The following is a 72,089-nucleotide window of genomic DNA, read 5'->3' on the forward strand; positions in this document are numbered from 1 at the left end:
GTTGACTTCGCTCATCACACAAGCTGGATGCAGTGCTAAGTGTTTGTGACTGGTATCTTGAATCCTTCATGGGTCAAGGCCTCAAAACGTCTCAGGAAATAGTGAGCAATGGTGCACAGCACAGGTCTATCACCATACACTGTGACTAACCCTCACCAGTAATGTTTTAGCTTGAGCATTATCAGGTATTAGGTCAGATTACTTGTAATTATTTGATATTTAATAGGAGAATCAGTAAAAATGGAAATTGAGAATACCCCTACAGATTACCTTTATTCTTACAAATTGTTATATTATTTACAGAGATAGGCAAAACAAATGTTCATGGTTCAAGTTACAAATTAATTCATATGATCATATATATAGATAGCATAAAAGTGGTGTTGATATGAATGTGTATTTTTCATTTATGTTTTTAGAGGTAATTTGAGATGGCTTTCAATGGCATTGCTAATAAGATATATGCGGGGGCTATTGTGTTTTATTCCTGTGGATCTTTGGACTTTTCCGAGAGCACCTGTTCACACTTCCTTGTCCCAATGACTCCTGTTGCTCCATCCATGAAAGATTAGCTGGGAACATCCTCCATCCGACAGGAAACATGTTCTATAAAATTCACACCGCTCTAACCATCACCAGTAGGATTTCCTAAAAAACAAAAATACACGAAAATATAGTCTAAATAAAGTGGCAGAGGGCAGAGTGTGATGACCTGGGTCAGGCCCCTTTGTTGTGTGTGTGTGTGTGTGTGTGTGTGTGTGTGTGTGTGTGTGTGTGTGTGTGTGTGTGTGTGTGTGTGTGTGTGTGTGTGTGTGCGTGCGTGTGCGTGTGTGTGTGACATTTCAGGTGTAGCCTAACTTGGAAAACACTGTCATATCCCCGCCTTACATCGCAAGTGCTGAGAAGGTCAGCAACAGTGCTTACCCACACTGCATTTTATATCACACATGGGCTAAAAACAATTCTCTAGGTGTTTATGAAGTTGCTCATTGTTGTAACTTGGAGCAATGGTTTTAAATCTTCCCTAAATATTTCTAGGCCTGTCGACATGCTGGTAGGCTATTGGTTTTGTCAGTCAGACTGTCTTTCATACAGGAAGGTGACGGTTTTTTGATCTGCCACTACTTCAAACAAATCGCAAGCACACGGTGTCATTAAAATAGCAAACACTTAACTTCCAGTTCCCCAAAAGCAGTCGGCGGGTTCCTCCCTTCTGATCGAAGCGCTCTCTCATTTTCACTAGGCCCAGTTTCATTGATGTCAACAACAGTCTTCTAGGCCAACAGCAATTGAGAACACTATAAGGCTATACGAAGGCTAGGTTATTCACCTGATTTTACCAAACCAGGGCGGTATATAGAGCACGTTCTAGGGCAATTAGGACATCTGCTTCAGTGTGTGTTTTCATAAGATTTTCAGAGAAATTGTCAGAACGAGAGGCTGAAAATAGTCTGGAACCGTTGTTGCCAGTTGCCGCTAGAGGTCAGCGTTGCGCAGTTTGTCAGAGCAGCACGTGGCATGCTCTCAACTCAACCTTTACACAGGTACGAGTTTGAGGGCCAGTTATCCTCACTTCACCCTTAACCCGCGGCGCACAGCAATTATCTAATTTCTGTGTTTCACTGCGGAGTCTGTTTACATTACCAGATTAGATGAAGTTTATCTGAAATTATGTATTTATTGCTTTGAATTATCTTTGCTGTCTTGTATGATTAGCCTTCATTTATGTCTGATAAGAGAAACTTCAATTAGATATACATTTTATCAAGCGTAATTTATCTTAAAATACAGTATGATAATAGGCCTATGATAATACGAGATGATGGTATAAGTGGGAGGACAAACTCACTTCAGTACAGATTTATAGATGCAAAATTTAGCTCACAACCATTGGGCTATGACATAATAGCTGCTCACTGAAACACTTATAGCTGGTATAAGTGGAAGGACAAACTCACTTCAGTAAAATGTATAGATGCAAAATTTAGCTCACAACCATTGGGCACATGTCATAACATAATAGCTGCTCATTGAAAGACCTATAGCTGGATGCTTTTTTTAGGCTGACTTTGGACTGGTAAGTGTGAGTGTGACAGTAGTCAGGCAGTAGTAGGATTACTGTCCGTACTGTCACATCCATCTGTGTCACTGGTAGATATCAGTGTGATAGGTATTTGTAGAGGGAGTTAGCAGGTAAGAAGGTGAAAGAGAGTAGCAAGATGCTGTGAGGTCCCAAAGGAGCATACAGATGAGGGGGTCACTGGGCCCACTAATCCTGATACTGATACTGGACCCACTAATCCCACTCAGGAGTCAAACTGTGGTCACTGTCACGCTACCGGGCCTCTGTCACATGGCAGGTACAGTACCCTGGTGAGAGTACCATGTTGTATCATTATCTAGTTGTAGTCCGTAGATGCTGTTGTTTTTGCGATTCCTATAGTGTGAGATCATTAGGGTACTTGGTTTACTAGGTAAAAAAGGAAGGGGGGGAGGGTAGGGTAGAGAAAGAGGGTGGGGAGTGAGGGAGAGGGAAGTGTGTGTGTGTTTACATAATTTAATTAAATCTTGCTAATGATGCATGCATTTTAAATTAATTTAACTTTCAGTTCCCCAAACGCAGACAGCAGGTTTGAAGCACTCTCTCATTCTCACTAGGCCCAGTTCATGATGTCAACAAATTGCAGTCTTTTAGGCCAACAGCAATTGAGAATGCAAAGTTATTCATCTGCTTTTACCAACCCAGTACTGTATATCGAGCACACTCTAGGAGCATGTTCTAGGAGCATGTTTTACCAAACTAGAGAGAGAGGGAAGGGGAGTGAGGGAGAGGAAAGTGTGTGTGTGTATGTGTGTACATCATCCAATTCAATGTTACTGATGATGCTTTAATATGACATTATGAGTACTGGAAAGTATTCATAGTATACAACAGTACGTATTATATATACATGTAGTAGTATATACAGTACAACAATGTTTAGCATATTATAGTAGTATTTATAATATATATTCTAGTTCATGGGTTCCCAAACTCCATCAATGTGGTCCTCCCCTCTGAAAACAGTGACACACCCGCGCCCCACCTCAACCCCCCAAATGTGTCCATTATGCAAGGCAGCATTAGCTAGCTCATAACGTTAGACAGCTAAGTTAGCTTGGTGGCACCTGCTGCTAGTTAACGTTATGACGTTTTCGCACAATACATTCATGCCTGCAGGGGGAGGCTCTCTCTGCACTATCCACAAATCTATCCTATTATTTATTTCGATCTTCTGACCTTTAAAATCACCTTTCATTCATAAAAACCATAGACATTTCAAAAATAAAAAACATGTTTTGTCCTTCTTTTTTTTTTCTAACCATCCATCCGCGCCTCCCCTGAATTTCTTTGGGGCCCCCCAGGAGAGGTGCGCCTCACAGTTTGGGAATGCCTGTTCTAGTTGTACAACAGTGGCTTCATTAAGATGCATAAGGTACAAAGTAGCCTTATCAGTCAGATAATCTTTACATTTATAATGTAATACAACACACATGTTGATCTACAACACATATCAATCATAGGTTATTGTACCGAAAAGAGAGCTGCTAACCACTCATAGAAATGGGTTGTAAACGTTGTCTACAGCCTAGCCCTGTCTGAAATAATTACGTATATTTCCAGGTTTTGTCCTCCGTTTCCCCAAATACCACAGAGCAGAGAATCAGAGGTAAATTGTGGCTGTGAGTTTTATGAGCAGACAGGGCTGGGGACAGCTATCTATGTTGATATTTTACAGTGTATTGTTCAGATTTTAATCAGTACTGATTAGCAGTCATTTCCTTGAATGACTGGGGAAAAAAATGTCAGGCCTCAGTGCCAATTCTATATTTTTTTCTGTCAAAACGTTTTAAATTGGGGTGTTTACTTTCTGTTGGGAAACAGTCATCATTCATCTGTCAAATACTGGATGATGATCTGCTGAGGAACAAAATTACATTTGTAATACATTAACTACAGTGAGATCAGATTTATGCGTTTCTATACTGTATAGTTAAACTTGCCTATGGAGAAAATGTATAGACCTCCATGCCTGTAAAATCAGGCCAGGCAGTAACCTGCAGCTGAACCCTGAGGTGGGGGATTCACCATATCCCTTTGTTGTTGGGTTGACAAAATGTCAAGGCGAACTCAATAGGTTTGACTTTTGGCTGACTTTACGTGTGTGTTCCTGAGCAATGTATGCACCGGTCACATCTTATGGAAACCCCGTTTGCGCCATGGTCAGGATGCCGCAGTGTCTCGTGTGAAGGGAGGCCGTCCGTGGCTGGCTGCTCTTGGGCTGAGTCTGACCTCTAATCAGAGGAAGGCTGTCTGATGCTGGCCCCCCGCCCCCCACCCCGACGGATAAATCACTCCTCACCCTGGGACGCTATCTGAGGCGCACATAGCCGCCTGGTCCTGGCAGCAGACTGGCCCTCCGCCCGGCCCTGCGCTCTCCAAAGCTGACAGCCGTGTGGCGCTGGGCTGGGGGGTCTGGGGGATTCAGACTGGAGACCCCCAGGCTGCAGGGCACAAGCAGAGACCATATTCATAGAAATCCTTTATTTAAGTTTATTTGAGGTCGAGTTGTTCTGAAGTGAATACCTGAGCAATCCAGGGAAAGTACAGGGGTACAGTGGCCTTTCATTAGTACACGGTCTTTTACCATCTTTCTGATATTCTTTAGGGCTTTAGATGGATTTACTGTAGACTTTAGGGGAGTCCATGTTGGTGATCACGTAGCACTGGGCGTAGGACTAGTCTCTCGCTTGTATTGTAATAATAAACATAGTTCTACAGTATGCCATTGGCTAATTACAGACAAAGCTGTTGAAGTGTCTGATTGTATGAGGGGGGAACTTTGGCCACTGTGAGAGCGGGCTAATTGAATAATGCCTATAATAGTGAATGAGTGGGCGTGTGTGGAGTGATTTACCACACAGAGGAGTATGCTTATCTCTCTCGGTGCCCCATGCAGGAAACACAGGGATGTCACCAAGGCAGATTAAAAGCTTGGCACAGCTGAAACAGAGCTCTGAAAATGGAAGGGGTGGGGGACCTCTGAAGTCCAAGAAGTGTGTGTGTGTGTGTGTGTGTGTGTGTGTGTGTGTGTGTGTGTGTGTGTGTGTGTGTGTGTGTGTGTGTGTGTGTGTGTGTGCGTGTGTGTGTGTGTGTGTGTGTGTTGAGGGGGCTGTGGGTAGAGTGACCTCATGAGTCCTGTTTGGCAGACACTGTTCATTCAAAAGTTGTGAATTCCACTGGAAACCCAAAGGTGTAACCCTGAAAACATGACGTGATTTGGATGGAATCTTGAATAGCAGGCATATTTCTGACATGAATAAATTGGGCTGGCTAACAGTTTTCTTTTTTTCAACACATTCAAATGGCCACTGAGGACTGGAATGGAACAGTTACAGTTACCTCATATAAGGACTCTAAAACAATAATAAATCTTTCTGTTGAACAGACATTTTGTTGCACTGTCAATCACTCCATAATTCTAAATCCACAGAGAATAATGATAGTGGGCAGAGCGATTTAGGGATAGTTTGGCTAGTGACACCGCACCAGGCTAGTGGCACTGCACCATATGTTTCAGAACTCATAGTCATGGTCACAGGGAATGGCTTAGGTAGGATAAAAACATGGTCAGCTGTTTGGCCTTTAATTTAAATAAATGTGTGTGTCATAACTGTTGTTGGTGAGACTGCAGTTGTATTATGTTTTAATTGGTTCCCTGGCAGCTGCAATGTTTGGAATCTTTACAAGCATGTTGGATTGTACTGTAGGAATATAATACAATATAACAAACGTACTAATGTGCAGTGAATATTATAACTACATAGTAAAAATCTCATAATTAATTTCTGTAGTATGACTCTGACCTGAAAAGCACGGGGGTTGACCTCAATATTTGTGTGGGAGGAGGCCGCAGACCGCCTTTGTGCACTGGAGAATTGAGGCATTATACCAGAGCGAGGTGTTTGATGGGAGTGCGGGCAGACAGATCTGTCGTAGCAGCTGCATGAAGAACACAAGGCCAAATATAGACAAGGGCCCGTGGCCAAAACATATCACACATTTTTTCCCATTAACAGCATAGGTTTGAATCTAACATGGCGCCAATTAGTTATAGACACTAAGGGTTAAAAATAGAGCCTGGTATGGGTGGCAATGCACATGGAATGTTGGGGACCGATATCTTTAATATGGCAAGTGTGTGTTTTTTATAGTGTAATCGCATGAAGGAAAAACACCAATTACCATATCAGCAGCTGTATTGGTACCATAGTTTCATAGAAGGTAAACTTGGCTAATGAAAATTGATACTTTTATATTAAAGGTTATTCAGTGTGTTGTGGCATGTAGCTTGAATGTAGGCCTAGGCCTATTTTAAGAACAAAGGTCTGTGAAAGTATAGCAGTTGTGTGGTAGGTCTATCTCTGTGCCCCCTCCATTCAACCAGTAACCTCCTGATTCAAACGGTCACCAGTCTCTTATCACTGGAGCAGAGGGCTGGAATGAGGGGCATGCGGGCTCCAGGCCTACCTGTTTACTCTGAGGGCTTCCTCCATTGTTCCATCCTGCTTCCTTTTAAGGATTTTTCACATTTTTGTGCTCTGTGTTGTTTTGGGAACAGACCACACGGTGGGTGCATAGGGAGCCCGCTGTGGCATGCCAGAATTCTTCCAGGTCTGTCTGGTCAAGCTCAGCAGGAATTCTTTCCTGGAACATATAATACACACACACACACACACACGTAACACGCGCGCGCGCGCACGCACACACACACGCACACGCACACACACACACACACACACACACACAACTAAATGCATGCAAGCGAGAACATACACTCACTCATTCACAAATCCACCTCTACATTTTATATGACAATGTTACTTTTGAAGGTTTTCTGTTGAAGATATTTGCAAGGAGGAAGTGCTTTTTGGGGAGGTCCGTCATACTTTCAAGTCATCCAATGGAGACTAATCTCTTTCTCTCTGTAAATCTAGAGAAAGAGGGAAGGGGTCTGCACAATTCATTTTTGATTGCTCTTGCAGAATTTGGAAGTGCAAATATACCATCAAATACAAATGTTACCGTACCTTTACTGAAAACTGTGTTGTGATCGGCCCCAACCATCTTTTGTCAATTCTGAAATATGTATATCTAATCAATTATAGGTGTGAACAGATTTTTCTATAACTCAAATCAAAGAATAAAAAGTTATTTATGGCACATTACTGTACGTTTTGTTGTACGTAAGTAAATCATAACTAACTGCTGAGCTCTCATAAGCCACTTCCAGAGGTGAGAAGTATAAAACCATGAAATACGGTGAGTCTATCTTTAAGCAGGATGGCCGTGTCAACTCATGCCCACCTCTCTCTTTGAGAATACTGTAAGGTATACCTCTCTCGGGGTCCTGCTAATGGAATTCCCCTTTAAGCCTTATTATCTAAAGAAGCACCCGATGACATTGCAGGCTAAGGAAATTACAATCAGCACGTACCATCTGCTGCTACGGGTCAAACTGGAGAAGTTTGCTTTACTTTCCTGTGGAAAATTAGGCTACCATTATTTGCTTATGAACTACTATTTGTTTCATCAATAGTCTGTGTTTCTCACAGGTAGTGCTTAAGTACAATGAATGTCCTGTACAGAACATCATGCATAACTTCCCAATAGTTAAAACAGCAACTTGATATATGGATTCATTTTACAGACTTTTTTTTATTCTTGTGTGTGGCCAACATTTCATCTAATTTATTTTGTGGCAATGTTGTCCTTATGGTTTAAGAAAACTAAGCAAACACATCAAAATATACCATCTTTAGCAGATAGTAATTTTCAGATATACATTTATTTTCAATCTTTGAATTCATGATGAGGGATCCTTACTAGCAACAATAAAAGTCAGTGCATCAAGCCCATTCTTTGATCCAGCAGTGTTATTGTGTGTATAGAATGTGCACCTTCTCCCAGTAGGGGCTCAAACACACAACGCTGTTGTAGGGGAGATTAACTTTGAGCAAAGATTAAGCAAATTAACCATGATGGTGCCTCCCGAAATAACCCCTAGCTCTAACACAGTAGGTTTAACAGTAGCCATGATGTAGAGTGTGAGACAACATTGCATGGATGCTGGAAAAGAGTTGGGATTCTATATCATGGTGATTTAGGTGAGTAAATCTTACTTTTCTATACTGGAAGTGATGTTTATTTGTTCTGATACTGAATATCATAAATAGTTAGTAAAACATTAGTGGTTGTGTATTGATGATGTGCATTCCCTTCATCAGGTATTTTCTGTTTACCATGCATTATTCCACGTCCACGCTAGGGATGTAATTTAGTATAATAATAATTGTTTTCTCAACTGTGTTGAGCTTCATTTAACTTTTAATGTTGATTTGATGATTATGAAATAATAATAAAAAATACTACACATTTCTGCAAAAGTTTTTTCAAGGTTATATACAGTGTTATGTTCAAGGAAAACAATTTGATCAGATACACCATAAATGATGTAAGCAACATTTCCTGATTTTGTTTAGGTCCATAATGATTATTGTGTTTTGTAATTATTTGATTCACTGTTGTTATTGGGTGTGCCAATGGCAGGTGTGCCAATGGTAAATACAGTAAATAATTAAGTAATTAAACGTGTCAATCTCTTGGCCAATTTCCCAGTGGTCAATCTGCCAGACCTGAAAATAGCAACAGTTAACAACATATGCCCTCAGGCTATTAGGTATTCAGGCTAATTGCAAATTAGTTGGACTGAAATTGTTGTGTAAATGAAGGTTATTTGTTCACCTGAAACGTGGTCCTGTTTTCATTATATGTATGTATTATGCGTATGGCATAATGTATTACATTTGAATGTGTGAATGAATAGTAGAGCAAAATCTGGTGAAAATAATGCAAAGTGAAAACAGGACCACATTATTGTTCAGGTGACTACCTATGGCTACCTATGTAGAGGATTTGAAATTAAAGAGGATTCGAAATTTGAAACTAAAAAATAATAGCTACTTGAAATAATTGTCATAATTTTCATTATGAATTCAAGATTGTTTATATAGTAATCAAAATTGTCAAATAACTTTTTTTAAATTATTTTATTTTAAACAAGAAGAAAAAAGTCTGATTTTAACATTTATATAGAATCAGCTTTAGCAATATTTTTGCAATATTATTAGTTTGCCTCTGTCGTATTCTAATTATATGATCCTTTTTGACTGGGCTATACTGTATGCTGATTTGCAAATGAGAGAATTCTGCATTGTGGCCATGAATGAACTGAGCTAAAAATCGACAGCCGAGAAAAGACTTTAAAAATAGCCCAAGTTACTGATGGACTTGTACTCATAATGCAACTAGTTAGTATAACACACCACTGATTCTCTACTTATCTCCTTATAGCAAATCAGTCATAATGAGTGACATGGGTTCTCGCAAGCCCCCTCAGGATCAGTCATCTGGGAGTGGGCATTCTGTGACCTTTCGTCAACCCAACGTCACCGACCCCATCGCCTCCAAGCGGGTGTGCTTCTACAAGAGTGGGGACCCCCAGTTTAATGGCCTGCGCATGGTCATCAACAACCGCACCTTTAAAACCTTCGATGCCCTCCTGGACAGCCTGTCTAAAAAGGTCCCCCTGTCATTTGGGGTGAGGAACATCACTACGCCCAGGGGAGTAAATGCCATTCACACCCTGGATGAACTAGAGGACGGGAAGTCCTACATCTGCTCAGACAGGCGGAAGGTCAAACCCATCAACCTGGCGTTGGCCAGTAAAAAGCCGCCGCCCTGGTATCATGCCCGCCCTATCACTGCCCGTCGTCGGGCCTTGCAGTCTGCTAGGCTGGACTCTGGTCGGCCCAAACGCAAGCGGAAGCAGAACGCCATGGTTGTTCGGACGCCCAAGAGGCTGACGGTGTTCCGGAACGGGGATCCCAGCGTAAAACACACAGTGATGCTTCAGAAGAGGACCACGCCCACCTTCGAGTCTCTTCTGGATTACGTGTCCGAGTTGATGCAGTTCCCTGTGGTAAAGCTCCACACACCCAATGGAGGACGAGTAAGTGCTCTTCCTGTCTGGTTTAAACACACATTATCTACAGTCAAACATCACTTTATTTTATTTCTTATCAGCACTTTGTTTTCACGATGAAAAGTGCTTTATAAATAAAATGAATTATTATTATTTATTATTAGCATTTACTATAGTTTGCTCAGGTTATAGTTTATACATGTTTACTGCCACTGGATTTCAAGTAATATGTTCCCTTACCTTCAGTAGCTCTGTGTTCCACACCTAGCACACGTGTTTGATTCCAGGTAAGCATTTAAGTAGTACCTCTTGTGGCATGCCTTGGAGGTATGCCCTGTTGGCACCATGCTTTCTGACCCACTGTGAACCCAAAAATAACTGTGAGATACAATAAGAGGCAGGGTGCTAATCTCCTTTAAAGCTCAATGAGATAACTTTTTATGGTTCAATATTCACCTTTATTTGCTATTAGTTTATGAATTGGCCTTAGCAAGACCCCAAAAATCATTTTTGTGACATGAGACTGCATGCGACCCTGTGAATTTATTAATTTAGAATTTCGGTGTACTGGCTAGGCAGGAAATCTTGTGGTGGAAACGGAAGTGACACGTGACACATTTTGCGTGTCACAATATCAGGAAAACAACAAACACTTCGCACCGCGAAACAAAATCTACATGCACATAAAAGAAAGAAGACGGTATTTACCTGCGATGAAGCCATCCTTCCAGAAAGTAGCTACAATCTTCCAATTCAGTCTGCGCCATGCGCGTTTGTTATCATTTTTTCCCCATCATTACAGCGAGTGGAGGATTGTGGGAAGTGTGGTTCTTAAAACGCAGTGCCGATTTTATCACGACCAGATAGGCTGCCAAAGTGCCTAGTTATCTCATGTAGCTTTAAAGTTGATGAGAGAGGCATTCAGGGATACTGTGGAACCCAAGGAGAGGGGATCTCCAGTGTATCTTAGGATACAACTGTAGCTGACTGCAACACAACCTTACAAGCACTTTTTGTGCCAAAAATATTACCAATAATGCACATTTACACACTATGAATACCTCCACTTTGTTAAAAAGGTTCAGGTTCAATGTTACATTCACGTGATAATGTTTTTGCATGATCACCAATGCCATATATTTGTTTGTCTTTCTGCACCACAGGTGGATGGACTCCCAGCCTTGATCTTATGCGCTGGGAGGGTAGTGGCTGCAGGCCGGGAGCCCTTCAAATTTGCCAACTACAACAACCAGAAATCAACAGCTCCAAATCCATGGCTGCCTGCCAGTCGAATGCCATCCAACAGAAAGAAGCCAGCTACCCGTAAGTCTTATTATATACCTGCAACCTCACACTGTTTTCTAGCTAAGAATGTGATTAGATAGATCTACCTGCTCATTCATGTGTCTGGACAACGTATGCATTACCATTACCTTTTAAATCGTCACATTTAATAGTCATTAGATCTTGCTTGCATAGTTTGTGACATTGACAGTACACTGTTACTGTCTGACAGTAATCTACCTCCTTACTATCTCATGAAATAAGTAGGGATAAGACATTGCTGATAAGACATGGGATAAGATAGTGCTGAGGCATTGATATCATCTATAATACCATGGATGACCTACAAGTACTGTACATGCCCTATCCATAGCCAGCCAGTCAGTCTTTTTAGCAGTATGAGCTGTACAGACTATGGGTCAAGTCAGTTTCTTTCTCCAGTGCCTTTCTAACTTTTTTTTTCTTTCTCTTTTTCTACCCCCCCCCCCCTCCCCTCCCAATGCATTTGGGATAACCTCAACAACCGAAACCTGCTGATTTCATTCCATCTGTCTCTCTGCATTTGCTCTTATTTCTGTGGCTCCTGGCATGCTCTCCAAAGGGAAAAAGAAGTCTGTGTCTAGTGGCACTAAGTCAAGGAATTTCTCTGCATCGTCTGAGAGATACTTTGTAAATCAGATACAGAACTCTATCGCAGGAAGTCTTTGTGATTTCCCCAGTAACCCAACGGGATCTGTGGAATTGGAGAATGGCCATCGACTGGAGTCAGTTGTTGAAACAGAGGGTGACACCTGGCTTGAGGACAGAGGTGAAGGGGTGGGTAACTGCTTGCCTTTGGATGATGACATTGAAAAGTCCTTTCGGGTGAACCAGGATGGTAGTATGACGGTGGAGATGAAGGTGCGCCTGACCATCAAGGAAGAGGAGACTGTCCATTGGACGACCACCCTGACCAGGTCCAATGTGGCCAATCAGCTTAGTGTGGCCTCTTTGGCTGAGTCAGAATCTGAGAGTTTCTCCTTGCAACCACAAGATCTCCCACCCATTGACACCATCAATAGGAACAATTCCAAAGATGACAACGATCTGTTCCGGCTGGGAATTGCCTGTGAGGAAGGGATTGAGGAGAATGACAGCAATACCCAGATGGATGTGGTCCTCCCCAGGAGAACACCTTCCCCAGGGCCCAGGATATTTAGACAGAAGCAGGCCTCAGTTGAGAGTATTAAAACAGTGACAGGTGAAGAGATCCAGCAAAACATGGCTGGGTCATACTCATACAAAGAGGAAACAGATAATGGGAAAGTGACGGAGGAATACTGCATGGTCAGACAGTGCAGTAGCAGGCCAGTACCAAAACCAAGGACAGTTGGCTCGATGGAAATGAATAATTACAACATACATCAATCAACTTTTAAATCAAACGGGATGGCTGAGATCTTGCAGATTGAAGACAGTGCGGAAGAAATCACAGAGACAGTATTACACATATATGAGCAGCAGACCTGTCAAGACAGCTACCATGCAAATAGTGAGTTTAGCGTGCAGGGTGTTTCCATGTATGGCTTGCTTTATGGGAGACCACCCACCTCAGATACGGCATGCTTCCCTACAAGTAATGACTGGGAAACAGAGCTGAGAAGAGCGTCTACAGCTTCAGAGTCAATCAGCGTGTGGAGGACTGACGACATGTCCCTATTATCTGACCTCACAGTCCCAACATTGAAGACTGGAAAGGCCAATCTACCTTCCCAAAAACATAAGGTAATAACTACTCTGAAAAGTCCCCTCACTAAGCCCACCGAAGACAAAGAGTCCTTAATGTCAGGATCGGGCAAAGAAAACTCCTCCCCTAAAGCAATCCAAAAATCCAAGCGGATGTCCTCAAAGCCCAAAGTGAAAAAGACCCAGTCTCGTCAGAGTACAACACCGGAAAAAAGAAGAAAAGAAAGTAATGCAGATATTCCTGAAAAGCGCAAAAAAGTGAAGACAGGTTTTTCTAGTGCTGCGTCGATAAGGAAGATTTATGGATTCAGACCAAAAACCGTCAAAAGTCTAATCAGAAAGAAAAGGCAAGGAACTGGAAATGGCAGTGTTCAGACAACAAACTCAGAACTGCCCGGAACCCATATTAAGTTCAACATTCAAAACCCAAATAAGTTGTCAACTGTGAAAGAACAGAATGTTGAAAACAGAAGTGAAACTGCATTTCTCTTCAAGAAGAATGTGTCAAACGATTCACCCTCTGTTGATGCCCAGGAGAAGGGAACATTGATAACACAAAAGTCCATGCATGAGGAGAGGATTGACAGAGAGACTCAGAATAGGAGTGAGAGTGTACCACTGCCTGCACTCAACTCATATCCCAATGTTAGCAATGAATATGTTGAGCATTGGTTGGAGAAAGCCCATCTAAGCCCCACTGTGTTCCCAGAGGACGAAACTCAAAATGTTGAAACAAATCCTCAAGTGGAGCTTAAGGGGGTTATTTTGGAGGTATCAGAAACCAACTGTGAAGAAATTATTGCAGAAGAAGAAAAATCCCAAGTGCCAAGTGTCCTACCCTTGGAAATAACTTCAGCACCAAATGGCTCTCTTGAAAATGTAACAGCTTTAGCACAAAGTCCTTCAACTGAAAAGACTCTCTCAGAAAGTGAGCACATTTTGCATTGTTATGGTTCAATGGAAAATACAACAATCTGCAATGGTTTGTTAACAGAAAAGACACCGCTACTCAACAGCACTTCACTGGACCAGGCTCCTTCACCAACTGAAGGAAAAACAAAATCATCCCATCAAAGCCCTCTGAAAGAAAGGTCATCCAGAAACTCTTCTGTGAAAAAAACAAGATTGGTCAGTAATACCTCACTGGAAAGGAAAATGTCTCAGAGAAAAGCTTCAGTGGAGAAATCTGCAATAACCAGTAATCCTCTCTTGAAAAATACCATAACATCAACTCCTGTTGAAATCGCAGTAGAAAATATTCCATTGTCCAGCAGTCTGTCATCCAGTCCAACTTTGGAAAAATCACCACTACCAAGAAATCGCTCTTTGAAAACAACAGCATTACATAACAATGCCTCACTCAATACAACTACATTACCCACAAGTCCCAGAACTAAAAAGATATCAGTACCCAGTTGTCTCTCTTCAGAAAAAAATCCAGCACTTAGTGATAATCTTTTTCTAAAGAGACTTTCACCATACTCTCAGTCATTGGAGTTGGTGTCGCCACCTACAACAGTGAAGCTGAAGAAGAAATTACTGACTACAAATTACTCGCTGGACAATACGGCAGATCAAAAGACACCCCTACCAAGAAAAAACCTTCCAACAGAGTTAGCATTCAAATCGTTACTAAAGCATTTCAACGACTCTTTGGAAAAGACTCCAATTCCCAGTCCCTCACCACTGAATCCTGAACATAAGTTGAATGATGAATATGAGCTAACTAACACAGGTCAGGGAGACAGTATGATAGTAAAAGAAGAGGCCTCAACCATAACACAGACCACCACACCACAGTCATTGAAACCGGCTACACAGCCAGACATAAAGACTGTGCTTGAGAAGCTCTGCCATTCAATTCAGTCGATTAGATACATCACACAAAACAAACTTGCATCTTGTCTGGAAAAGTCTAACAGCTTGCCTGACTTCTCTTCCCATGTGGCCAATACATTTGGGTCGTCATCAAAAGCTCTCCTGGCTTTCTTATCAGTTATGACTTTAAAGGAAGGCATTGCTAACTTAAACATGCATGAATTGAATGCAAACAGTGTAAGCTGCACTGAGGCTTTGAAAATGATGGAGTCTTTGAGAGAAATCGCTAGTATAGAAGATGCAGACAAGTTGCAAGCTAGCTTAACAGATCTGCAAAAGTCGGCATCAACACAACTTCTGCAAAGTTGGAAGGGCTTTCAGGAACTCGGTGACAAATCCAAAAGTCATAGCTCAACACCCAATAGTTCAGCACACAATCTCTTATTCGAGCCATGCCCCAAGATAGAAAGCTACCTTGAAGAAAACAATATTGATGAGTTAATAAATGAGCTTGATATGCCTGAAAAGCTCAAGGAGGAGCTGGCAGCTCTTCATGTGATTGTAGGAAAAGAGAGTAAGTCTATAGTAGAAACCAAAGAAGTAGAGTCATCAGCAAATGAAGTAATAGATGCCAATTCAACCCCAGTCATTGAGGAGGAGGCATCCATGGTCAATGAAAGCATTTGTAATGATGAACCCAGTGTTGATGTCAAGTCCATCATTAAACGTTTTATGAATATCCAGCAAGCTAAAGAAGTGAATGAAAGCATTGTGTCACCAATCTTAGACAGCTCACGCAGTCAACAAAAGCAGCTCTGCTCAGAAAACCAAAGCTTAAAAGGAGACAATGTTTGCTGTGGGGACAGACAGTCATCCAAAGAGGAAGGTTATGAACATGTGGAGGATTGTCTGGGGGAAGGGGAGGAGCAAACTAACAGTTTAGCAGCGCATGACAGCTGTGTGGACGGAAATGACTTGCCATCAAGCCATAAGGAAGAGGACAGGAATCTAGAGAAAGAACATAAGTATCACACTGAGGATAAACCCAGCTATATGGAGCCAGAGGCAAAATGTGCAGCGCTAAGAGTTAGCAGTGAGGAAAACATGTCCAGCCCTGAGGAATGTCAGTTTAACTCAAAAGAAGATATGATTTCAAGACATGAGGAGGAGGCAACATCAGAGGAGAACCAGGAAGTTCACATGCGGGATCCGCTCTGTCTTGAGATGCAGGAGCAGGAGGTTAAGTGTACAGAACTGGAGGTTAGCAGCAAGGAGAGAGAACCTACCCCTGAAATGGTCAAGGATAGTGTCAAAGATGAGGAATTCCATGCAGATGATTTGGGCTCCCATGATGCACAGATCTATGAAGAACAGACTTTGGACAAAACTCAGCTTATTGTCAGAGAAAAGCAGTCTCGCTTGGTGGAGGAGCAAAGTATACTAATAAGAGACGAGACAAGCTGTTTAGGAAAACAAGACAGCACTTTCGAGGAACATTATAGCTTTGATATAGATAAAGATAGTGGACATGATAATGTGAGCTGTGAAGAACATACTGATGATGCAGAAGAGGCAAACTATGAGGATAAACAGTGTTCTGTTAACAGTAAACAGTGTGAGGAAAATGAATCTAGTTCTGAAGAGGAACATATTAACACAGAGCAGTACACAGAGGAGAGTTACACAGAATGTCAGGAGAGCTATGTAGAGGAACAGCTTTCTGATGAGGAAACAAATTATGAAATTGAGCTGAGTGAAGAAAAAACTAATTGTGAAATGAATGAAGTAAAGACAACTTTTCATTCTGAGGAAACACCACCACAATCTGTAGCAGAACGGGTTACCCTCCTGGAAAAGAAAGTCGCTGGACTAGATCAAAGGAGAACTGTGATTGTAGAGACACCTGGCATCAAACGGTTAGCTCAAATAGAAGTTCCTATTGCATCCGAGGTTGATGATTTAACAAATGTATCCCAGCTGTCTATTGACCAAGCCCAGATTGATGAGTTCATGGCAGAAACCCCGCGCACAACTCATTCAGCTCCTCAGTCCTCTTTGGCATTTAGCTATGATTCCAATAGTAGTTCACCCCGAGACCATGAAGGGAACAGGGTCAAGTCATTAAAAGAAATGTTCATGGCAAAAAGCGTTGCTGATATCCAGTATGGACATAGACGACCTCCTAGCCCAAACACCTCAGATCTGTCTGACTCTAGACCCCAGACTTCAGACAGTGGTGGCCACCCATCACAGACCTCACCTGAGGTGTCCAGTGAAGATGAATCGCTGCTGAAATCCATCGCAAAAGGTATTGTCAGAAGAACAATAGAAAGGCTCTATGGGAAGAAAGGTGACAATATCAAAGATGCTGGCATTGAAAGACCTCTGTCCGCTTCAAAAGCGAAGCTGAGAGAAAGCGTTATTAAAAGTATTTTCTCCCCTCTCCACACGACCCCGACCAACGTAGTGTCAGATTTATCATACTTCAACGCCACAAACTCATTTGAGTCCTACAGGGAACCAACGCGGTGCATTGCCTTCAATGCACAAGTAGCACCTGGGGACAGTGTTGATGCAGGCAGATGGCTTTTCAAAGAGAACACCCTGATTAGGAAGTCTATCTCAGAACCCACTACAATAAACAAGGGCACAGAAACATGTGCAAAAACAGAAAAGGAGCGTGGGCATACAGAGGAGGATGTCCCTTACTCCCACTTCAGCAGAACATCCCCCAAAAGAATCCTGTCCTCTGAACTAGAGGACGAAGTGAAGCCAGTGGCGCCAAAGTGCACCTATTTCACTCTGCCTCACGGCCGCGACTCAGACCTGTACCAGGACGAAATGAGCACTGCAAGCAAGAGCGCCATCGAGGGTGACCTCACAAAGGAGAAGCAAGACAAGACTGAAGAGGAACCCAAAACTTGGGTAGAGAAGCACATAACACTGCCTGATTTTACCTCTACTGACTTTAAGAAGCTTGATAATAAAGTTCATCCGCTGACAGAGGGCTCCACAGAGGGCCAGGTTGTGGTGGTGGTGCAGCCTGGGAAGGGTCAGACTGCTCTCAAAGGTCAGACTGCTGTTAACAGAAGGCCTCAGGAGCCAGATGTCCTGGAGATGCTTTACGTCTTCTGTGGCCAGCACTGCCCAATCCTGTGACACCCTTCACAATCAATATGGGCTTTCTGACAGAGAACTAAGAATCTTACTGAAGGAATTCCTTGAAGCACAATGAGGATTTCACACTGTTGATAAATTACATGTGTTACATGTGACTATCATTCGGCTGTAATGTTCTCTTGAATCCTTGGTGCCTAACTTTAAATGTTGCCATAGATTACACAATGAATATAGCATTATATCATGCAACATGTTAAATGAATAATACAAAATAAATAATACACTTTATTTTAGTTTTACTTAAAATACTTAGAAACAAACAAAGCTTAATTCAAACTTTGATTGTGCAAGATTTTAATATTAATATTTAATATTAAACTCAAATATTTCAGTCAAAATTGAACATGCTATGTTCAAATCTTTCTAGTCAAATATTTTGTACATGTCATTACTGTACTGTATATGTACCATAACAACTGTTGTGTTTTCCACTATCCAGGGCAAGCTCTATGTAGCTACTACATGGTGCGTTGTCCAAAGAAAGCGCATCCTCCGCATTACTGTAATCTTGTTTTAAAGCGCTTAGCGCAGATCAGGTCTCCACAGATGTCACACCACAGTAAGGGCAATCCCCTTCACTCAGTATGCCTCTGCTATAAGGTGAGGCTTGTGCTATTTTCCTATTCTCCATTTAAGCACAGTAACTGGTCTGATGTTTTGGGCACATACTAGCTGATCTATTTTTATTTTTTAGAAATGGTTGTAGGTAGTACTGTATACATGTTTCCATATTGTCTGTACCAGTTGTATTTTGTATTAATTTCTAGATTTGTATAGTGCAGTGCTCGTTCAAAACGTGCCTGTTCGGAAAGGGGCGATTAATTGAAGCTTTCTGGAGAACTGCTCATCCAAACAACTTCACACTTGACAGTGCACTTCATTGGGTCCTGAGCAATACACCTTCAACTTCATACAGTGCCCGGTTCTCGAGAAAATCAAAATACAGACCGAGACTCCTTCCTTCATAGTAAGATAACTCATATCGCCATTTGCATATATGCAATAACATACCTTTGTTAAGTTTATTTAATAAATAGTTTTGACCTTTCTAAACGTGGCAGCTTTGACCTTTGTGTCAGTATCTTAATTGTTCCATGTGGTTTGACAATTAAAACACAATTTCAAATTAAAATAATGTGTACCTCAAAACCATTCCTTTCCTGCCTTCCTCTATGTTTCTTTTCACATTTATTGACTGTATGGGACAATACATGGGAAGTTAATGTACGGGGTGCGGCATGGGGCAAACACATCTGAAAATAGCCTTCTATAGATAGTCGCCATTGGGGTGAAAATGGTTAGTCACTTCACAAGATCCATTAATTGTCCTTATCAGCAACGGGGCTCTTGAGGAGCAACATATATCAGTGTTTTGTCTTGCGCTCCGCCTGAGGAAGTATTCATGTTGTTCTAAGGTCCTTTTGTTTCTCTCAAGTAAGGGTCGAGCAGGCCCGTGTTGTGACAGGAGAGCCATGGAATGCACTGACAGGAGAGAGTGTTTACATCTCCCCTACAAAGAGAAAACAACGTGGAGGCCAGAGGCATCCCCTTTTAGAGTTGGACAAAATCCCTGAGGCAGGTTGAGTGCTGGGTCCACTGAATCTATGAGATGGGTAAAGTGATGAAGCTGCTGCTACTTGGTATCCAAATAATATAACTAAAGTGATTCTATACAAGTCAGTCACTACTCAATCGGTCAGGTTAGCTCAGATGATGTGAAGGAAATGTGACAAATCAAAATTTGAATAATTAGTAAATTCAACACTCATCTCATGCCCTTCACCTATTCAATATGGGCAATTAGAACAGCAAGGAATCAGAATCACCACAACCAGGATCCTGGACTTCGACTGAGAGATATCAGCCATTCAGCTTAATGCAATATTGGTCCCTGAATTCTATTTGCAATTCATTAGTGCTCTTGTCATGGCAGTTTGGATTTGTGTCCACTAGTGGTATAAGCCTTCAAACAATGCAACAGCCTAAAGTTGATAAGACATCTGTACATTCACATAGAAATCTGTATATTCACATCACAATTGAGACCTTGTTCATCAAACGATTCAATGGTTATCAACCTCTGAAGCAGCCAGGTCCTTCTCAAACTAGCAGAGGTTGTTTTATTATTTTCATTAGGTTGGTTTATTCAAGCAAATACGAAAAGAAAGAACACAAAATGGTAGAACAGTTGTTTATTTTTAAATAGCTATTTACAGGACAGCTTTGTATAAATCAAATGTTTTCTTACACATGACACACATGGTACTTCTAATAGCAAAAAAAAAACAAAAAAAACACCAAGAGGATAAAAACAACATGATGAATGAATCACACAGAAACTGGAATAATGTAGTTTATCACAACCCAATGAAAAACAGTGCCTGGCTCTCTGGCCTACTGGTGGTGTTCTCTCACATGCCAATTAACCCTGAGCTTTTAGACATGTCCTCTTAATTCTTCAAATATTTTGATGCAGTATGACTATTAGTTTAACCCTACAAATTTAAAGTCAATGTTCTATATCTATAGAACCTAAAATAATTGAGGGAGTACACATTGTTAAAGTAAATAAAGTAGTTTTTTTCTGTCAACTTAAGCATTGTTCCCAATTACACTAGGAAAACTGAAGACCTTTAGTGAGTTTCATGAAGGAAACTCACTAAGGATTGTTTTATAAACAATACTCGGGTATACACTGCTCTGCCAATAAAGGCCTACTCGTATGGCTCAGACTGACATTTCTGAGGCTGTTCGGTGCAAACAACCTTGAACAAAAACAGCACTACAGCAACTATAGCAAAATGCCCCATTTAGAGTTGAGAATTATATTCATTGATTAATTGCTTACTGCTAGTCCATCGCACTACATAGTAGGTTTGTTAGCCCAAGGCGTCTCTCCATTTTTACAATGGATATTATACCATTAAGACACATCATCATGACAAGGCAGCAAAATTGAGAGCAATTGTGAGCTAATTTCTGTAGAATCGTGACCAATAGAAGTAGTGTCATATACTGTATATAACATCTGCAGTGATCATATCGCCAAAAAAGAGAGGAACTTCAACACCACGCCTGATAACAAACCTATAGTGTACACATCTCTTACTTCAACCTTTTGGAAAAGCTACAGAATTGTATGACTTGTATACAGAAATTTATAACTACGACAGGATCATCTCGTATCTATGTGAAATCTAATTTAGTGCATCTTCAACTATGTTCATCTGGGAGGGGGGGATGCTTATAATTAAAAACTCATTGTCGAATTGTGAAATGTTCTTTGAACTCTATTGCTGTCACATTTCATGCATGTAAACTCTATAGTACTCCTGATAAAAGCTGTTCTTTACTTAAAAAAAACACATGAAGAAAATATTCTTTGTCTCAAAATACTATGCAGGGATTAAAGGGAGAATTTATATATTCAAACAACAATCTTGTTGTTTTCAACCTGAGATTAAAAACCAAGATTTCCCCCCACGAAAGTCAGTACAGTAGTTATTTCAGATGAGAATTCAGTCCAAGAAGAGCCACTGATGAGATTAATGACAAGATGTCTACTGGTCCTACTGGGTCCTGTCGCCGTCCCAGTCTCCCCACATTTTCACTTGAAGTCTCGTCACACCACATCAGGGCTTGGTTTGGTTGAACGCGTTCGGCTGACAAAGTTGTAAACCAAGAACTGAGAGGTCCCGCAGTAGTGCGTGGCAAAAAGCTTCCCGTCCGGAGTGGGGTCGGAGAAAGCAATCTCGTTTTTGCTCAAGTACGAGCCGTAGATGAAGTTGTTCCTGTGTGAGATAGAACAACCGGGGCCGAGTTAGAACTTTTGTAGCCTACGTTCTGGTATGGATAACATCTCAGTTGTTATTATGCACTCTGATGAAGGAAAGGTAGCTGTGTCATCGGTAAGTGTATAATCTTTGTCAAGCACAATAAAGTCAACTGGCGTTTGAACTTGTCACAGAAGCTTCGTCACTCATGTGCCTGTGATGTGGGACATTTTGGGATTGCTACGGTTCATGTCCACATGATTCTATGAATAACTAATATGACTGACCTGGAAGTAAGACTTAGACCACTGGATGTCTATTGACAGTGTGCCTTTGCCAGCATTATGTCAGTTGATATCGATTCATAACAGTTTGAAACGCTATGACCTGCATTTGATCTCATGCATTCCTTTGTTTCTTTAGGTTCTGCATTTTTCACAAGCTTCCTCACATATCACTTATACTGATTCCTGACAGTTTATTTATAACTTCCATATTCATTTAATTTGACTTTTATTCAAGGTAAGGTTAGCTGACCGAGAACACATTCTCCTTTGCTTCCCTGAGTGTGTGAGAGGGACTGACTGACCTGAGACACTCGATCATGCGCGAGGCGATGCCCTGGCGCCTCAGCATGCTGAACACCCATATGCGGCTGATGCCACACAGAGCCGGCTCCGGGGTGGTGGAGCAGCACCAAGCTCTCTGACGCTCAAACATCACCTTCTCCCCCTCAGAACCCTCCGGACCGGGCTCCTCGATCACCCTGTAACCCTGGACACACACACACATTCAAATTTAAACAGTGTTGATTTAGTCTAAAACAGCCTACCAGCCCAAACACACACATACACACACGGAATCTCTCACCTCCTGAATGTGCTCAGCGATAAGGCATCCGGCCACCTTCTTGTCATTGGAGATGAAGAGGAAAGTTTTGGTCTGGGAGGGGCACTTGGTTTCCACCTGCTGGAAGCCCAGGTCATTGTCCACCATCTCCCTGATCTCCTCCACCTAAGAAATGACCAGCACATTCAGTGAGGATCGACAGCACAGCAAAAAAATCCAGTGTTTCATCATAAGTTATTACAATACAATTGTTATGCATATGAAAGGACACAACTTTTTCTCTTTTTCAGACAGTTATGGCCTTTACATGACTGTTAAGAGTTTCTGATGTACAATCATTAGGTAAGTCTGAGCCCACGGCAAACCATACCTTCTTCAGCGCATACTTGGGGTCATCTGGAAGGACCAGGATGATCTTGCCGTCAGGGTACTCTCCCAGAATCCTCTCCTTCTTCCATCCCTGTCCAGGACACGAGAGACCAGCCAATTAAACCTCTGTTCTACCTTATTTTGATTGTGAGTGAAAGATGGCTTATCAAGTAGAAGTGGTGCCTTATAGGGAAGTTCCCTGTACGCAGAGTAAGTCTAATGAATGGTTTTCAGGGTTGGGCTTAATCTGTGTAGCCGTGTTAATGTAATCATACATTACGTTAACAGACCTAGTAGTGGGAATTTATGCATAGTATATATATATACTGTATGCTTGAATATGTAGGAGCCCTTTCCAGACGGAATGTGTGTTAAGAGAGTAGGTATGAAGACGGTATGAAGGTGTGAAGACAGCAGCTGGCACATTACTAAACTGCAGCGAGAAAGATGTCCCTCTTACCACATATCTGACAGCACTGATGAACTGGTTGTGAAAGAGCAGATGCTGAGACTCGTCCTCCGCATTGGCAGCAGAGTAGAGCATCCCGCACACACTGCAGGCCACTGCACCAAAGTGCTTCTGCCCAGCATCCTAGGAGACAGAACAAAAAACACACACACACAGATAGACAGACACATACACAGACAGACAGATGAGACACACAGAGACACACAAACACAGATAGACAGAGGAGACACACACACACATATATATACACATGCACACACACGCACGCACATGCGCGCACATACACACTATCAGTTCAAACATTTCCGTGATATCTACACATGCCATGATCATAGCCCTGACGCAGCACCATCATTCATAACACTGTGGGAAATGAGTCAAGTACTCACAATGATGGTTTGAGTTCCGTCTTTGTCGGTGTCTTTTAATTTCTTGACCTCTTTCAGGAGACTTGTTTCAGAAAGGGGACTGTTGTTTGCCCCTGCTTCAACCTTTCCTCTGCAATAGACAGTTATTGACTATGCAAATTATTCTGAAAGTTATACTCCGGTATTTCCATCATTCCTACAGCAATTCTAACATGGAATTTGTGATTATTTATTTGTTTCTTACGGTTCTGGAGGCTTTTCGGTTGCCGTTGCGGTTGTCTTTTCGGTTGCTGTTGTGGTTGTCTTTTCTGTTGTCGTTGTGGTTGTCTTTTCTGTTGTTGTTGTTGTGGAAGGTGGTGGTGGTAGTGGTGGGGGTGGTGTTGCTGTTGTCACGGTCACTGGGGCTGGGGACTTAATCTCTTTAACTATAAGGGAGAGACAGATTTCATGAGGAAGGAGACATTATACAATATATAAAATAACAATCTGCAATGAGACGTCCTTCAGATATGGCAATGGAACAGGAATGAGAATTAAACATGACATGTACAGAAGGCTGTAGAACAACTACCTGCAGGTTTTTCAGCACACTGCTTGCTTTTGACAGGATCTCTCAGGGGCTCTTTGGAGGTAGTGGGTAGTACTGGTTTTGTCGAGACCTGGGAGAGAAAGTGAACGGACGGTTAAAAAATATCTTGTGAAAAACGTTCAAACTACTGTAAATTTAATGAATGAATATTGTATATTACAGGCTGCATGCCTAATAATGCCGAGTTCTGACAATAGCCATGACATCTGCAATTTACCTCAACTTTGCCGTTTTTGGACGTTGGAGGAACCACTGGGGTTACTGGCTTCTTAACAAGGGGTTTGGGTTCGTCCTCCATGCTGTCCAGCTCAAAGTCATCGGGGGAGTACTTCGGTCTGGGTCTGTAAGGCTTGTAGTCCACCAAAGGCTTGGGTTTCTGGCTCTTCAGTCCGTTGGGCATGGGCGGGGGCACTGCTGGCAGGAGCCTCTTAGGAGCACTTCTGGTCACTCTGGGGGTGGGTCCCTGCGCGGGGGGGGTTGGTTTGGAGGTCTCAACCCCGGGAGTTGCAGTTTTGCTGGCTGTGGCAGGTTTGCTGGCTGGGGCTGGGGGGGTTGCAACGGCTGTACAGACAGGTGCTGCTGGACTGGGACAAAGTGTGGAAGCGGAGGGCTTGGCGGCTGGGAGTGCCACTGGCATAGCAGTAGCGGACAGTAACGATGACGATGATGTTGATGATGAAGGAGCAAACTTCACCTCCATCTCTGGAGTCATCTTCTGACTGGCCTGGTCTGTCTTGAGCTTCTTCACGCGGGTCCAGGACATCTTCTCTCTCTGCAGCTCCACCTGCCGCAGCCTCTGGAAGCGGGTCAGCTTCTTCTTCTCGTGGATTTTCAGGGGCACTGTGACCTGGCTGATGAAGAAGCGCCTCTTTGGCGGCTCCACCACCGGGGGCTTGACGTCGGTAGGCAGCGCCTCGGACGGCTTGGCCTCCTCAGCAGGATCCGCAGATGGAGAGCACTCCCCGGGACCGGCAGGAGTTGGGACAGCAGTGGTGTCAGTGTCCTCCGTAACAGGTGGCGGCGAAGGGCATTCTGCCTTAATGGATTCAATATTAACAGGAGCGGGTTCCTCCTTCACCTTAATTAACATGCTGTCTGAGGCGATGTCATCCGCTATCTCCTCACACAGGGCCAGGAGGTTGAGCTGTCTCAGTCTGTACGCTGCTCTCTTGGACGCCTCAGCCTTCTGCTCGGCGAGCGCCGCGAGACGGGCTTTGGTCCTGGCCTGAGGGTTCATCTCCTGCTTCATGTACTTCTTTTCACCGCTATCCTGCGTCTTTTTAACAGCCTCAGCCTTCACACCGTTTGTGCTGCATCGGCCTCTCTGCTGGGTAGTGTTTTCACTTTTCTCCTGTTTAGGTATTACTTCCTCGGACACTTTGGCTGGAGGGAGCGTCTCTTTTCTCTCTTGAGACACACATACGATTTCCACGTCGCTATCTACATCTTCCTCATTCTCTCCAACCACCTCTACAACACAGTGCCCGATATCTATGTCCTCAACGATAAATGGGTTTTGTAGGTCCAGGGTGCACTCGAGGCTCTCGGTCACATCAAAGTCACGGTGTTCCTTCAGGATTTCTGCCCTGAGCTTGGTCTCTAGACTCTCCCTGACTTCGTCAGTGGAGTTGGCCATGGTATTCTCATTTACTTCCTGGGCATCTTCACTTCCATTCATCTGTTCAGGAATATCATTTGACCCTTGAAGCACTTCACTCTGATTCACCAGTTCAGAGATGGGATCTGACTCTAGCATCACTTCACTTTGATTCACTGGTTCAGGCACACGTTCTGGCATCACCTCATCGGGAGCCCGATCTGTCAGTTCACTCGCCTGTACAGAGATGGGATTCAACTCCCCGTTCTCCTCAATCAGATCCACTTGTTCAGGGACAGGATCTGATGTCATCTGTTGGGTCCCTTGACTCGGTTTCACCTGTTCAGGGGTGAGAATCAACTCTTGAATCCCTTCACTTTCTTTCACCGGCGCTTCAGAGAGAGGATCTGCCATTACTGGTTGTATCAATACACTCTGAATCACCTGTTCAGGGACGGGATCTGACTCCAGCATCCCTTCACTCAGTTTCACCTCTTCTGCAACAGCCTCTGATGTCACCATTTGGGTCTCGTTATTCTGACCCATGTCTTCAGGGATGGGATTTGTCACTCGTGTCCCTTCACTCTGATTCACCTGTTCAGAGATGAGATCTGACCCCCGAGTCACTTCACTTTGATTCACTGGTTCAGGCACATGTTCTGGCATCAACTCATCGGGAGCATGATCCACCAATTTACTTGCCTGTTCACGGATGGGATTCAACTCAGTGGTCCCCTCCATCAGATCGACTTGTTCAGGGACAGGATCTGATGTCATCTGTTGGGTCCCTTCACTTTGTTTCTCCTTTTCAGGTGTGGGAGTCACCTCTTGAGTCCCTTCACTTTCTTTCACCAGTGCTTCAAGGGGAGGATCTGCCATCACCGGTTGAATCAATACACTCTGAATCTGGATTGGCTGGCTCACCTCAGGAACATCACCCAATGCCTGAGTCACTTCATTTTGATTCAGCGGTTGAGGGGAAGACTCTAATGTCACCTCTTGGGGTCCTTCACTTGGTTTCAGTTCCGCAGGTGCTTGGGTGGACTCCTGACTGCCTTCACCTAGATTCACCTGTTCAGGGACAGCATTCAAATCTCTGGTCTTATCATCTAGATTCACCTGTTCAGTGGTGGGAAGGTACTCATGAGTCCCTTCAGTCCGAATCACCTTTTCAGGGAGAGCATCTAATGTCCCCTCATTGTTTTTCACCACTTCAGGGTGTCCAAAGATGGGATTTGACTCTTGGCTCCCTTCACTCTGACTCATCTCTTCAGGGGTAGAATTTGACTCCTGGATTCCTTCACTCGGTTTCATCTGATCAGGGACAGCATTCAACTCTTGGGTCATCTCGCCTGGGTTCACCTGTTCAGAGATGGGATCTGACTCCTGCATCACTTCACTTTGATTCACTAGTTCAGGCACACATTCTAGTATCACCTCATCGGGAGCCCGATCTGTCAGTTCACTCGCCTGTACAGAGATGGGATTCAACTCCCCGTTCACCTCCATCAGATCCACTTGTTCAGGGACAGGATCTGATGTCATCTGTTGGGTCCCTTGACTCGGTTTCACCTGTTCAGGGGAGAGAATCGACTCTTGAATCCCTTCACATTCTTTCACCGGCGCTTCAGGGAGAGGATCTGCCATTACTGGTTGTATCAATACACTCTGAATCACCTGTTCAGGGACGGAATCTGACTCCAGCATCCCTTCACTCTGTTTCACCTCTTCTGCAACAGCCTCTGATGTCACCATTTGGGTTATGTTATTCTGACCCATGTCTTCAGGGATGGGATTTGACTCTTGTGTCCTTTCACTCTGATTCACCTGTTCAGAGATGGGATCTGAGCCCTGAGTCGCTTCACTTTGATCCAGTGATTGAGGGGATGACTCTAATGTCACCTCTTGGGCTCCTTCTCTTGGTTTCAGTTCTGCAGGTGCTGGGGAGGACTCATGACTGCCTTCACCCAGATTCACCTTTTCAGGGACCGCATCTAATGTCCCCTCATTCTTTTTCACTACTTCAGGGTGTCCAGAGATGGGAGTTGACTCTTGGCTCCGTTCACTCTTATTTATTTCAGGAAAGGAATTTGACACTCTGTTTTTTTCACTTGGTTTTCTCTGCTCAGGGACAGGATCTGATGCCACCTCTTGTGTCCCTTCATTCTGATTCACCTGTTCAGGTGTGGGATTCGGCTCTTGGCTCGCTTCGCTCTGATTCACCTGTTCAAGGACTGCATCTGACGTCACCTCCAGTGTCCCTTCACTCCTTTTCACTTCTTCAGGGATGGGATTCAACTCTTGTGTCCCATTACTCTGTCCCACCTGTTCAGGAACAGCATTCAACTCCTGGGTCACCTCACCAGGATTGGTCTGTTCAGGGGCAGGAGTCAACTCAGGAGTCACCTGTTCAAGGACAGCAACTGATGTCACCTCTTCTGTCCCTTCACTCGGATGTACTTGAGCAGGGATGGGGTTAGACTCTTGAGTCCCTTCTTCAACCTGTTGAACATGTTCAGGGGCTAGATTTGAATCTTGGCTCCCCTCACACTCTTTCATTTGATCAGGGACAGGATCTGACATCACCTCATGGATCCCTTCACTCAGTTCTACCTGTTGAGGGGTGGGGTGTGAGTCTTTGCTCCCCTCATCATGATTGACCTGTACAGGGCTTGCATTGGCCGTCATGTCCTGTGTCTCTTTACTCCTTTCCATCTCTTTAGGGGGGGCTTCTGACCCTTGGCTCCCTTCACTCCCTTTCCCCAGTGGAGGGGTAGGATCTGATGTGTCCTCTGGTGCTACTTGAGTTATCCCGTCCACATCTCTTTGGCTCACTGGGCTTCTGGCGGACTCTGTCACTCCTTTCCTTGCGGTTTCCTCAACCTCGTTTCCAGGCTTGCTACTTGGGCGCGTGGAGTACCTTCCATAGTTATGGTCCATCTGTATAGGGTCTGAGGGCACTGCTTGGCTGGCCTCCTTTGGGTCCCAGGACAACCCCACTACGGTTGTGCGCTTGCCCCTGACCCCATTAGAGTACTTTCTGATGCAGCGTGGCCTGTCTCCCTCCCCTCTCCCTTTAAACTCCTCAACCTTGCTCTCTTCACTACTGTGCTCTTCATCAGATTCTGTGGAGGCTGTTCTGGAGATGCCGGCTGGTCTCTTCAGGGCAGATTTGGAGTTGGCTTTCTTTGAGGGGGGTTCCTCGCAGGAGGCACTTGTGGGTTTCAGCAGCTTGGCTTTCTTGCCAGGAGGATTGGACTTGGTTCTGGTAGCGGCCTTCCCTGTTCTATTTAGCTTAGAGGAGTGGCGGGGGCTCTTTGCCTCTTCAGGCTCCCCTGGGGGCTTTTTCTTGGCTCGGGGAGCTACTGTAATGGTTTTCTCTGAGGCTACTGTTTTATCAGATGTGCTAGATGTTTCAGACGCTGGTGTGTTCTTGGTTGGTATAGTCACATCTTCTGGATCCGGCTTATTTCTCTTGGCATCAGGATCACCATCGATCAACTTTCTTTTAGGAGCTGACATTCTGTTGAAAATGAAATATTAAAATAATATAGTTAGTTGAAAAACTATGAATGAAAACTTCAAGATCTACAACAAACTGATGATCTGATGAAGTTAGCTACCTTGCTATGTGATTTTCTCGACGAGACCATCGAGCTGGCTAAGCTGTGAACAACAGCTAGCTAACAGTTAGCTAGCAAAGCAAAATAGGCTATCTGACGTTATGTCGTTGTAGGCTGTGGGCTGGCTTTCAAATAAATATAATCTGGCGAACAAATAAGGCCCAAAGCTCGTATTTTTCAACCACTAATGACGATTCGTTCCATTATCATAAGCTTGCTATAAAACTAGCTTGTAGCTTGCCGCAATCGTCACAACCGTGGCATGTTTTGGCATAGCTAGCTAGCTAGCTAACGTTAGCTAGTTGCCTGCGAGCTAACCGTATCTGGGCAAGATAAGTAACTCGATAGCTAGCACCATATGAATAAGTCTAATCATTTGTCATGATACTTATTCATAGCTTGAGACGGTAAAATAAACAAATTTGCCACTAAAACTCACTTTGATGTTTTCTTCTTCAACAACAGCTGTTTTTTTTATCCTTCTTCTTGTGATGAGAAAATTTGCTACACTTCCGGAGCCAGAGTTCCGGAAGTGGGGAGGTGGGCTATGGGATGGTCGGAGTGTCAAAATTCATAAAACGTAACGCTCAAAATATAGCTCCTTGGTACACTGGGGTTACACATGGCTTACAAAGGCCATTAAATGACTAGAATATAATTCATTGATACACTTCAGTTATGTGTGTTAATAATTAATAATTACAGGACCTCGAGGATCTTGTATTAGCTACACGGTACGTGGCACACACAAGTACACACGTAAGCGGTGACACAGCACACAACACAAACACATGCATCTTCAGGGGTCGCCGGTGGAATTTGTCCTCTGCATTTTCCCATCCAGGCTGTCCTCCAGGAGCCGTGGGAGGCGCCCGGGCACCAAGTCCATGTGCTGAGTCCAAGTCCTGAAGAGATCCGTTCTTTTGCATGTTTTTCGTATTGGGTCGTTGGGAGGAAACCCTTGCAAACACGGGGAGAACATCCAAACTCCACACAGAAAGGCCCGGGAGACACCACACCCGAGTACCTGACAACTCTGGAGAGAACACCCCCAGTGCCAACATCGATCGTCCCAAGCGGGAATCGAACTGAGCACCTTCTTGCTAAGGGAAAGACCATGAAATGGCTAATTTATATGCACACACGGAGACACGTGGGATTTAAATAGTAGTTTATTCATAAACCAGAATTGAAGCAACTGGTAGCCAGACGGTACAAGTACATACATAGTGCAATCATTAATGTCTTCTTTCAGTGTACACTGATTCAATTTAATAAAAATTCTAAGCATTTGACACAAGAGCACACATAGTTATGGGGTACAAGCTCATATCTCAGGGTCACGGGTCAGATAAGATGAGGCCACAGCATAACAGGTGAGTAGCCTACTACCTGTCATTTTTTCATCTCCAGGATTCCACTTCCTGGCCCTCTCCGCTTGGCACTACAGATATTGCAAAACTGGACCCCAGGAATCTGAAAGAAAATAAGGCAGACATTGTTACAGCAATCTTTCACTGACACACTTATCTCTAACCTCTAAGTTGATATGCTTGAGCAGTGTAAAATATAAAGAGCAGATGAAGATCAGTTCAAAAGCTCTATTGCCAGTGTCTATACTGTACTTATGTGTTTATACTGGATACGAGAATTGACAATGAACTGTAATGACACTTTTAATATGCGGTGTGAGAGGTTGAGGGTAACAGGGAATATAGGTTAGGTACTCACGGTTCCTGGAGAGGGTAAACATTCCTTATGGAACATGTGTCTGCAGTAGAAGACCACCACACTAAAGGGCTGGGCCATGTCTAAAACACAGAAAGAAAAATCATGAATACAGGAGGAGTCAAATACCATAAACAAACACTCTTTAAAGGGTTAGTCTGGCATTTTTGAACTAGGGCTTCACTTTCGACTTAGCCTTAATGTTGTTGATTGATGGAGAACATTTTCAGCTAATTCCATGCTGTCTCGTTTGGGCATTCACGTCTTGCTAATACTAGTGCAATGCAGTCAAACTAGCTAGCATTCAAAGAAAAGTCACTTATAAACACAACAAACAAGGATAGCCTCAAGTCGAAAATTAGGCCCTAGTTCAAAAATTCTATCCCTTTAAAATAATGTTCAGTGCATGCGTTAACAAGAAAAGAAAGCTCACCTGATGGTAATATAGTAGCATGACAGGATTCACATATGTTCTCTTCTACAAAGAAACAAACCACAAAAAGTTTAATTCAGAGGGGTGATAATTCCTATCCAACATAGCACCTCCACAGTATGAACCCGGTACACACCGTCTACCCTGACCCCTCTCATCTGAGTCCTGTGCATCTTCTGGAGCAGGGAGAGGGAGTCCGCCACTAAGATCTTCTTACAGCCCTCACGCAGCAGAATCTGGAAGACGGGAGAAACACAGCCTTTTGTGAAGAGGATGGACTGCCAGGCCGAGCTGAGGTAAGCCTAAGGTGGGAACGTTTGTTAGCTACAGTATATCACAGCATACTATGTGACTGTGGGCAGTTACTGTCTATTGGCTGACTTTATGACGCATATGTATGTTGGTCTCTAGATTGTGTTTTGGCCTAAGAGACCTCGGCAGTAATGGTAAGGTTCCCTGATCAGTATGCTGTGATCGATGGTACTCTGACCTGTAGATTGTAATCCTGTAGGATCTTAACAAGTGAGTCGCGGAGGTTTGGAATCTCCATGTGTTCCTTTATACGGTGGATGAGCAGGATGGGATCCACGTGTGTCCCGATGTTATTGAGGAGACCAGTGATGAAGGCTTGAGAGAGAGAGAGAGAGAGAGAGAGAGAGAGAGAGAGAGATCAAAATCTAATTGCTTTTTGCTGCCATCTTGGACAGGTCCCTCTTGAAAATTTGATTTTATCTCAATGAGACTAAGCTTTATAAATAAAAGCTGAATAAAATAAATAAATACATGGTTACAGTATAACTGGAGGCCAATGGATAGGAGAGTGTGTGAGTATTTGTTCGCATTATTACGTGGCTTGTCGATGGAGTAGGAGATGAGGTCCTCCCAGAGTTCGGCATCGTCCTGCTCCTTGGCGAACTCTATGGCCTTGTCCACATCTCCCAGCTCCTCCATGATCATCTGCAGGGCACGCCGGCAGTTCCCCATCCGGCCTGGGAGGAGACAGACAGGTCAGGTCAGGTCAGGTCAGGCACCGTGGAGGAGGGTACCAGGACTGGCTAGATCACCTGACTCAGAACTGGTTTAGCTACATTAGATTACATTGTCTGCAATTGGAACATTTGTTTTGCTCATCGTAGCAACATGAAACATGCAATGCACAGAACACAGAATTGCTAAATATTAATTGTATAATATTACAGAATAGTTGTGAGTTCTGGCAAGTAGTAGTACACTGACTACCTTCGTTAAATGCAGTTATTGCAAGTCGCTTTGGATCAAAGCATCTGCCAAATGACTGTAATGTAATGTATAAGAAAATGTACTGAGCAGAAAGACGGTCTCCTCCACAAAGTTTCTCTGCTGACATATCTCCAGAGCCTGAGGAGGATGAGAAAATGTCACCACAATAGTAAAATATCATCACAATTTTAGCGTGATAATTCATGTTGACAGACTCCATATGAAACGAGATGCTGTGTTGTACCTTCTCCAGTGGGCAGTGAATGCTGTCTCTGAGGAAGGGCAGCAGGTTGGGTCGATCGTATTCAGCATACAGGCCGATCTGCCTCTCATGGTACCTCTGTCCCTTGTGGTGGTCCCTCTTGAACAGTTTGTGTAGGTACTGGAAATGTGGGTGAACATGCACGGTGAAACACAGACCATTCCGATGGCGAGAGACATAGTGAATGATATCCAACTGATGGAAATCACCACAAAAGCCTCACGTTACAAAACTACACTAATGGTGTTTTACACATATTTATTTAACCTTTACTTTTACAGGCCAGTCAATTAAAGACATTTCTTATTGACGGTGACGTCCCACTGAAGGAATCAAAAGAGAAGTTAATAGAGTGAAGATCATGTCTGGTGTGAGAATGGACCACCGTCAAGATGGCCCAGCTGGACTCACCAGGTGCAGTAGTTCTGGACGGTCCCTGAGCTCCTCCACCACTCTGTCTGTCTGAGGTCCAGAGAGGATGAGAACAATGAGGTCAGGAAGCGGTGTGCTTTCATTAGCGAGCCTCCATCTGAAAAACTCTGTGAGCGGGGGCAGGGCACACGTACCGATATTTTGTCTTCGTTATCCAGGAGCATGTCGACAGCTTTCTGACAACAGAAATAAATAGAGCACTCTCTTCAGACGGAAGCACACAAAATGACTTATGAACCACAATGGTCTGATTATCTGAACAAGGAAGAAACTATGTAAAAATGTAAAAAGGCACAATGTCACCAGAAACTGATCCATTCAACATAGAACGACGGTATTCTAAAGATGTCCTATTCAACATAGAAAATCTTTATTGCAAGTACTGTGCATCTGCAGGCTAATCACCTCTTTATCGAAGTCCATGAGGAGAGCAATCTTGTCTTCTATGGACGCAAAGAGGTTGTGTTTGTGGATCAGCTGGTAAACGTCTTTGTGCCTCAGTCTCAGGTAGATATCCAAGGCTTTGTCATACCGCTGGTCATATGTGTAGCTACATTATCATAAGAGTGGGGAAAACAGGCAGTTCAAGCTCACTCAATCAATCTACGAGACTCAAATTGAGAGCAAATTAAGTAAGCGCAGTTAAGTGCACAGGGAATGGTAGTGCTACTTACAGTTCAGCCAGTGTGGTCAGCAGAGTGCTGTTCTTGGGATCCTTCTTGAGGTGGTCAGTGACTGCCTGAACGATGGTCATATTGTTGTAGAGTTCTCCTGGCCACTCGCGGGTCAACGTGGCGAAGCCCTGTGAGAAGGAGTGTACATGATATGAACTCCTAAAAGGTGCGTCCGGTTCTCCTGAATGACTGGTCAACGCTATAAATGTGACGCCTGCACGACTATCAGCAACAGTGGCTAAGTACCTCATAGTCGGTCTTGAGAAACTCATGCAGGATCATCTCGTAGATGGCAGGTCTCAGGCGCAGGTCTCCTCTAGGCAGGTACTGACTGATGGCCTGGAGCAGAGGAGAGAGATGAGGCAGAGGAGGTAAAGATGTGAGGAAATGAGAGTTAGAAAGACTCGGGGTCATAGGACTTCTTTTGAGCCATGCATTTGCTGATTTAACACTAATTGAACACTTTGCATGGATAGCCGTTTATACTATACAATGCAATCAGGTCAACTAATGTACCTTCTGAGTTCCAAGATTAGCAGAGTCGTTATTAGCCAATTATTTTAAAGAAATAATATAGTCTTGACTATTGAGATGGACCCACCTTCAACTGGCCGATGGTCTTGAACCTATACACCTCGTTCTCCCAGAGTTCCATGTTTTTCCCCAGAACCTTCTGGCACTTCCTGGGTCGAGGGGGGAAGAGGGAAAGAATCATCACTTCCTCATTTAGACTCATTTCCTCATTCTCAATTCCTCAGACTCTTATGAAATCTGTCGAGGAAGAACCAACCAGAGGGCTTTGACACAGTACCTGGCAGCCATGTCGTAGTCACCTCTCTCCACCAGGTGATTGATGTAAGCCATCCCAATTTTCTGATTGGAACAGAGCAATAACTCCATTAGGTAACATGAAATGAGGGATCTAGAGTGATGGTTTGACAACAAGGCTATGTGTGCCACTTCAACCAGAGCCAGAGCAGTACCTGGACGTCGTGGCGTTTAATGTTTTTGAAGCTGATCTCAGCAGCCATCAGGGCTTCCTGTGACAGAGGAGAGAGAGGTTCGCAGTTCAAATTAACTCAATCATGAACTCAATGCAAGATCTTAGGTCTGTAGTGTTTGCAGGAAACTGATTGATTTTCATTGTTCTTTTGTTCACAAAATTGTCCATCTGGGAAAAGAGCTGCTACAGATTTGATCAAATGTCCCATTAAGAAACAGAGAATTGAAGTCCTCATGTTATATGACTGCTTAATTTAATAATAATAAAGGTTAATAAATCCATTGATTCATTCTGACCTCATACTTCTTTTTGTCGAGCAGCCAATCTATGTGGTCGTCCTGGTCCCGCTCTTTGGCCATCACAATGTCCTTAGGGCTGATGATGTAGAAGAGAGACTCGCCCTCGGCATGTTCTGGTGACAGAAGCACATTAGCCTATCAGAACTATGTGTTGTCAATCATTTCCGCGATCATTCCTGCACCAATAAACTATGGTGTTTATGTGTTTTTAGTAACATGGTATCTACCGTTCCAGTTACAGTAATATGAAGCCAAAGACATTTAAAGTAAGTCAGTAAGAAGTCCTGACTAGTGTTCGCCTAATCTGAGTTCCTAAAAGCGCTTGATGTGGTGAGAACTGATATTTGTAGCCTTGTGAGACCAATCTTCACGAGCTCACATTGTTTCTCTCACAAATCAGTCTGGATGCTCTCCATAGAGATCCATTTGTGCCTGATCAGAAAACGATCTTGCCAGTCAGCATTGGTTCTGAGGAATATGAAATACAAACAGCTACGCTGGGCAGGTTTGATAGCTAAGAGCAGGTAAAGTTACCATGTGATAGACAGTGATAGACAGATGGTTCATCCAATCACCTGTAAAGTATTGTTGAAAGTGCTTGCCCTTTTCCAAACAGTTTGCAACAAAAAGTTCCCAGATGGTTATTCAAAGCAAACCATCTGGCGTGCCAGGTTATGATATTCGTGGACACCAATGATAATGTGTTCGGATTTTGAACTTGGGGGATAATTGGCCAACGCAGATACAGTAGTGGGCTGTGCGGGAAGGCTGATTGGCCACTTACCACAGCTTTCCAATTTTCAAGTATTGCCAACGAGTCGTGCAGTCATGCGAGCTGTCGGTAGCATATTTGCCACACAAGGTGCGATTTACTTGGACTTTCTTCCACGTTAACTCTCAATTCAGTTTTTTTTTTAAATTACAAACAGCAAAGTATATTACCTAAATGAGTTTTTCATTTAGTCTCCTCGACTATACGCTCCAGATGAAATAATGTTTAAATGCACCTATATTTAAAAGGTAATGCACTGGCCCCGCCCCTCTACCCATGTTTTGTGGCGTTTGATTCCAGACTAGCGTCTCACCTAGTCGGTAGTCTCTGCACTCGTTGTCCTTGAAGTTACGGACAGTCAGAGCGTCTGACGAGATCTCCTCACAGCTCTCTGGCAGGGGCTGGATAATGTCCAGACGAGGCCGTGCTCGAAATTCCTCCTCCTGCTCAAACACACACACACACACACACACGTGCACACACATACACAAACACACACACACACTCTCAAAAAGAGTCCAGAGGAGCAGGACCTAACCAGCCCATGTTCTCTAAATCTGAACGGCCGTTACCATGTGATCGGAGCTCTCCTTCACAAAGTACAGGGTGACCAGCTGGTCTGCTAGAGGTGCCAGGCCACTGATGAAGAACTCGGTTTCAAATGCAGAGACTGGCAAAAAGAAACCCACATTAACAAAACCATATTGGAGAGAAACACACCAGCGTGGTGCTAGATTCATGTGTTCTGTTGGCACTGACTGGCTGTTTCCAGCTCATTAATCTCACCTATTTCCACATAGCGACTCGGTAGGTCTCTAATCTCAGTGGGGTCCCTCTCCTTTACCGCACATATCTGAGAAGAAAAACAGTGCTTGCTAATAAAGAAAATATACAGAATATATATACTGTACAGTGTGTGTGTGTGTGTGTTTATATATATATATACACACACACACACACGCACACACACACACACACACACACACACACATAGACACAGACATAGACACAACCAGACAAACCACACACACACACACTCCCACACACACCTTGATGGAGGAGCCCCAGCCAACGATGAGCGTGGTGTTGTCTTTCCAGCACAGGCTGCAGGGGTACATGTCGGGCCTCAGGCTGACGTTGTCTCTCAGCACGGTGGTGATTCGCTGTCTGGTGCTGATGTCATAGATCTTCACCCCCTGTGGACAACACCACCAGAGCATTGTCACTGCGACGGTTACTCTAGGACACCAGTCAGGTATTATCATTTAACTCAACCACACACAACCGATGCATGAACTAAACCACCTGCAGGTGTTAGTAGTAGTTTATTGATCCCTGGTGGGGTTTGCATGTTCTCCCCGTGTTCGCAAGGGTTTCCTCCCTAAGAACTCAATATGAAAACATGCAGAATAACAAATGCTCTTCAGTCCGGTCTCTGACCAGGACCTGGACTGAGCACTTGGACTTGGTCCGCCACTGACGAGGCTGCCCACTGCTCCTGGATGTCCCTGGAGGAGGACAGCTTGGATGGGATAAATGAAGAGGACAAATTCCACCGGCGCCTCCTGAAGATGTGTGTGTGTTATGTGTGTGCTGTGTCGCCCCTCACTCATGTGTGTTTGTGCCTGTCACATGTGAACAATAAAGACCCTTGAGCTTGTAGAAGCTAGCCCAACTTGTGATATTCCCACTATTTCTTTCTTTCTTTCTTTCTTTCTTTCTTTCTTTCTTTCTTTCTTTCTTTCTTTCTTTCTTTCTTTCTTTCTTTCTTTCTTTCTTTCTTTCTTTCTTTCTTTCTTATTCTTATTCTCCTCAGTTTTTTGGCCCTTAACTACTTCTTCATACTTTGTGCTAGAAACTTCATTCAAACTTTAAAATGTTCATCGTCTTTAGCTGTTTCCCGGATGTATTCAGATTTTTGATATTTTTTATATATTTTTTAGTAATTTAACTTTTAATAGTAATTTTTGTTTCATTGAAACTGCTGGTGGAATGTTCAGTATCATTATGTTTTTAGAGTGGTGGCAGCTGTTGCTTTGAAAATATTCACACATTTTGTAAACTGCTGGCACTCCTACAGTTTCGAAAGCTCACACACATATCGAAACATTCACACAACTGTGCTGATTCGTACAATGTAAGTATCTAAGCTGTGTGACTTATAGTTTTCACGGTATGACAATTTGTTCGGCAACTGAGCTGAACCAAACCTGAGTGGGCTAGAGACGCACGGTCTTTGACGGTGGGTGCATGGAGATTGCCCAGTCCGTAGTAGTTCTAGCAGTAGCTGTTAGATACAGCTGCAGCAGCTAGCCCACCTCACATTTTCTCCAGGAAATGTACTTTCTAGTTATTATTATATTGCAAAAAAGGAGTGTTTTTAAAAGGCAGTCCATCCTCATTTTGTACTGTTCTCTTTATTCAGACAGGCTGAAAGCTGAGAGGGTGTAGAGTTTTTTTTATTTTATTAAACCTTTATTTTACCAGGGAAGTCCTATTGAGACAAAGGTCTCTTTTACAAAGGAGCCCTGGCCAAGACAGCCACCAACAGACAATTCAACAAACATTAAAAGCACATAAAAACACATAGCATGATCATCTGCAGCAAAAACAGACAATCACACGCCCACATGGAGCAGCACACCACATCAAAACACCAACAGGGTGCACGTACACGTCCACAAGACACAATAGCACACAATACGACATAGCATGATCAACAAGCAGCATAACAAGACAAATCACACGCACACATGGAGCAGCACACAAGGCATCAAGGAGCACACACACACTCACAGAAAAAACATAGCAGAATAAGTTAAGCAGAGCACCTAGCCAAGGGAGCAATTGCAGGCTCCACCCAGACCTCCAAATCTTTCAGTGCACCTTTAAAGGCCCTAATGGAGATCATCAGAGTACAGTACAGCCAAGGAGAGAACAGAGCTGAAAGTCACCAGAAGCGTGCACATCTATGCAATTTTGACTGAGAGTCTCACCACATTGTTGGCCCAGGCGATGAGGTTGGCCCTCCACTGGACATTGGTGATGGTGCCCTCCCCCTCGTGCAGAAGGGAGGTCTTCCAGCGGTTCAGCCAGTTCCTCTCGTACAGAAGCAGCTGAGGAGATAATCAGGAGAACCTTGAAGCTGGTTGTGCACCATTTGTACAGTAGAACTTGTTGCGTTTGAGCCTGACCACTAGAGGGCAGCAGAGCACAGCGACAGGAGATGAGAGCTGTTTGAATGGTGGGATAACAAGGAGGAATTGTACCTCAGAAGCCTGTACTGTACATGCTTAGATTAAAACAAATGTAGACAGTTAGTATGACACTAGCATCTAAAAAGGACAGAGATAAAATCAATGTTTAACTATTTTCTAGATTGTATTGCTTTGTACATTTTGGTAAGGCAGGCAGGTCCTTAGCTCTCGCTCGAAAATGCTTTTTACAATTCTCAGCGTGTTTGAGAAACTGCTACAGTAACTCTTTTCAGTCCTAATAAAGGTAGCGGCTGTACTTCAGAGAGGGCCACATAAGCCTTTCATCTTCATTCCATCTGAATGCATCGCTCAGTGCACGCGCCACACAGTGCACAAAATAGCCAGCTGTATACTTAACATGGCCGAGCCAACGCTTGAGAGGTTACTCTTTAATTCAGCAGTCCGGCAATGTTAAAAGTTAACAGCCCTGTCCACCAAGAGAGGACATGACACTGGGACTGTGGAGACAGAATTGAATTGCCTTTGACAGGATGTGGCTCCTGCTGAGGTGTATTGATTTTCATCACACGGAGAGGACAGAAATCATCAAGAAAAATAGAGAGAAAACAGATAAGTAACACAGTGCGGGTTTCATAAGAAAGACATGTGATATAGTTGATTCCAGAACGTCAGTCAACTCGGTCTCTGTCGGTGCACTACACTGTGTTGTTTGTCTTCTGCTGTTAGATCTATACTGAGGGCCGTGTTTACTAAATGATAGGTTTTACTTTAAATATAGGTGAGTTGTGTTGCTTTTCAAAAAACATGACCCTGGTTTTATAACTGGGTCTAGTGGTGAAGACTGCTGAGCAGGAGATCACAATGTTCCCGGAAATCCTAAGACTATGGGCCCTCCTGATAATGACCTCTATTTGCTGTGCTTCTAAAGCATTGCCTTTCCAACACTGTTGAGCGAAGAGCACTTTGTGAAAATGGCTGCCACAGTTCCCCAGAGTGCACTCCAGAGAAGAGACAGAAAAGTAAGAGCCTTTCACGCCAGACAAAGGCCTGGACATACCTACAGCCAGGGCTCCAGGGATCCCGCCACACCACCATACCATCAGAATCAATTATTATTGGCAAAAAGACCCAGTATGGTAAACAATAGCTTTGATTTATGAAGGAAAATTTGGGTTTGAGCAAGACAGATCCACAAATACTCTTCAGACGTACCTTGCTGCCCCCGGTAACAAACTGTTTGTAATTGGATCGGCTGAACTGCGGGTGCATGGCCACCACCTAGAGAACGAGACCAGAGGACACCGATGCACATCACAGGTTTACAATCAAAAGTACAAATGACGCCAGGAAAGGAATGCCACTTTCAATTAATGACGTGGTCACAGGGGGGACTAGTTACTCTGCTAACACGTCTTTGCATTTTGCATTACTGTGTACGGAGTCAACCTAAAGCAATCTTTACAGTTACGGTTAGTTATGGACGTGGAATTTTGCTTACTTTAATAGGATGGTCAAAGGTCTCGTGTAAGTCCTCTCTGGTATAGAGGCCACACACCTGGACCTGGAACAGAGACAGAGATGGACAACAAAGACAGTTGATTCTGCTGTATTGTTTTAGTTTTTTAATTGCTGGGTCTGCAACTGTCCAGGAGCAACAGCAGAGAGAATTCTGGTCAGACAGTTTTTGATTGGATGGCTTCCCTGGCCCACCTATCCGCTGGGTCACCAATTAGTGGACAGGCTGATTCTTTGAAGCCTCCGGGGGTTTGATACCGGGGTCCTAATCTTTGATTTTAACATGGCCCTCAGCCACAGGCAGCAGCTAGGCTGACTCTGATGGAGAAACTACTGTTTATAACAGCCTGTCGGTGAGTCTGGGAGAAAAAAAAAATCCAGAAAAAAAGAATATCATCATCACACTTTTTCTTACACTCTCCTACCTGAAGCACACAGGCAATTTGGGATTATCTAAGTGATCGACATGGATTAACAGCAAACTGGATTGGATGACGAGATGTTGTTTTGCCGCTGGGGTGCAGGAGATGAGGTGATTTCGGGATGGGGGGCCATATCGCAGAGTGATGGGCGGGGGGGGGAGGGGGGGTGCAAAATCCACAAAGTGTGGTAGATCAGGAGAGGCAAGATAACGGCATGGCGGAGACTCAGAGCATGGAGAGGGTATCCACACACACACACACACACACACACACACACACACACACACACACATATACACACACACACATACACACACACACACACACACACACACACACACACACACACACATATACACACACACACACACACACCACACACACACAGGTGAAGACTGACTGACAAGTGGTGGAGAGAAAGGAGGTACCCCCTCCCTCTAATGAACAAGAGGGTTTTAAGGGGCACAAGTCCAGAAATGTGTGGATTGGTGAGAGGAAGGCAGATGTGAGGACGTCAAGCGGCAGGTTCAGAACACGTCTCAGGAACGTGGTGGATTTGAGAGACGTCCATGGGAGACGTCTCACCTTGCCGTCCTCAGAGCAGATCCCCATGTTCTCTCCGCTCTCATCCAGGCTGATCTGGTTGATCTTCACTGAGGTCTGAGGAGAGAGAGAGCAGCACGTCACAGCAGCTAGGAGGGGCATGTGGAAGACCACTATAAATAGAAATCAGTGGATACAGTGGAGTTGTTACAAGTAGCTTGCCTGATTGATTGATTGATTGATTGATTGATTGATTGATTGATTGATTGATTGATTGATCGATTGGTTGATTGATTGGTTGATTGATTGGTTGATTGATTTATTTGCCTGAGAAATTCAGTCAGTCAATCAATCAATCAATCAATCAAGCAAGCAATCAATCAACAACTTGGCTATCGCTACATTTTTGTTTTGATGTGTTTGCATGCAGACTTGGGTGCAAATTTGTGACACTTACTGACGGGGAAAAGTGATCATCAGTGAAGTACTTACAATGTCATACTTCTGAGTCACATTTCCTTGGATGTCCAGTAGGAAAACCTTCCCAAAGTGAGTGCCCAGTGCGAGAAACTGAAATGGGAAGAAACATTATTAATCCGGAAGATACAGGAGAATAATTCTAGATTTAGCTAAAATGTTAGAGTTTTGGCAAGAGGATTGAAAATGCACTTAGTCTAGCATAGCTAGTGGGTAGAATGGGCGGGTGGTGGTGGTGGGGGGGGGGTTTGGTGGCTCAGAGGCAAAAACTGTGAAATGACGGGGTGGGAGAACGTTATTTATTAAAGCAGACACTGTGAAATGGGTATTTTTTCTCTCAAATTAAAATGCTTAAAAATAATAAATACCAGAGTGTACTGTAGATCTGGCTTCTCCTCAATCTATTTGCAAACTCAGTCACCTCTCCTGCCTACTGTAATAGAAATTCTGTAATATTAGATATTATTTGAACTAATTTAACATATTAAACCTTAGTTAGATCTCTTTAACGGTGTCTGCTGTGTAGGTCACAGAACTGTCCTCTCATACCTTGGCTAGAGAAAGAATGCTATGTACTTTGTAATCTTATGTTTTTGTAGAAGTAACTGTCTCTGCTCGCACTTCAGCCATGCCAGTCTCTCTGTCGACAAAACAGGAATCCGGCTGGACTGGGGGGTGGGAAGCGAGGGCTTGGAAAAGGCCCAGACACCGAAGTTGCTCTTTGATTGTATAAATGATTGTTGTGACTCCTAATTGGGGCCGAACTTCTAACTTTGTGAACTGCTGTGTGCACGAAGCAAGCTGAGTTGGACGGAACCCTTCTGCAGTTGGGTTTTTGTGTATTTTCTTTTGGTAATAAACTTTGTTAAACTTGGAACGTTGGCATTAAATCTTTCCTGAACAATACTCTGAGACAGAAATTTCCACAACACTACCATGAATTCTGCGGAGCAACAAATGGTTCCCATGTGTTGTGCTTCTGCACACGTGTGCGTGTCTGTTTCTGTGTATGGGGGTGCGTGCGTGTGGGCGGCTCCGCTGGGACAATAAATTATATAAAACCGGGAGGCTTTTTGGCATTAGATTAAGTGTGCGGTCTTCCACCCAGGCCAGGCTCCAGTCCCTCTCCCTAATCCCCCCTCCCTCCCTGCCCTCAGTGAGCGGAGCCCACCATGCTTCACTGCAGTCTATAATGAAATGCTTATATTTACAGGCACAGCTGAGCGTGTCACACAAAACCCCAGCAATCTCCCCAAATAAAATAACCATAAATAAATAAATAAAAAGGGGGGTCAACCTTGTGAGGCAGCATGACTTTTAAAGGGATTTATCAGAATGGAATTGTTCGAATGAAATCAGGCACTTAAAATATGAGGCTCTCAGATCAGGGGCTGTGCGGGGTGCTGATGGCTTTAGAGGGGCTGGGAGGTTGGGGGGGGGGGGCGTGACAGTCCGGGTACTGTAGCAGGCGGAAAGCACACAAAAATTGCAGAGAGAGAGAGAGTCGTCAGACACAATTTAGACTCAAAATTTTAGAGCTTACAATTTCAGCAGCAATGTCCCCCCCTGCCCCCTCCCCAGTTTTTTTTTTTTTCAAATTAAAAATAAATAAAAGAACATCAATATTGTTTAATAAAACATCAGGTGGGGAGACATGACTAGGTATGCTTCGTCCTCTGCTCGGGCCTGCGTGAGTGCACTCGCTGCCGTGGCGATTAGCCACCCAGCTCAAGAGTGGCGCGCTGAAATATATCAACATCCGAGATGAGAGGAGAGGAGAAAAGAGACAGCGGGGAGGGGAATGAAGGAAGAGGAGAAGACAACAGTGGGTGGGGGGGGGGGGGTTCTGAAGTGAACCTCCCAGTGAGGGAAGAGGGGATGGTGGGACAGGAATGGCCTGCCTCCACAGCTTGAGGGGAGGGGGGGATGCAAACTGACTGAACGGGACATCTCAAAACAAATGCATAAACAATGAAATGTGAAATCTAGTGTACTCAGAGACTGGAACGCCCTGGTGGGTTTTCTGGTCCTGTACCTTGTCATGGACAGTCATACAGCTGGCCGCATCCTTCTGGAGAATCTCCGTCACGCCATTGGCCAGTCGCTCGTACTTCAGCTTTGGCTCCTCCTCACTGTCCTCCTCCTGGTAAAAGAAGAGGGATGTGATGTCAATACCAAGAAAGTGGGACAGTCACCCACCAGAGATGTTGTAAGAAGGAAATATTACCCTCATGTCTGTGGGCAGCTGTCGCATTTTGCAAACAGGACAAGCAGCCACTGACTGCAGTGGCTAGTTACTTGATTAACTCTGATGAGTGTCACGTCACCCATCTCGTTTCAGGGGTGACGTCACATCACAGTGTCTACCTATAACTATTCCCTATATTTCAAATTGTCCATCAACAGAGTACTATAATATTCTCCTAAAACATTACTCTACAATATGTCCCTGAACTAAAGTGTGTATGCGACCAGACTTTGCACCCAACATATCATGCACATGGGCGGCTGTGGCTCAGGAGGTAGAGCGGGGATCGGTCGGCGGTTCGAATCCCGGCTCCTCCTGTTCACATGTCGAAGTGTCCTTGGGCAAGACACTGAACTCCAAATTGCTCCAAATGAGCAGGCTAGCACCTTGCATGGCAGCTGCCACCAATGGTGTGTGTGAATGTGTGAATGAGAGGCCACTGTAAAGCGCTTTAGATAAATAAAATAAGATAAAAGAGTCAGCAGGCTTTCCTCGCCCGAGGTTTCCATTCACTATCAGATTCAGATTCTGTCTAGAGCCCGCCTCTCTAGAACTGTCATCCGGTATTGTCTGGGTACTGATCATCCGGTTTTGTATCAGGTTGCATCTGGTTTGTTTTTTGAGCACCGTCTGACTCCTGGGGCGCATCCGGCTATACGTCCATGCATTCGGCGGATGAGACCTCGCCTTAGACCGGATCTAAAACATAAAAGCGAATGGCCCCCATACTAATGTTGGGCTGACGATAAACCATTTAGTCTCCTGACTCGCTAAAGACTCCACAACCTCTCTGAGAAATGTCCATTGATCAGCCTGCTGATGAAAACCCTCCGGGAACCCGACCGTTGATTCCATACAATGTAGTGGAGCTCTCCCACTTGACATTCCCTGGATGTCCCTCATAATGCAGTTCATAAGCAAGCCTGCCTTGCCTGTGGAGGCATTCAGCACAAAACATGGCCAGCCATTACTGTATGTGCCACTGGGAGGGAAGTGTGTGTGTGTCTGTGTGTGTCTGTGTGTGTGTGTGTGTGTGTGTGTGTGTGTGTGTGTGTGTGTGTGTATTGTGTGTGCATGGGGAGGGATGTCAGCATGGAGAGAATGTCATTTTGAAAAACAATCCTTCCCCACTCACTACTGCGATACCTATTTCCTGTTTATCCCACTTGTGAAACCTCTGCTGCTAGAACATTTGCTATGGTTCCTCCAAGCCATACCAAGCAACCAATGCTGACTTTAGCCCCATAGAGAGAAGCAGAATGAGACAGGAAGTCTTTTTGCCCATCTTCCTATTGGGTTTAGACAGCCATCATCACACTGCAAAATGCACCCGTCTTTTTCCTTCAAGTCAGTTTTCTCTCCACTGATCACTGTCGATTTAGTTTTTACAACATAGACTACTATGTTGCCTAATTCTGTGCAGGGACATCGTACCACTGTGCCCCAACTACAGTAAGTGGGCTATTTCTTTTCAGGGACACACAAAATAAGCATCTTGGATACAAAATGACAACAGCTACTGCATGTAATTAATCCCAGAGGGTGGATCCTAATCAGCAGAGCTTGAGCTAGCTGGCTAGTGGACTCCCAAAGTACAGTATTGTAACTTGTTTTCTTTCCATATCTTGTCCACTAATCTTAGACAAGGCACATAGACCCTGAATGCTGTCATCTGGTCTGTCTGTCTACAGCCCAGCCACTGCTGACACATAGCAGGCTGGATAGCTACAGCACACTAACTAAATAAACAGAGGCTTGTAGCGATTCAGAGGGGACACCCAATCATGAAGTCCTAGGTGCTTGTTTGCCTACGAGAACAGAGAGAACTTCTATCTCTAGACAGAGGGTCGGGAGGAAGCAGGCTTTTCAATTTACAAGGCAGGGAGTTTTTTTTTTCTCCTCTCCTTTTTTTCATTGTGCATTGTTTTTCTTAGGGGAGTAGAGGTGGGGTCGTTCAGCGCTACCTCTCACTGACATTTCATTCCACTATCTGTTTCATTTAAAGACAGGCTCTGATTCCCTACCAGTCTGACATGCTGTATTTTATTTAGTGATTCTCAGAAGCACTGTGGGGGAACATGACAGAGCTGGACGATGATGCTGAAGAGTTCACAGTACAATCTGTAGTGCATAAGAGCTTGACAACAACAATAACATAATGTAACTTCTGACATTACCAGACATTGTATTTTCAATCCGTGCAGACCACATTCACAGAATGAAAACAGGTTAAAACAAATTCATGCCAATTATATTTCATTATCAAAGAACAGATCATTCAATCTGCATTATTTTCTGAAGAACAAGTCTGAGGGTTTGCATTCCACATCATGCATGGTGGTCATTGTCGGGCCTGGCTGATGGTACAGTATCATCACAAGAATCTATCCTAGCCTATTTCCTAAGTTAACCAAAGAGGAGTTGTTCCACTAGCAGAACCTGAATTTGCAAACACAGTTCCTTACCTCTGAGTCGTCAGTAAATTCCTCACTTGGTTTCCTGACCTAAAAGAAAGAATGATATGACGAGAACGAATGACACAATACAACTGTTTTGCGTTTTTTGAGGACGATCAAGTCTCTCAGATTATTAAGGGTGTAATTGAAGTGGAAGGTTGTGCTGAAATGTATATCAAATTCACGCATGCACAGTTTGGACAGAGTCCACAGTATAATTAATGAAATATGAGGACGAAATGTAAAAGTAGGCATCTACTCAATCATCAAATGCATCCCAAAGTCAGTTATTCAAAATAACGTTAGCTAGGCCAGACAATCTGAGAGGACTTCCTACTGTAATGGTTTCCAGTTAGCTAATTGTACTGGGATGGCTAGCTAGCGTTGTTACTTTAGGTTTTACCTCATCACTACGACAACCCGAATGAGTGATGCATTCATATGCAATCATTGCATTTTTGTTAGAGATCATATGACCAACACCGAGCCTGAATTGTCGTTAGCTGCTGTAGCTATCTACCTATCTAGCTAATGGTTTGCTTGACACTAAACAGCCAAACTCATCTACGACAGATTAAATCGAGTGGTCTAGTGGATATTCCATCATAGCTACAATCATACTAGCCTAGCTAGTTTAGCATGTTGACATTGCTTTAGTGCTAGCTACTTACCTGCTCTTCTATGTCTGCCATGATGGAATTGAGAATAGCTAGGTGAAAACTGCAATAATCCGTAGTGCCCAACTATATTCACGTGTTAATATTACACATTTGATGAATAGTCTTCGCTAGCTATAACAACTATGACCTGTTTCCTTGTTGACAGATACACAGCTCCTATCGTAAATAAATCACATGATAGACACAAGGACAGTGGCGCATTGTGGGTATTGGAGTTTTTGTAGTCGGACATGCCAAGCCCGTCTCATGCCAAGTGCAGTGATTGCTTGGCAGATGCTTTTATCCAAAGCGTCGATTTACAATGTTTTTCGAGTAGTAGTGTTGGAAGTCTAACATATTTTTTACTCCTTTGTCTGTATTTTCTTCAGTATTGTTTCCAATGTATTGGCAAATTATTTGAGATATGAAGCTGTTTGCCTCTGAACGAACCAGGAACGTTGGGTTTCATTCAACAATTCACAGTATTTTGTCTGTGTGCAGTCCTCATCACAGTACATTTTGTGATATTTTTTATTTTGGTCAAATTGATTTAAGTTATATTTCTGTTGATTTCTGTTTATTAAATTGTAGGCTATGTATTATAGAGTCATGTAAATATTTTTGGGGAAAGGATGGATATACATACATTTTGGCCCAATAGACCCAGACCTATAAATGTTCAGGGGTGTAGTGGTAAATACAGAGGTGGGTTAACTCTGTTGAGTGCAGACTTTACCCACCTTGTTTTCCCTCATTGATTAACACAGTTGATCGGAAAATATGTGAGTAAACTCTCAGCCTCAGTTTAAAGAGGTGGGTAAAGTTTACTTGGGTTTACCCTCCACTACACCCCTGGCTATAGTCATAGTGTGGCCACAAATGCAGACTTTTATGTTTATTAGCCTACTGTGACAGTAGTATGTCATAGATCAACTTTGAGCACCCTTCCTGTTGTAGGCCTATCTTTATTCAGACCCTTGTCCCCCACCAGATGCAATCAATAGGTATTCTGATTCCTTTGGGACAGAAAATATCGTCCCTTTCCATGCGAAGGACCTTAATTGGTATCTCTTCATCTAGAAATCCATGTGAGGACTCATTTTCCTTCTCTCCTACTCTGCCCCTCTACCTGGAACACACTTCAGCAGGAGCTGAAGTTAGACACCCTGATTCCCCTAGGAGAGTTTAAGTTTCTTCTTAAAAATATGGACAAAATGTCGGTGGGGGCATGTTCTGGTTTTTAAGTTGAGGGCCATAACGGAATATTTATTCCACTGCTTTCTGCCTCTGCACAAAAAGTATGTCCGTTATTTTATTTTTATCTTTATCTATTTTGTTTTTCTCTTGTTTGTCCAGTTGTAGAGTGTTTTGTCTGCAGTAGCCTAACTTGTACTGTCGTTGTTCTCCTGACAGGTCTCTCTTGTAAATGAGATTTTGTATTTCAGTGAGACTACCTGATTAAATAAAGGTTAAATAAAAAATATAAAATAGCCTAGCCTACTACTATGTTTTCACGGTTTTACTGACGCGAGCCAGAGTGAAACAACGTGAGCTCGCGAGATCAGGATGATCTCACGAGGCTAGTTAAAGCGCAATTGTGGTGAAATTTATTTTGAAATTCCTTGAAAGAAAGTTACTACCGGAGTGTGAGTTTGTATGTAGCTAGCAACTGGCAAATTAAGACGTTAAAATGTCCAAACTACAGCTATTCAGAGATTTTGTGTACGAGCGATTAGCAGCGGCAGCTGTGGAGATATTTGGGCAGTATGAAAAAACGCTTGCCGAATGTCAAGAAGAAATCCGTCGTTCCAAGGAGGAAAGCGTACAAAGAATGATGGACACCGTTTATCAACCCGAGATCAAACTGCACCGAACAGGTTCTATATCTATACCCTCATCTGCTGTGGTGCCAAGTTTGTACTTGTATACGTTATACCGACCCATCCTACATTTTATGTCGCTGCTCTATTGTTCATTTCTTAGTCCAGGTAATGTGCCAAACTTGAGGTCATTACATTTTTCATAAAAGCATGAAACTTGGTACAGTTTGGGACCTTGAACATTTTCAGAAATTGATGGCCTCGTGACGGCCATGACTTCCCGTCAAAGAGTGCGGAAGCAGGAAGAGGAAACTCATATGAACGGTAGCCAATCAAGGCCTATAGGTCAATGACAAGAGATAGGCCTAAATGTAGTGTCGTAGTCAAGACCACCTAACCCGAGAACAAGTCAAGACCAAGACCAGAGTATATCGAGACCAAGATAAGACCAAGACTTTTAGGGGTTGAGACCGAGTCAAGACCAAGGCAGGGCAAGACCGAGGATTTTGGTGACTAGGGCTGCTCGATTATGGCAAAAATCATAATCACAATTATTTTGATTGATATTGAGATCACGATTATTTAACACGATTATTCATTGAATTTTTTTTTGTAATCAAAAGTTAACATTTTCTTAACAAATCAAATTATACATTGACTTTGATAACAATTAATTTATTAAATGTTGACAGTGGCTTTTCTTTTTAACAATGTTCTTTGGATTAGATACATGTCTCCCATGGGAGACAAATAGTGAACCTTGACCTTGATAAATAAATAAATAAAAGTGCCAAAACTGATAAATAAAGAAGCTTCAAAGCACCGCCACCACCACAGAAGACTACCTCAGAAAAATAATTTCACTATGACAGAACGCGTCTAAATAAGTTATTTATTGGTAGCGCCGAAGCTTCAAAACCCAGCATTTGTTAAAATAGACCCTTTTGCTTAGGTAAGTGAAGTCTCATGTTTATCTGACACTTGTAAATATGAGCGCCTCTCCTAAATAGGCCGACACCGATTTATTTTGACGGCAAAGTGAATGGACCGGCAAAGGACTGTCTGGCATGAGCAAGCGGAATGCGACAACGGGACTGAGGAGGGCTACTTTGAGGGGCAGCTACGACTGCGTAGCAAATTTTACACACCGTGTCAACTTGGTCCAAATCTGTCTCCGCGAACCCATAGTGTTTCCACACCACTGACGTTGTTTTAGCTCTCTTGTCCACCTCTCTTTCTGCTGCCATAATCTTCTTCTTGTCGTGTTTTGTTCGAGAGGAGCATGCGTGCGCACTGTGCACACACAGCCCCCTATTCTAACAGTGCCATATCTATGGCCTCACAATTATGGCAGCCGTAAGAATAACCGCGCCTGCTATTCTTACAGTGCTGCATCTTGTTTGGGAAATTGTGCTTTCAAAACCGAACCAACTCCAGCCCTATCACTAATCTAAATATAAGGCGTTCATAGCTAAAATGCTTTAAATGGGTAGGCTAGGCTACTTCCAGCTGCCGTAAGGATATATAATTAGGGTTGCAAAGGGCTGGAAACTTTCCGGAAATTTACCATGAGAAGTTAAATATAAACGGTGTGATTTTAACCATTTCAACTGAGTTACACCAACAAAATGCATTAATGTGCGGAGCCTTGTGCTCCCTGAGCACCCTTTCTAGTGTTCATTTGATGTCTATTTTATGTGAATCACTCTGCATGTAATTGCCCTGCTGTGAAGCACTTTGAGCTAGTGTTGTCACGATACCAAAATTATGACTTCGATACGATACCTGCCCAAAATATCTCGATACCGATACCGAAACGATACCACGGCGAAAATCTAAAACATAAGGAAAAGTAATGGAATAATAGATGACAGAACATGGAACTTTAAATTGTTGGCTTTTTTGTGCTCTGTTCAGTCTTTTTGCATCTTTTGAGTCTTTATCATTCCTGTAGCTTTCAAACACAGCTGGAAGGGAAGGCTGCCTCGACTGGGTGGTTGGGGATTGTGCTGGCTTCTGTTTGTTTGTCTGTGTGGGGAGAAATCAATAAATTATGCCTATGTTGTTGCAAACTGTAAGATAATCAGAAGAACTTGAAAAGCTTATTATTATTATTATTATTATTATTAATAATTAACCCAGGCCTATTGAAGCATTTTTGCTATTCCAAATTATCAGAAGAGATAATTGTCTCACGGTTAACAGTTCTCTCGCTCTAGGAGGTCGGAGCAGGTATTGATTTTTTTGTCACACATGCGCTAGGCAGAGAGCTAGGCTTGCAGCCAGGCTGCAGCTATGCTAGCTAAAAGTCTCATGCTATGGATGAAAATTAGCTTCTGTAGCTATCATCTGGTGCAATAAATGTATTGTGCATTCATACATTCAAACATCATCATCATCATCATCTTCATCCGCTTATCCAGGGTCGGGTCGCGGAGGCAGCAGCTCCAGCAGGGGGCCCCAGACATCCCTTTCCCTAGCAGCATCAACCAGCTCTGCCTGGGGAATCTTTAGCCGCTCACAGGCCAGTGCGGAGATGTAGTCCCGCCACCTAGTCCTGGGTCTACCCCGCGGCCTCCTCCCAGCCGGACACGCCTGGAACACCTCCCTAGGGAGGCGCCCAGGAGGCATCCTCACTAGATGCCCGAACCACCTCAACTGGCTCCTTTCGACGCAAAGGAGCAGCGGCTCTACTCCGAGTCTCTCCCGGATGACTGAACTTCTCACCCGATCTCTCAGGGAGACCCCAGCCACCCTCCGGAGAAAACTCATTTCGGCCGCTTGTATCCGTGATCTCGTTCTTTCGGTCATGACCCATCCTTCATGACCATAGGTGAGGGTGGGGACGAAGATAGACCGGTAGATCGAGAGCTTTGCCTTTTGGCTCAGCTCTCTTTTCGTCACAACAGTGCGGTATAGCGACTGCAGAACCGCACCAGCTGCTCCGATTATCCGGCCAAACTCCCTCTCCATGGTTCCCTCACTCGTGAACAAGACCCCCAGATACTTGAACTCCTTCACTTGGGGTAAGGACTCATTTCCTACTCGGAGCGGACAGGCCACCGGTTTCCTGCTGAGAACCATGGCCTCAGATTTAGAAGTGCTTATTCTCATCCCAGCCGCTTCACACTCAGTTGCGAACCTATCCAGAGAGTGCTGGAGGTCGCAGGCAGCTGATGCCATCAGGACCACATCATCTGCAAAAAGCAGTGACGTGATCCCCAGCTCACCGAACTGCAAACCCACCTCCCCCCGGCTACGCCTCGATATCCTGTCCATGAAAATCACAAACAGGATTGGTGACAAAGCGCAGCCCTGGCGGAGGCCAACACCCACCGGAAAGGCAGACGACTTACTGCCGAGGACCCGGACACAGCTCTCGCTCTGGGTGTACAGGGATTGGATGGCCCTAAGTAGGGACCCCCTCACCCCATACTCCCGCATAACCCTCCACAAGACCTCTCGGGGGACCCGGTCGTAAGCCTTCTCCAAGTCCACAAAACACATGTAGACAGGTTGGGCAAACTCCCAAGCCCCCTCCAAGATCCTTGCGAGAGTGAAGAGCTGGTCGGTAGTTCCACGACCAGGACGAAATCCGCATTGTTCCTCTTCGATCTGAGGTTCGACTATCGGCCGGACCCTCCTTTCCAGCACCTTGGAGTAAACTTTCCCTGGGAGGCTGAGTAATGTGATGCCTCTATAATTCGCACACACCCTCTGGTCCCCTTTTTTGAATATTGGGACCACCACCCCAGTCTGCCACTCCTTCGGCACTGACCCAGACTTCCACGCAATGTTACAGAGGCGTGTCAACCAAGACAGCCCCTCTACACCCAGAGCCTTCAGCATTTCTGGACGGATCTCATCAGTCCCTGGGGCTCTGCCACTGTGGAGTTGTTTGACTACCTCAGTGACCTCCTCCAAGGACATTGACGACCCCCCATCATCTTCCGGCTCTGCCTCGATCGTAGAGGGTGGATTAGTCGGGTTCAGGAGTTCCTCAAAGTGCTCCTTCCAACGCTCAACAACCTCCTCAGTTGAGGTCAGCAGTGTCCCCTCCTTGCTGTATACAGCTTGGATGGTCCCCCGCTTTCCCTTCCTGAGGTGTCTGATGGTCTTCCAGAAACACTTTGGTGCCGACCGAAAGTCCTTCTCCATGGTTTCTCCGAACTCCTCCCACACCCGCTGCTTTGCCTTGGTCACGGCCGAAGCCGCAGCCCTCCGGGCCAGTCGATACCCTGCAACTGTTTCTGGGGTCTCCCGGGCTAACATAACCCGGAAGGCCTCCTTCTTCAGTCGGACGGCTTCCCTCACCACCGCTGTCCACCACGGTGTCCGAGGGTTACCGCCCCTTGAGGTACCTATGGCCCTCAGGCCACAGCTCACAGCCGCAGCTTCAGCAATGGAGGCTTTGAACACCGACCACTCATGCTCGATGTCCCCAACCTCCACAGGGATGCCTGAGAAGCTCCGCCGGAGGTGGCAATTGAAATCTCTCCGGACAGGCTCTTCCTCCAGACGTTCCCAGTTCACCCTCACTACACGCTTGGGTTTTCCAGGTCTGTCCAGAAGTTTCCCCCGCCATCGAAACCATCAGTGGACAGCTCTGCCCCTCTCTTTACCCGAGTGTCCAAAACGCATGGCCTCAGATCAGATGATACGATAACGAAATCGATCATCGACCTTCGGCCTAAGGTGTTCTGATGCCAGGTGTACTTGTGGGCATCCTTGTGTTCGAACATGGTGTTTGTTATGGACAAACCGTGACTAGCACAGAAGTCCAACAACAAAACACCACTCGGGTTCAGATCGTGGTGGCCATGCCTCCCAATCACGCCCCTCCAAGTTTCTCCATCATTGCCTACGTGTGCATTGAAGTCCCCCAGTAGGACACTGGAGTCCCCTGCAGGAGCCCCCAAAAGGACTCCACTCAGGGTCTGCAGGAAGGCTGAGTACTCTGAACTGCTGTTCGGTGCATAAGCACAAACCACAGTCAGAGTCCCCCCCCCCCACAGTCCTAAGGCGCAGGGAGGCGACCCTCTCGTCCACTGGGGTGAATTCCAGCACAGAGGCGCTCAGCTGGGGGCTAGCTAGTATAGCCACACCTGCCTTACGCCTCATACCGTGAGCAACTCCGGAGAAGAACAGGGTCCAACCCCTATCCAGGAGTTTGGTTCCGGCGCCGGTGCTGTGCGTGGAGGTTAGCCCCACCAGGTGTAATTGGTATCGCTCCACCTCCCTCACAAGCTCCGGCTCCTTCCCCCCCAGCGAGGTCACGTTCCATGTCCCCAGAGCCAGCCTTTGCCGCCCGGGTCCGGTCCGTCGGTATCCCCCGCCTTCACCGCCACCTAGTTGGCAGCGCACCCGACCCCGACAATTCCTCCCGCGGGTGGTGGGTCCACGGGACATTCAAACATAAGGTAGGCTAAATATCCTTCGGTTGTATTCAGTTAGAGTACTGGTGTTGCTGCTGTGTGTGTCTGATCTTCTATCACATTCGCTAATAACCTGTCGCTCTTTGAATTGTTTGTGTAAGTCGGCATGTCTGTCTGCAAGATGCTTTGCCAGGTTGGTCGTATTGGTTCCCTTGGTTTGTATAGATTTTTAGCATAGTTTACAGATGGGCTTTGTAATGTCCGTGGGTTTGCCCTCACTGTCGGCTCTAAGCAAAATAATGGCAGATTTCGCTGCGCGCAACAGCTTTATCGACAAGCTGTGGATCGACAAGCTGTGGACGGTCCACATTTGTACTTGTAGCCATCTCAGGTTAGCTACCGTCCTCTCGAACATGCTGCGTGCATATGAGGGGGGAAAAAAACTGTTGCGCTGCTCGCTGCAGAGTGACAGAGCGAGGAGAGCGAGGCGCACACCCACACACACACATACTGCCCCGCGACTCGGGGATCTTGGGAGAGAGAAGCAGAGTGCTATTAGCCTACAAACAAACACGGCTTCACTGTCGCATGAACGCAACTCAATATATACAGCTCTTATTAAAACACTGTCTTTCTTAAAGTATCGATACTTTAAAGTTGGGTATTGTACCGTTTTTGACGACAGAGTATCGCAGTACTTTTCTAGTATCAATACACCGTGCAACACTACTTTGAGCTGCATTTCATATATGAAAGGTGCTATACAAATAAAGTTTTACATACTTACTTCTATGATTATTGGGAGTTCTCATCTTATTGTGCTTCCTTTTTCCTCAGATATCCAGCAGCTCTCTCTCCCAGAGCCCCAAGAGATTAAAGAGGAACAGGAGCTGTGGACCAGTCGGGGGGGAGAGCAGCTTCAAAGGCTGCAGTCTGAACCAGAACCAGTCAGTGACTCACAGCCCCCTTCTCTCCCAGACTGTCCTACATCTCAGACTTTAGAAGAGGAGGAGCATCAGAGAGGAGGGAGGCTGCTGCCTGATCTAAAGCCTATCAAATCAAGAAGAACACAGGTTAAGTGTTCTAGACGTATTCCCAGCCCTTGCTCCAGCCCTGACACCTACCTCAGGACAAAGACCAGCCCCAGCCCCTGGACTAGGCCTATTACCAGTTCCGACTCTGGAAGTGAGCATGAAGATGTTATCAGTTTAGTTATCAATAGAAGAATCCACACGGGAGACAAAACAATATCAGTGGGAGGACTGTGACAAAGCTTTTAGTCAAAATAGTTTATTAGTTAGCCATAGAAGAGTTCACACAGGAGAGAAACCATATCAGTGTGAGGAATGCAACAAAGCATTTAGTCAAAAGATTACTTAAGCTAAACACAGAATAATCCACACAGGAGAGAGACCATATCAGTGTGAGGGATGCGACAAAGCCTTTAGTCAAAAGAGTTTCTTAGTTAGCCATAGAAGAGTCCACACAGGAGATAAACCATATCAGTGTGAAGAATGTGATAAAGCTTTTAGTCAAAAGGGTACTTTGGTTAAACATAGAAAAATCCACACAGGAGAGAAATCATATCAGTGCCAGGAATGTGACAGCATATTTACTCAAAAGATGTTGTTAGTTGACCATAGAAGGACCCACACAGGAGAGAAACCGTATCAGTGTCAGGAATGTGACAAATCTTTTAGTCAAAAGGGTGCTTTAGTTAAATCTAGAACAAGCCACACAGGAGAGAAACCATATCAGTGCCAGGATTGTGGCAAAGCTTTTAGTCAAAAGGCTGGTTTATCTAAACATAGAATAATCCACACAGAAGAGAAATCACATCAGTGCCAGGAATGTGGCAAAGCATTTAGGTGTAAAAGTGGTTTAGCTAGCCATAGAAGAATCCACACAGGAGAGAAACCATATCAGTGCCAGGAATGTGACAAAGCTTTTAGTCCACGAACTAATTTAGCTGCACATAGAAGAATCCACACAGGAGAAAAACCATATCAGTGCCAGGAATGTGACAAAGCTTTTAGTCAACGAACTAATTTACCTGCACATAGAAGAATCCACACAGGAGAAAAACCATATCAGTGCCAGGAATGTGACAAAGCTTTTAGGTGTAAGATTCTTTTACTTTACCATAGACAAAGCCACACAGGAGAGAAGCTATATCAGTGCCAGGAATGTGACAAAGCTTTTAGTCACAGGAGTAATTTAGCTAAACATAGAAGAAGAATCCACAAAGGAGAAATGAAATGAAATCAGTATCCACAAAGGAGAAATGAAATCAGTGCCAGAAATATGAAGGTACCACTTTACTTTACAGCTCGGTGATAACAGGGTAATACCACAGTAATCACAGGGTAATACCATGGCAATTACCATTAGTTACTAGTAGAAACTACCTGTGTAGTTCCCCCCAATCCCTTACTAACATCTTATTATAAGTCCATTATTTGTTACATGGAAACAGAGACGTAATAATGTGGAATCGGAGCAGGAAAATTCAACATTGTCTGTTTCTATTTAATTCTGTGATTATATCCTTCCTATTCTGAGTACCCAGAAGCTCTCGCTACAGCAAGAACTTCTGGGGAACAAGCTATGATATTTATGGACACCAATGAGAATCCGGTCATATTTTCAACTGGATGTTGATTGGCCCGCACAGATAGGGGCTGTGTGGACAGGCTGATTTGTCATCTGATTGAATATCATAGCTTGTTCCTAGAAATTCTTGCCGTAACGAGAGCTTCTGGGTACTCAGAATAGGAAGGATATAACCATAGGAGTAAATAGAAACAGGTAATGGTATTACCAAACTGTAATTTAAAGTGGTATCAATATGGCAAAGCTTTTAGTGAACAGAGGAGTTTAGTTTGCCGTAGAAGTATCCACAACATGGAGAAACTGTAGTTGTGCTAGGAATGTTGCACAGCTTTTAGACAACAAGGCAGAGTGATTAGCCATTTGAGTAGCCATAAATTAATGATACAGCATTTTACTGTACATAAATGATATCAGAGATGCATGTTCTTGCAACTTGTTTTTATTTGCAGATGATTCAGCCTTGCTTATCTTACATAAAGACTTGAGCACACTCCAAAGAATGCTAGGAGAGAAACTCTCTAAGATTAGCATCTGGCTGCCTGACAATAGACTCTCACTTCACTTACGTAGGTAAAATATAGACCATTTTGTTGGGATCTAAGTCCAGATTAAAGAAAGACCCGGGACTGAAGGTAGAAGTAGGGACTGAGTGGCTAAAACAACAGTGAAGTACCTGGGTTATGTGCTGGATGACAGTCTGGGGGGGGGGGGGGGGGGGGGGTTACAGGTGCTGGGTCAAGTAAACACCCGCACCAGGTTTCTGGCTAGAAAGGCCAATCTGCAGGACAAGGAAAGACTTTGATTGTTAGCTAACAGTCTAGTGCAGTGTAATTTTGATTATGTCAGTGTAGCATGGTTTGGGAGGCTGTCGGTTTCATTAAAGAAGAAACTACATGTGTCACAAAATGAGATCACCAAGATTGTGATGGGATTTGGCCCTCATGATCATTATGAGATGGGATTTGGCTCTTGTGATCATTACTTTCAAGATCTCAACTGGCTACTAGTTGAGGCCAGAGTAGCTCAGATCACGCTCAACGTGGTGCACAAGTGTAGTTGATAAAAATGAAGTATTTGCCAAAGCCCAGGTTCGCTCAAAAATAGGTTCAGTCAGATTTATTAAGAAAACAATACGATTGCAAACGGACCTCAAAGTAAAACACAGAGTGGTTCCAACAGAAGAAGTAAACATGAGCTCGCCGGATCCTCCTTATATCTGCTCAAAGCAAGGATGTGGATTTGATTGGCTGAGTTGTCTATACGTCATCGTAAGGTGACGGATATCACACAGTGGTCGGTGGATGAAAACTCACTTTGAATATGGACAAAGAAAACAAAAGGTCTGAGCCAGGACGGAAAGGACAGAAGGTGTGGCCCTTCTGACTTAAACAAAGAGAGGAGGAAGAGCGAGGTAGAGGAGGTGTTTACAATTACAAAAGAGAGAGAGAAACAAAAGGTTGAGGTGTTTACAATAGCAAAAGGCAGGGGACTGGATGAATAGGTATTGAAAGAAAAGATATGAATCTGAATAGTCTTGAGACTATGTGTAAAATTCCATGACACAAGATGGTAAATTACAGGGATCCGCATACCTTAGCAATTATTTTTCTAGAATCACATAGTCATAGGACATATAGCATAGCCAACCTACTGTACATTCCCTAAGGTGTAGAACAAAGATGGGGCAATGCTCATTTTCTTACACAGGAGCTTAGCCCTGTAAAGCCTGAACTATGAAATAATTGACAGAAAATTCTGTTTTTTTGAAATTGAGCTCTTTATTTGGCCTCTTAAAAAATATTCAAAAAAATATTTGCATATGTGATATTTTTTGGGTATCACATTTGATACACTCGGGTGTAACATGCATTTTGGCGATCACAACAAGTTTTTTTCTTTTACAAAAACAAACATTTTTCTTTTTGTTTGGAATATTTGTCTGCATTTTCAACTGGTTTGATTATTTTTTTTCCAAACAGCTACTCTTTTACATCCTTTTTTATTTCGCTTTGTGATATGCAACAAAACAGTTTCTGTCCTTGTTCAGGCACAGGTGGACGCTGCATTTCCCACAGTAGACATGTGAGAAGTGATTGCATCTCTGACGGGTTTCTCATGTTCGAACGTGGTCAATGCCATCCTTGCGCACATCTGGAGGCACACTAGATGTTGGCCTTTTCCGAGGTGGTGGGGGTGTTTGGCGTTCTGGAGAGGAGAGTGGTCTGCCACACTTGATCTGGCTTTTTCCTGCGCTGATGAGAGAAGTGGCAACAGAAGCCTGAAACCGTCGCAGGGGCATGGTTTTCATCCATCCATTGATGACTGCCACTGTGACAGTGTGCCACCAAATGTACATGTACCATCGTCTGGATTTGAAGATGTACTTGTAGAGGGCAGACAGCATGTCAAGGAGGTTGACACCTCCCATGAAGGTGTTGTATGTTTCAACGTTGGCTGATCTTGAAACCATTACATATGTTTTGGTTTTGCGATCCCAACGTTTCACTTGTCCTTCTGGTTCGATGCCAACAAAAGAAGACAGTAGGTTCACAGCTTTGTTGTCACACCATCTTACAATGATGATCTTTTCCTGGTTTACTCTGAAATCCATGGTCCCTCTTCCTTTTTTCTTCATATCTTTTTCATCCATCATGTTGCAGTCTCCTCGTACCCTGTTCATTCGGACGGTGCCTAGGTAGTAGATTCCTCTATCCCTGAGACGTTCGACTAATGGAACTGATGTGAAGTAGTTGTCTGACAAAACCTGCAAATCAAATCAAGTTGTATTTGTATAGCGCATTTCATACACAGAGGCAACACAATGCGCTTTACAGAGAGCAGTGGGTGGTTAGGCATAGGTACTACCCCTACATAGTCCAGAGGTGTGTGTGTGTGTGAGAGAGAGAGAGAGAGAGAGAGAGAGTGAGAGTGAGAGTGAGTATGCGTACCTTGTGGTTTTTTCCTGCTGGAAGAGTTGATGTCTCTTCTTCTGTGTTTGTGTGGTCATCACCCTCTTGCAAGTCTTCCTCTTCGCCAGATGAGCTTTCTTCTCCCAGATTTGCTGAGGGAGTCCAGTCTTTATCCTCCTCATCATCATCCTCATCCCCTAACGGCTCCATGTCACTGGAATTTCCATCCATAATCATGCGCAGGGCATCTTGCACAGAGTACCTTTTCGCCATCTAAAATGCAGAGATAAATGATCAATGGACTGCATTTATATAGCACTTTTCCACCTTAGCGGTACCCAAAGCGCTTTACAATGGCAATTGTACTAAATGTGTGATCTAAAGAACACATTTCAATCTTTGAGTTTGATTGAAACATAAACAATACTGTATACACTGTAAGATATATACCAATAAAATCAATATAATGATCATTTACAGCAAAATTATATAATTGTGTAATGTTCTTTGGTTAAATTATAGCAAAAATAGATGCAACTGCGACCTCTAGCTGCAGACTGGAACGATCCAATTACAGTGGGACTCACGTGACCTACTCAAACTGACTGACTATTGAAGCACGTCCCTTGCAGGGTCGGGGATGCTGTATATATATTTTTTAGATTAGCCTACTTATAAATATTTGTTCAAAAGATCACATTTCTAACTTTAATTAGGTTAATCAAATCATCAAAACAGTGTATTATGCACTAAGGTAAGAATAATGCACATTGCAAAAAGAAAAACAATACAATGATGATTGAGAAAAACATGCTAGCACATGTCATTACATACTATATTATACCTGCTGTATCAAATTTGATACACACATTTTCTACACTGTTTACTATAAACGAAAATGCAAAATTTTGAAGTAATTATAAGTTACTTCAACTAATCTAACGTTCATTTCAAAATATTACTAAAGATATAAATGCAAAACTTACCAGAACTTCTTCAAAACAGAAAATGTATTTCACTGCTAGCACCAGCTGGAAATTATATGCAATCAGACATCTTGGGTCAAACCATCTGAGGCCCTCTGAATACTTGCAGCACAAAAGGTATGCTCCAGGGTGAAGAGGGCATGTATCATATTGTACACAACAGGTTTTTGAACAAAGTATTGATTATGTTGATGACGTAATAGGTCTATCAAATCAGGGTATCAAATATGATACAAGAGGCGCTACAGGGTTAAGAGTGGAATGGGTTGTCTTTGACCATCAAATAGAGCTTGAACCCATATAGTTTGAAGGTGAATGTTAGGAAATGGCTCCTAGAAAAAGTAATACTCAGGAGACTGGCAGTGGAGGGAGGGTTTGTAAGGCAAGGCAAGGCAAGGCAAGTTTATTTATATAGCACATTTCAGCCACAGGGCAATTCAAGGTGCTTTACATGAGACATTAAAAGCATTAAAACAAAAAGCAAGACATTATAGACATTTAAAACAAAAGGCAGGACAAATTAAAAGCATTAAAACAAAAAGCAAGTCATTATAGATATTTAAACAAAAAGCAGGACAAATAGAATACAGGAATAAAAGTTACAGTGCAGTATACTGATAAACATAGCTCCTCTTAGAAAGCAGTGGCAAAAAGAAAAGTCTTCAGGCTTGTTTTAAAAGAACCAAGAGTTGCAGCAGACCTGCAGTTTTCTGGAAGTTTGTTCCAGATATGTGGAGCATAAAAACTGAATGCTGCTTCTCCATGTTTTGTTTTAACTCTGGGGACAGAAAGTAGACCTGTGCCAGACGACCTAAGGGGTCTGGATGGTTCATAGCATATGAGCAGATCAGAAATATATTTTGGCCCTAGGCCATTCAGTGCTTTATAAACCAACAGCAGTATTTTAAAGTCAATTCTTTGACAGACAGGAAGCCAGTGTAAAGACCTTAGTACTGGTGTGATATGCTCCACTTTCTTAGTCTTAGTGAGGACTCGAGCAGCAGCGTTCTGAATCAGCTGCAGCTGTCTGATCGATTTTTTAGAGAGACCTGTATACATGCCGTTACAGTAGTCGAGTCTACTGAAGATAAACGCATGGACAAGTTTTTCCAAATCCTTCTGGGACATAAATCCTTTGATCCTTGATATATTCTTCAGGTGATAGTAGGCTGACTTTGTAATTGACTTAATGTGGCTGTTGAAATTCAGGTCTGAGTCCATGACTACACCAAGATTTCTGGCTTCGTTTGTGGTTTTTAGCATTACTGATTGAAGTTGAGCACTGACTTTTAATCGTTCTTCTTTGGCTCCAAAGACAATTACTTCAGTTTTATTTTTGTTTAGTTGGAGAAAGTTCTGGCACATCCAATCATTGATTTGTTGAATGCACTTACTCAGCGCTTGTATGGGATTATAGTCTCCTGGTGATATAGTGATATAAATTTGTGTGTCATCTGCATAGCTATGGTAACATATTTTGTTGTTTTCCATAATTTGAGTTAGTGGGAGCATGTAAATGTTGAACAGAAGAGGCCCCAGGATGGAGCCTTGGGGAACTCCACAGGTCATTTTTGTCAGCTCAGATTTGTAGTTGCCTATAGACACAAAATAATCCCTGTCCTTTAAGTAGGATTCAAACCAATCTAACACTGTACCAGAAATTCCCAGCCAATTTTCCAGTCGGCCTAGTAGTATGTTGTGGTCTACCGTGTCGAACGCAGCACTGAGATCCAGTAGTACTAAGACTGAGATTTTGCCATTATCTGTGTTTAAATGGATGTCATTAAATACCTTAATTAGAGCAGTCTCGGTGCTGTGATGTGGTCGAAATCCTGACTGGAAGACATCAAAGCCATTACTTAGTGCCAGGAAGTTATTCAGTTGTTGGAAAACAACCTTTTCAATTATTTTGCTTAGAAATGGGAGGTTTGATATGGGCCTATAATTGTTCATTTGTGAGCTGTCTAGATTATTCTTTTTTAAGAGTGGCTTGATGACTGCAGTTTTCAGGGTATGTGGGAACACACCTGAAAGAAGAGATGTGTTTACAATTTGTAGTAAATCAGAGGCCATGCAGTTGGATACAGTTTTGAAGAAGTCTGTAGGTAGAACATCAAGGCAACAGGTGGAGGATTTCAGATATTGTATAGTGTCCCCCAGGGTTTTATGGTTGATCGGATTAAATTGTGTCATGGTACAATTATTGATTTTAAGTGGACAGTGTGACGACACATGTCCTGTACCTGGAATGGAGGCACTGACTGCTTGTCTAATTTTCTGAATTTTGTCGGTGAAGAATGAGGCAAATTCATTGCAGGCCCTGGTGGATAGAAGTTGTAGTGTATGATATGTACATTTCGTATCTCATACTATGTTGTATTTTTGTCATTCTGCTTTATAAGTTAGTTTTTTTTTTTTTTTTCCCAGTTATTAATGTTCATGTACTGTATTGTTAATTGCTGAGACCAAGGACCACAGCAGAAATAAGACTTTTTTGTGCCATCTAGACATTTTTATGATGCATGACTTGCTCTACAGTATCATGTATTTTAACTACTGTCTAATAAACCAAACAAAATTAAATATAATTGTGTTATGGAATGTTTTATTCAACTGTGTGATCTGGAATGGAGGAATGTTTTACAATATTCATTCAACTTTGTGAAATATTTTGCTTTGGTAGAATGGTTGTCCTCCCTGACTTTTGGTGATTTATAATACTTGAATAAATGAATAAAAATAATAGTTCAAAAAGAAGGTAGGGTAACACTATAATAACAGCAGGCTATGAAGCACTGTTTAAATACTTAATTCACTAAACACAATAGTGATAAATTATGTAGGCTATTCATTAATAAGCTAATCCTATTATGTGTTTAATGATTGTTTTTCATACGTTATAATGGATTCACCATTTGTAAATTAAGCATTATATCAATTACAAACCAGTTATTTAGGAGTTGTTAATGGTTCATCAGATCACTTAGAAAGTGTAAGTTAATGATTGACAAACTATATATAGATGTACATTTATCCATGCATTTATCCATATAATGATTTAGACATGCACTAATGGTTAGTGAATGTGTTGTATAAACACTAATATTGCAATTCACGATGGATTCAAGTAGTTAGAAAGCATTTCCTAGTTGTTGGATAAGTATTTTGTGTGACCTCATCTAAAGTGAGAAATATATATGCCTACAAAGCATTTACAAATGAGTTTGAAAGGCTGGCGATGCAATTGTGAACGATTTCAACTCATCTGCGTTGTGTAATTTGATTGCACTGGGTTTGATTTGAACCCTGGTGCAAACACAGTTATAGCCAGCTGGACGTTATTTATATTAGTGGAGTGAGTTTATACAATTCAACTAGGTTACACAATGCCTGAAGTACCATTCAAATCCGAATTAGTAAGGAAACTCAGGGTTTTTCACACTTGTCCCATCTACAGTATATACGTATCTATGGAATGGTGACTTTTTGTGACAGTGCTCTCAGTCCAAATACCTGTCCTTCTCTCATAAACACAGTGTCTTTGTGGCTGAGTGGTACGGAACAGTGGTGCGTAAAACAGGAATCCCAAGTTTGAATCCCAGCTGGAACACTACACAAATGGTGAAGCCATTATTTATAAAGTATGACAATTCAATCAATGTACAGTAGATTATAGATTCTTATCAATAAAGAATATAAATTAGCTTAGGAATGAAGAATACATTGTTTATAACTATTTATGAATTGATTGTCATGTGTATATAATGTGTATTCATATATGAACAATGCTTTATAAAAAAGATGAATCAAGTACTTACTAATTAAATAATGCCATAGCATGCAGTTATTATAAAGTGTTACTAAAAGTAGATATTTGCCTTTACATATATTTTAGAATGTGAATATTTTCCCCACAGTGAAAGCATTTGTTTAGTTTATTCAGAAGTTGCAACATATTTTTGATAACTACTCTTTTGTCTGTAAGTACATTTTCTTCCAGGAAAATTATTTGAGATATGAAACCGTTTGCCTCTGATGAATGTAAGAAACCTGAAGCGTTAGGCTCTTTCATGGTTTCATGTTACTGAAAGTATTTTGTGTGTAGTCCTCATCAATTCCATACATACATTTTGTAATATATTTTACTTTGGTCAAATTAATTTATTTTTTCTTTGTGTTGATTTCTGTTATTTTAATGTTGTACTTCATGATTTTTAGAGATTCTTATAAATATTAAAATGTTAACAAGTGATTAATTGCCTCCCAGTGAGATTTTTTTTTTTTTCTGTAGCTGTAACATATTTTTGTAAACTATTGTTTGTAAGATTGCAGGGGGGATAAGCAGCTATGGCATTAAGAACAGCAGGAAGTGTGTTTGTGGGCTTCTGTTCCTTGGCAATAGCAGGTAAGATGTGCACAATCTACCATAAATCACACCAGGGACTGCATTAACAGCTGCATCCCCATCAGGACATCCAATGTGTTCCCCAACCAGAAACCCTGGATGATTAAAGACATCAGGACAAAAATGAAGGAGAGGAGGACAGCTCACTAGTTGGGTGACAGAGCTCTACAAGCGCAGCAGATACTCCCTGGAGAAAGCCATCAAAGGGGCCAAAAAGAACTACAGGGACAGTCAGAAAAAAACAGTACAGTGGCACGGACACCAGGAGCATGTGGCAGAGCCTACAGACCATCACCAACTACAAAGTGAGGCCCGCAGACATCGCTGCTGACAAAGAGCTCCCAGACAAGCTCAACACCTTCTATGCGAGCTTCAAGGCATTGAACATGAGCGCACCAGCCAAGGACCACAGGGAACCTGAAAACAGTCATCAAAATGTGTGCCACACAGCTGGCTCCTGTTTTCACAGACATCTTCAACACATGACTGTAACAGCAGGTCATCCCCACGTGCTTCAAGATGATTACAATAGTGCCAGTATCCAAGAAAACCAAGGTAACCTGCCCAAATGACTCTCAAGAGAGACGGAAGATGGCAGAGCATCAGGACCGTGAAGGAAAGGTTCCACAACAGCATCTTTCTTGGTCCCATCAACAGCCAACAGCTGCAGACTGTAGACTGACCCCGAAGATACCCCCTGATCAGACCCCGCCCCCAATTAACTCCCCCCACCACCCCTCTGCCTGGACAGTTCACTGTTCTGACAGAACAGTCTCTCAATCCCACTCACCTGCCCCTGTTGATACCCCCTACAGCCCCCCGTCAGCCTACCTGGAATGAGGAATTTATTAGCACTGGTAAGATACTGTAAGGAACAGCAATTACAAGAATTCAAATGTATCTGTACCCATACTTGTTACTTTTCTTTTCATTTAAAACCTTTATTTATACTCGTAAAGCACTGAGGTTTCCCTCACTTACAATGTGTACGAGTTCACTCAAATACACAAATTACAACCGAACAAATACAATAATAATAATAATAATAATAATAATAATAATAACAATTAAAAACAGTTACAGGTCGAAGTACAAATGTCAAGAGCCATGGATTTAAACTCTGCGACTGAAGGAAGTACCTCAAGCTTTAGAGTTTGTTGTAAAGTATTCCAGGTATAAGGAGCATCATGGAAAAAAGCAGCTCTACCAAGTTCAGAATGCACTCGAGGAACCCTAAAAATAAACCGACCGTTTGATCGGGTCTAGATGTATGGTGGAAGTTTACCAATAATGGCTTTGAAAATAAACACATACCAGTGATAGTTACAGTACGCCTTAAAGAGAGAGGAGACCAGCCTACCTTATCATAAAGAACACAGTGGTGGGTGTCATAACTATCACCCGTAATAAATCCTAGGGCGGAATGGTAGACAGAGTCTAGGGGTTTCAGGGTAGTCACAGAAGCATGACTATAGATTGTGTCACCATAGTCTAATACTGATAAGAAGACAGCTTGAACAATTCTCTTTCTGCTGAACATACGAAAGTTAGAATGGTTTCTGTACAGGAAGCCAATTTTCTGCCACAGCTTAGAGGCTAGACTGTCTACATGAAACTTGAAAGAGAGTTTATCATCCAGCCACAAACCAAGATATTTGTACTCAGTGACTCTCAATAAGCAAGCCATGAGCCTATCTCAATTAGTCATCCTGGCTCTAGAAAACAACATAAACTTAGATCTGCTAGCATTTAGGACTAGTTTCAGATTGGTACGTACAATAGACAACTGTACAATAGACAACTGTATCATCAGCATATAGATGAGCATGACAGCCAGTTAGTGCTGAGTCAATATCATTAATATAGATGGTGAAAAGGACAGGACTCAACACTGAGCCTTGGGGCACACCTTTAGCTAGAGACAAGAAATCAGATTGAATGTTACCCAATTTCACACACTGACACCTTGATGACAGATAGTCTTGGAACCAATCACAAGCACCTCTATCCAAACCAATACTAGATAGTCTATTTAAAAGCAGGTATTGATCCACTGTACCAAATGCTTTTGAAAGATCTACAAAGAGGGCAGAACAATGTTTCCTGTTGTCTAATGCCAAGATGGTGTCATTAGTAACAAGAGTAACAGCAGAAATAGTGCTGTGACTAGCTCTGAATCCAGATTGGTGAGTACTTAAAACTGAGTGACTTGAAAGAAAATATTTAAATTGGTTATTTACCAAGGTCTCCAGAACTTTGGCTAAGCATGGTAATCTGGAGATAGGATGATAGTTATCCATCTTATCCCTATCACCACAGTTGTGCAACAGGACCACTTGGGCAGATTTCCAAACCTGAGGAACTATACCTGACGCAATGGAGAGATTACAAATGCATGACAACGGCTCACTGATAACTGGGGCTGCCAGTTTTATAAAAAAAACAAAAACAAATCTAGATTGTCCTCACCAGTAGAACGCTAACATTTCACTAGGTGTAAAAGGCTGAAAGGAGAATGAGGGACACGGTCCAAAGGGGGAATGCAACCCCCAACTTATTAAAAGCAAAACAAATCTAATTTGGATCAGAGATGACATGATCATCCACATTAATATACACTAGAGGGTTTGTTTTTAGTTAAGTTCACAGCACCCCAGAACTTTGCAGGGTTTGAATAGGAGTTAGAGACTAAATCCAAAAAGTAGTCAGATTTCCTCAGCTGTTGTGCATTTAGGTCTAAGTTGTCGAAAAGAAAGCCAATCTTGGGTATCCTTCGTGCGCCTGGCAGAGGACCAGGCACAATTCCTATCATTAAACAAGTTAGACAGATCATTAGAAAACCATGGTGCAATTCTGTCTTTAATCCTAGTCTTTTTAGAAGGGGCGTGTTTATCTACAAAGTGATTGAATGTTTTTACAAAAAAGTGCCGCTGGGGAATGGGCACCTGACGCTGATCCTCTGGCGGAGGATGGTTTCTCTGATGGTGGCCAGGTGGAGAACCAGGCTGACTGGCCAAGTCAGGGGGGCGCTCGGAGGGCAGCGTGGTAGTGGGGGACCGTGAAGGATGAGGAGTGAAGAGAATGGAGCCTGGACACCGAAGAGGGCGGATGGGGGGCGCTGGTAGGGGCTCAGCAGGGTCTGGGCTCAGCAGGGTCTGAAGACGATGGAGGATGGGGCAGCTCACGCTTCCAGTTCTCTTGCGCCCAGGAGAGCGCAGGTGGAGATCCTCATTCCTTAGGCCCGCATAGCTATTCTCCAGGAGAATAGGCAGAGGGTGAAGAGACAACATGGGAAGAGTTCCTCCCTCGCTACCTGTTGTCGCTCTGAACGACAATCCAGGGATTCAGAGGCTTAGGGGTGGAGCATGACCGCTTAGGCTGTGCTCCAAGCTCAGGCCAGCTGACCTCCCCAAGGTCTGGGCGTTACTATGCATACCCGCCAGGGCTCGTGGCTGTTTTACGTGTGACCATGCCCAAACTCTGTGGGGCTGCACATGTATAGAAAGCATTACTCACAACACTAGAGGCAGATAAATCAACTGAATTGTGTTTGTTTTCCTCTTCTGCACCTTAACATCTTGATACTGTTCTGATCGCTAACATTGTTAGCACAAATCAATGGAGTTGAACATAGCGAACATTAGCATCACAGCTAACGGACATTTTCTGACAGGGAGTGAGATTATGAAATGTATATATTTTTGTTTCGTTATGAGACTGTCGGGACATAAAGCTAGTTACTTTACGTAGCTAGTGTAACCAAATTTAATTGGTTAAACTCACTTCTCCAGTGTGTGAATTTTACTGAGGCTTTTGGGGGGTTGCCCCAAAGGCAGTGAAGGTATTTCGGCACATCACTTTGCTTTTCTTGGTGGCAGTGTCACTAGTAGTGAACCCAAACCTCATCTTTTGGACATGCTATGCTAAGTTAAACTTTAAAAAGAAAACCAATGATAGGAGATTTCGAGCTTTGTTGTTTCTCTGCAAAAAATGTAGATCACGCATCATGTTAAGCATACTTCTCTGAAAAAAATGAAAAAAATAAAGTTGAGTATTGTTTGGTTATAGCGCCTCTGCCACCATGGAAAACAATGGCAGTAGCAGACGACTCGCTATTTTATTATAGACAGACCAATTTGCCTGTGGGAAATACGCACAGGACAGGCAGCCATGGAAAAAGACGACCCTCAGTTTGTAATGTTATTATTTGGCACCTGTTTATTGTAATTCTGCCGATAATCCATTAACGTTTCACCAAATAAATAAAAAAAGTATCATTATTTTAAAGAGACCCCCCTCTAATATTCCTATGTGGTGGTTTCAGGGGAGGGGAGCTCATAGCTCTTCCGAGGTGCTCAGGTTTATTCGCTATGGAGGTATAATATAACTGGAGAAGGCATTGAAAATGTCTACCTATTCATTTCTTTGAAAGTTGCTCACTGGCGCATGAAGCCATTTGACGTAGTGACCAAAGCTCGGTATTGCAAGTCACGTGACGGCATGCGGCCCAAAAGGCTTATATCTAGTAGAAATAGATTACAATAGATAAGGCTAGCAGTATAAATTAGCCAATCAGAGGCAGAGTAGGGCGGGTCTTCCTATGGTGACGTGATTTCCGCCGAGTTCATAGGAGCCATGAATGCACACCCAGCGTCCCCGAGGCTCGTTCACAGCATATAAAAAAAAAAAAAAAAAAGGGTCAATGAATTAAAAGTTGATCGTTTTTAGAAATTTGTTTTCCACTGCTAGCCCTATCTATTATGATCTATTTCTACTAGAAATAAGCCTTGTCGTCACCTGACTTGCAATACCGAGCTTGGCCTCTAAGCCCATGATGGCTTCAATGCGCCAAGCTGATCCTGGGGGCTTGTTATTTGCACCCTGGCTCAACCATGCCATCGAATCACTAGCTTGTCTGTGATGTACCTGGCTAAAGCGATGTTCACGAGAGGTGGTCGTGTGTTTGTAAATCAGGGTGGGAGCTATACTGATGTGCGACGCAGTCAAACCTGTGACAGTGGTGCCGTGACCCGGATACACTCACTCCTATAAATACTGTACCACCCACCCACACCATAGAAATGCTAGCTTTATAAAGCTTGTAAGATACACAGTTGTATTGCTGTTTGTATTGTATTTTACTGTATGAGGCAATTCTATTTTACCTTCTTTCAAAATGATTTTGCTAGCACTTGCGTTTTCTTGCTTCTTTGTAATGTACTATACCCGAATACAACTGTATTGTACCATCAACACTATAGTCAATACAAGTGTATGATAAGTAAAAAGCAAGTTTTAGGCAAGGCTTTTTTGTTACAAATAGGCCACCGATACATACTGTAGGTTGTCCCTCCTCAGCTGCCCTCGGCTCTGAAGGACAGAAAGGATGGTGGCTACCAGTGGAACATGTCTGTGTGCTCGCCTGCTCCAGATTCACCTCCTCCCGATGAGCGTCTGTGAGGCTGTACTGCTCTGCTTGGTGCTTGCGGCTGTAGTCGAGATGGGTGCTAAAAGCAGGATTTGTCTTCACCAAGATTGAGACCAGCCCCACCGTCTCTTCATCCATCCACCCTCAGGAGAATACTAATGCACTGACACTTGGGGGAGGTGTGTGGGTGTGTGTGTGTGTGTGGGGGGGGGGGGTCATTTTGTCTTTACTATCTATTTAGCAATGATTTATCGATCGCTGCTTCTTCCCTCATAGAGAATTACCAATCCTTTTTGGGAAATGTGATTTTCACACCTTTCATAGGGGTGTGTATGATGCCGGTTTAAAAAGATGGCTGTGGGAAGTTGACTTTGAAAGGAGAAACCCCAGGCTGCTGTGTGTGTGTGTGCGCGTGTGTGTGTGTGTGTGTGTGTGTGTGTGTGT

General features: G+C 43.4%; 3 protein-coding genes across 3 annotated transcripts; 1 reads left to right on the forward strand and 2 right to left on the reverse strand.

Moving 5' to 3' along the window:
* Window positions 1-9,467: 9,467 nt before the first annotated feature.
* On the forward strand, window positions 9,468-18,071 carry LOC311321695 (oxygen-regulated protein 1-like; the record flags this gene model as incomplete). Its single annotated transcript, XM_084453700.1, has 6 exons — window positions 9,468-10,112; window positions 11,249-11,408; window positions 11,971-12,695; window positions 14,961-15,149; window positions 16,143-16,347; window positions 17,380-18,071. 6 exons carry the CDS (start codon window positions 9,468-9,470, stop codon window positions 18,069-18,071), a joined length of 2,616 nt encoding a protein of 871 aa, XP_084309826.1.
* A 2,339-nt stretch (window positions 18,072-20,410) lies between these two features.
* Window positions 20,411-29,087, reverse strand: LOC311318557 (uncharacterized protein). The gene is made up of 9 exons (XM_084449915.1): window positions 24,727-29,087; window positions 24,492-24,579; window positions 24,165-24,345; window positions 23,942-24,050; window positions 23,544-23,675; window positions 23,085-23,174; window positions 22,736-22,879; window positions 22,455-22,639; window positions 20,411-21,883 (listed from the first exon to the last, which is right to left on the reverse strand). The coding sequence occupies exons 1-9, from the start codon at window positions 29,044-29,046 to the stop codon at window positions 21,715-21,717; spliced, it is 5,418 nt and encodes a 1,805-aa protein (XP_084306041.1). The 5' UTR covers window positions 29,047-29,087; the 3' UTR covers window positions 20,411-21,714.
* Window positions 29,088-30,939: 1,852 nt separating this feature from the next.
* vps41 (VPS41 subunit of HOPS complex) lies at window positions 30,940-48,272 on the reverse strand. Its single transcript, XM_084449927.1, has 29 exons — window positions 48,122-48,272; window positions 47,460-47,498; window positions 44,782-44,889; window positions 42,762-42,839; window positions 42,312-42,386; window positions 41,288-41,350; window positions 41,002-41,067; window positions 39,568-39,687; window positions 37,621-37,767; window positions 37,358-37,424; window positions 37,144-37,241; window positions 36,885-37,014; window positions 35,797-35,912; window positions 35,481-35,537; window positions 35,309-35,370; window positions 35,099-35,180; window positions 34,744-34,836; window positions 34,498-34,625; window positions 34,229-34,373; window positions 33,958-33,999; window positions 33,803-33,853; window positions 33,374-33,511; window positions 33,213-33,267; window positions 32,739-32,879; window positions 32,381-32,517; window positions 32,027-32,126; window positions 31,891-31,935; window positions 31,461-31,540; window positions 30,940-31,205 (listed from the first exon to the last, which is right to left on the reverse strand). Exons 1-29 carry the CDS (start codon window positions 48,140-48,142, stop codon window positions 31,125-31,127), a joined length of 2,565 nt encoding a protein of 854 aa, XP_084306053.1. The 5' UTR covers window positions 48,143-48,272; the 3' UTR covers window positions 30,940-31,124.
* Between the last annotated feature and the right edge of the window lie 23,817 nt (window positions 48,273-72,089).

This window comes from Borostomias antarcticus, assembly GCF_949987555.1.
Source record: "Borostomias antarcticus genome assembly, chromosome: 2".
Classification (NCBI taxonomy): Eukaryota; Metazoa; Chordata; class Actinopteri; order Stomiiformes; family Stomiidae; genus Borostomias; species Borostomias antarcticus.

Bases quoted from the DNA above. Each gene is read 5' to 3' on its own strand.
- LOC311318557 (XM_084449915.1), bottom strand. From the start codon at position 29,046: ATGGACCATAACTATGGAAGGTACTCCACGCGCCCAAGTAGCAAGCCT. The intron at 24,580-24,726 runs GTAAATTGCAGA...TTTCTCTCCCAG, and splicing joins CCAAAAACGGCAAAGTTGAG to GTCTCGACAAAACCAGTACT. The intron at 24,346-24,491 runs GTAGTTGTTCTA...TCTCCCTTATAG, and splicing joins GTGTGCTGAAAAACCTGCAG to TTAAAGAGATTAAGTCCCCA.
- vps41 (XM_084449927.1), bottom strand. From the start codon at position 48,142: ATGGCAGACATAGAAGAGCAG. The intron at 37,425-37,620 runs GTGTGTGTGGGA...TTTTCTTCTCAG, and splicing joins GCTGGGGCTCCTCCATCAAG to ATATGTGCGGTAAAGGAGAG. The intron at 33,512-33,802 runs GTGAGTCCAGCT...CCACATTTCCAG, and splicing joins GTCCAGAACTACTGCACCTG to TACCTACACAAACTGTTCAA.